Here is a 71,752-nt window from a genome sequence, read left to right on the forward strand (position 1 = left end):
GAGTCCTATGTTTTCTTCCCAAAAATATTCCAAGTTTCTGGTGTTGCCCCTCAGTATTTCAGCAATATATTAGGATAAATTTCCCAGTTTGCTGACCCAAAGTTACAAATGAAGGCTACAATTCACTTACTTCTATACAATCACTTCATATATAATTTCTGGTCTGATTCAACCTTCATATTCTCTAACTCTCTATTTTATTGGATTGTGGTGAACTGTCTGATGTGCCTTCCCACTTGCTTATCCTCTGTTGTTCACCTCACATTATCCCTTTTCATTCCAGACAAACTGGGAAAAAGAGAGAGAAGAAAAGAGACACTTTCCATTAATAGGACAGTCAGAAATCCATGGAGTAATGGGAAAAAAGTATTTATTTCACTTCTCAGTAATATTCTAAATGCTCTCTGTGAGTTGTTATAAGAGTGTCATAATACTGTCCTGTTATATACTTCTCAAAGACTATTCACAGTGGCTAAGCAGAACTTTATTATTATAAATGAGATGTCAGCATCCAATAAAGATCTTGATTCAGATTCTTTGAGATTAGGTGCATAGTAATCAATGTTGGATAACTGAAGTTTAGTTCCACTGATCTCAATTATAAGAAAGTTGGGATGCTTTAAGGAAAACAGAGCTGTAGAAAAAACAGGCAGACATTTTAAATTCATATTAATAATAATAAAATAACTTTTTGCACATGACTCCATCACAGTCCATGTCTCATACAAAGTTAAGCATTAAAACCTTACTCAAAAAAACCTGCACAATGTTTGTATCTTCATTCTTACATTCTGTTAGCTACAGCTGGAGAAAAAAAAAATTCATGGTTAAAAAAAAAAGAAACTACTTTATCATCAGACCATTAGGATAATTTGGAAAGTAGTTTTAGAACCATTAGAACAATCATGAAAATCTGCTGATAAAAATGTAAGATTTCAAAGTCAGATTAAATCATGAAAGAGTAACCTCTTCAGGCCTTTTTATTGTTTAGAATTGTCTTCTGCTGCAGGCCTGGCATGACATCCAGTTACAGGTACTATGACTCACATGAAAATAAAATAAATACATGCTTACAATGTAATTTTGCATGTTCCTAGTATATCTCATGCATCCTTGCAGCCTGTAAGAAAACATAGGGATGTCTCCTAGACTAATATCAAAATTCTATTTTGCAGAACTGTCATTTCTCAACATAATCTTATGGATCAGATACACAGGTAAAGTAAAAATTGTCCCATAGTAGACACATCTATGCATTAAAATTAATGTAATGCTTCTTATTTCCACTATGTCTTCAGCCACAGCCCTGCTGGCTTCTGCTACACATGATTTTTTTACTGAGGTTTACCATGGGACAGAAAGGAGAGAGGTTTCAGAAGAGGTTTCAAGAGAGGTTTCATCTTGATATAAGAAAGACATTTTTTACAATGAGAGTAGTTTACCACTGGAACAATATCCCGAGGAATATGGTAGAGTCCTCATCAGAGTTCACCTTCGTGACTTTTTGGGATGCTTTAGGCAGACACATTTCCTCTCACTCTAGCACCAGTGGAAAATGGAGTTAAACGTATTATTTATTGTTAAGAAGTAAGGTCTAGTGCATGTAATATTGTTCTCTAATAGTATATTTGTATAATTTAGCTCAGTGTTATTTTTTTTATACTGTTTCCAGTATCTTTCTCGTATTGTTCTAGTACCTTTTGACCCATGGAGCCAGAACCCCACTGTATGAAACTGCAGACTAAACTGTCTGTAAAACTTGCAATACATCTTCTCACTGTTGGATGTTGTAGTAACACTGACATTTCGCACTTTGTATTTTTAAATTGCAACATTGTCCTAAACATTAAGTATACATAGAATAAGAGATGAAAAACAAAAGATCTTACTAAAAGAAAAAAACTCTGAAAGAAGATTGAGTGTATTCTATTTTAATTTAATATTTCTTTGAAGTATTGGAACCCACAATATGCTGAGAATTGAACATTTAGCAAGCACTCTAATGACATCTGAATGGAAGGAAATAAATTACGTCTGATCTGAACACTTGACAGTATGGTTTTCCAACCTTGTAATGACACAGTAGATGCACAGCACATCCTTGGCCTTTCCATCCTTGGCATATTACTAGAAAGCTTTAATCTGCCCATTGCTGGGGATCTAACTTTATATCACCACTAGAATGTCCTGCTCATTTCAGCCTGCCATTTTTCTTACAAAGTGCGTGTATGCATATGCCAGAGTGCATCCTGCTAAACAATCACTCAGCTTGAAGGACCAACAACTTCCACTGTATTTCACAGTTCTTAGACTGTTTGCTCTTATGTGAATTATTCAGCACAGTTTTTCCCCATTATTTTCCACGGAAATTTAGTAAGAGTTTGGGATACTTGCAACATGCAGAATCCTGCAAAATGCACATAGTTACTCCCTACAAGCAAGAGAGACATCCACTGAAGTCTGACACAAGATTGAATGTTGTTGGTTTTTTGTTGGAGGACAAAAACCAGTCAGCGCAATGCCATAAACGTAATGCATTTATCGATGCCTTTTACTGTTGTATTGTGAAAATGGTGTAATCTGAAGTATGCAGTAATACATAAATATTTCAAAAATAAAATAATTTGGCTTTTGTTTTATTCTGTCTGTCTTCTTAAAAACCAAACAAAACCCAACTGTTCCTAATTTCAGCATGATGGGAGAGACAATGACCTTTCTCAGGCAACAACTAAGCTCCTACAACTTGATTGAGCCCTTCCAAGACAGAAAACAAAGTCTGAATTATGTCAGTCTCTTCAGACAAAAAAGTGAAAACAAATCTCTTAGAAGGCAAATTCTATGAGGAATCTCAGCAAATCAGTGATATATGTGGAACAATATGAAAATGCATCCTACTGAACTATAGGTAGAAAACTAATCAGCTATTTTACAATTAAATGACATAATTTCAATGGGATATTAATTTTCTAATCAGATTCACCTTTAAAGTGCTGATTTCCCAGCTGCATGTTACAGAATATTGTAAATGCCTCTTTTCTTTTTCCTGTCTAACATACCATGATATGAACATGCTACTGTGGAACTCCAAACGCTTATAAGTTTGTTTCTCTATTTATTGTTCTCTTAAACAGAGAATTAATATTGTTGTTTGCCAATACTTGTTAGGTAAAACTCTGCTTGGCTTTTCTTTACAGTAGAGTGCATTTCTGATGTGGAAAAAGAAGTAATAAATCTAAATGTAAATAATAAATCAAATTCAGCATCTAATCACCTGGTGAAATTTTCCGTTGTTCAGTAATTTGAACACCACATGCTGCTGTAAGATCTGCTTCTACATAAACATTGTTAATATTGTTATAGGCCTGTAAGTAAATTGAGTGCTCAGTTTTCATTATGCTTCATCAGACCTGCTTAAGCTGCTTTAAAAAACCTTATACATATTTGCAGAAAAGTTTGTTTTCTAATTATATTGTTAGTTTCACATGTTGAGAGAAATGTCTCAGCTATCTATTTCATGCATTTGTGTCTGGACTTGGGTTTGTTTTTTTCATGTAGAAGTTGATAACATTTCTGAGCTCAAATCTTTTAAGAGTAGGATGTCTCTGCATTTGAAATGACAGGAGTACAGGAATTCATTCTTCTGACAACCTCTGTTCTGCTTTTGTAAGAGGTAAATTCCAACTGAAGGAGATGTCAAATCACAATGAAGAGAGGCTTGCTTAGGAAAAAATAATGATAATTCATGCCTTACAGTAATTCAAATTCAAACCCACTGCTGTGCGCATACTAAAGCAAAACCTCGTTAGATGTATACAAATTAAAGTTGCCTTGGCTTTGATTTTTGATTTTTTATAAAAGCAAAGTTGAGAAATAAGTAGATTCGATGCTATGCTCTACAATGTTTTAAGGGGAAAAAATTATTTTCTAGCTATGAATGTTCTTTTTTTCTTTAACCAAACTGCATAATCATTTTCTTTTGGATTTGTTTTCTTCAATTACAGTATTATCTGTTTGCACAATGTCTCAAACAATATCCAATACTTCCTTTATCTGCATTTACTCTCTTGCTTTGTTATTTTTAGTATTACAGGCCTTGAGAAGCTATGTGTCCTTAGTATGTCCTGGAGGCATTCAGTAGTATCATATACTCGAATTACCTATGGTGTTTGACTGATAAATGCATGGACTGTCAGCCATGGCGAATGCAGCATTGCTAAAACAAGTATTCTGGATCCTTCCACAAGTGAAGGTAGTGTGGACTGTTAACAGACTGTGGAAGTTATGTTGACATGAGCAAAACACAGAGTAAATCTGCACTGCAGTGTGAACTATGTATCGGCACTCCAGCTTCCAGTGAATAGTAGGATACAGACCTGTGTGCTGGGAAAAAAAATAAAATCATTTTTACTTAAACTGCTAAGTATATGTGACAGTACAGGCTCTGTCAGTATTCCTTTGGATGTATTCCCATGCTTCTACCATAGGAGGTAGTAGTACTTGACATCCACAGGTGCTCAGATAAGCCAAATACTCATTCACGAAAGGCACCTAACTAGTTCACTGTGCCGCTGTGACACCAGGTACTCCCGATTGCTCAGGTGGGGAGCGTAACCTGCCGGTGCCCCGGGGCTCCTTGCTCCCCCTCTGGAGAAGTCCCAAGTGCCTTCCGTCAGCGGGGGCAGCCGTGACCCGAGGCATTACGCGGGGGAGATGGCGAACAACTGTGCAGCTGAGGAAGCCGGGTGCTGGCCCTTTGGAGCTGAGGGGCTGGCCCAGGACGAGGGGCTGGGCTGCGGCAGAGGGACGCCGGGACGAGGGTTGCCCTCGGGCTGCCGCGGGACGAGCGGGGACGCCGCAGGTGAGCGGCGGTGGCAGCGCCCGCGCGTGCCCGGGAGGTGGCGCCGCCCGGCCCCGGCTGTGGCGCGGGGGCGGGGGCTGGGGCGGCAGCGCGGCCCGGGCCCGGCTGTCAGCGCCGCCGGAGCCGGGGGTGCGCGGGGCGACAGCGCTCCTCGCCCTGCCATGGAGCCGCAGGCACGAGGTGAGTCTCGTCTGGACAGAGCCCCTCGGGGCGGCGCGGGGCTCACGGACCTTCCGCTACCGGCGGCTGCCGCTCCCCCCTCGGGAAGGGCCAAGCCCGCGCGGGGGCAGCGGGAGTTCGGGGCGGGGATGCCCGGCACGGCAGGGAGAGCCCGAGGGAAGGCACGGCCCGGGCGGCGAGAGGAGCGCGGTGCCCATGAGCGGTACCGTGGGAGGCTCCCGTCACCACACCGGTGGTGGCGGCCCCGGGCTCGGCCGGGGAGCGCGGCACGGCCCGGCCCGGCTCGGCCAGGATGCGTCCTCCGTCCCGTCCTCCATGCCGACCCGGGCTTCCCCTGGCTTTCCTTATGGTTGGGGTGGTGGTGGCCGCTTTCTCCTCCTGCTGGCTTTAGGCATTTCACGGTCAGTTAGCTGGCAGGCAACTCCGGGTTAAGTTAGTCCCTTAAGGGTTTGGGGCTTCCTGGGTTTGAAGTAATTTTGTGTGTCCTGCCGTGTCCTGCCTGGCTGTCCGTCCCTCCTCGGGAAGCTATCCCCCCGTCAGGCTCCAGCCGCTGCCTCTCGGGGCTGGTCGGGACGGTGCGAGCCCGAGCAGCATCGCCGTCCTCGTCCTGGGAGCTCTCGGCGTGCGAGAGGCGCCTCCAGCAGCAGGGACCCTGGGACCGAGAGCTGCTTAAAATTGGATCCGCTGAAGTATTTCTTCAGCTTTCCAAACACGGCATTCCGTTCGTTTAAGGTGAACGTTTTCTATTGCAACAGTTAGGGCTAACATACATACATACATGACTTTACACTCTCGGTAAAGTTAATTGACCTCCAAAGAACAAACTTTTCATGTGAGCTATAAATGATGTTTGGGTCAACCTAAGGTATTTAGCATACACAGGTCTTGCTCATCTTTATAATCTTGCTTCTGTTTTCTAAAGAACCTCATGGTTTCACCACACGTCTGGAAGTCATCGGTACTAAGCAGGTGGTACAAATGTTTCTTCAAAAGCAGAGTGTTTAGAAAACATTTTATGTCATCTATAAAACAGGGAAATGAAGTAAGAGGGAGACATATGCTCATTGAAACTAACTGAAAAAATAGGCTTCCAGAATAGTTAAAAACTGCCTTAAACAAATACACTTGAGAGACAACTCTTGCCTGCAAATACGGTTGTACACAAAGGAATATAGCGGGAAATTTGAGTTCATGATGCTTGTGAAAGAGAAGGTGTTTCCAGCAAGTGTGGTGTATGTGCTGTCCTAATGGATACATGGCTGAAGCTGCTTGGCAAAATAAATAGGTCTGTGGCTCAGTTCACAGGGTTTTTAAAAGTCACTATTAAGATTACAGAATAAGACTGTTATTTAAACTAAATTCTGAATACATCTGTACAGCTACTATGATGGGAGCTCCTGTTCTTTAAACATTAACTTCATAGGATAAGGAATTTGATCATTTCTTGTTTTGTGGAACTGATGGAAAACAGTATCAGATTCTAATTAGCTAGATAGTGGCATATGTAGATGTGATTTTTTTACCTTCTCTGATTAGCAAGATCAGTAAATAGGTTCTTAGTGCATGTTAAAAATTCAGGTCAGTAAATGTGCTTTGCTAGTGTATATTTGGGTCAGCAACTCTGTGACTTCCACAGGTCTTGAATAAGTTCTTCTAGATGAATATAAAAGCATTTCAAATTGCTTCATCTTACCTATACTCAATTTTAAGTCACTTTTTTCTTCTGTTTCTCACTTGTGTGTTTTATTTCTACAGTTTCTCAGAAGTCTCCCATTACTAAAACAAAAAATAAAATATTGCTTTGATAAACAAGTAGTACAAGCTAAGATTTTTGTGCTAGATACTTGCATGCCAGCAAACCTTTGTTCCAAAATACCCCCTTCCTTCTAGGCTTGAGTAAGTGCATGCTACTGCAGGTATGGAGCCTTGCTGGCAAAAAGAATTTAACCTGCATGTGTCTAGTGCTGTCGAATTCAATTAAGTACATCTAAGCACTGGCCAGAAATCTGAATTTTTCAAACCCACTGTGCAATTTCCAGAGCACAGTTATAGGAGTTTACTAACAAAACAATAGCAATTTGCTTGGAAAAAAGTTCCACTTCAAATATCTGCTTAAACAGCAGGAGAAACCTGTATATGTTTGAAAGAGTTTATGGATTGCCTCTAAAAAACTTTCAGATGCCTACAGAGAAATGAATCCTGAATGGTTTGTTCCAGTGTGCTCTGCTGGGAGATTGCATTCCAACTGAAAAGACAAAGTAAAAGCTATGCATTTAAAAGTGGTGTTGAATTCATGTTTAACAATTTAAAGATTTTATTCAGAAGGACTTTTCTACATAAATATGTTGTTTGTGCCATTTTGTATTGTCTTTAAGGGAGGCTGTGCCTGAGTAGAGCAATTTCATGTTCAAGAAACACACACGTGCAAGAATAAAATGTACATTTCTTCAGAACAGGAAAATCATTTCTGTCAGAATTTTTATATAGCAGCATGAATCAAACTTATAAATCTTAATGCAACTCTGGAGAAAAGTATTACGAGTGACTGTATCAAGGTACTGGGTAGAGGTCACAGCTAAACATCGGGAGTTTCTGTGTGGTTCAAGGCATAACGTAAAAGCTGTCCATGCCCCAAAGACTGTGAAAGTTAAGGCTTTGATATTTACTTAAAAGTAGTAGAGAGATTTCATGGACTGAAACGGAATTACTGTTATCCTTAAGCGTATTGAATATGTCTTGCAACATTCATGCAAATTAACTAGATGAGGCAGTCAACCAGACAGAGTAATAGTAGTTAAAGTTAAAATTATTTTCTAAAAAATAACCAGATGTTCCATGTAAGCAAATTCATATGTATAATAAAAATAATAAATTTCCCTTTACAGACAATGTGTCTTTAAGTCTCTGGGTGCTCTTCTCTTTGATTACTTTTTCTTCTTAATGGTCCTAGAGCTAGCTGGTCCAGGAACACACCAGCTATATTTATGCTAGGTGCTAAAAATTCCATAAAAGCATATTTGTTTTCCTTCAAATGGCTGTCAGTAATTTTTCATGTGAAAAGTTTGGAAGTCTGAAGAACAGTGTTTCTCTCAAAGAGAGGAAAATCAGTACAGTGTATTTGCCTCTCATCATACTTGTTCTACTCCAAGTCCAGATTAACTGACTATCCTGCGTAGTCCTGCCTTCTAGTTTAAAACTGTGAATGTCCTGTAATAATGGCAGTACAATGGATGTCTTAATCTATGTGACTTTTTAACACTGGAGCTTTGCTCATAAAACATCTCTCTCCTTTTGCAATTATTCTCCCTTTCTTTATGTATCCAGATATAATCATACTTTCTTTCTCTGTTGTATCCTTTCTTGATTCTTACTCTGACAAAGCTTTGGCGTGCAGCTTTCTGCTCCCTTTTTCCTACCCAGGTAGCTCAACCAACTTCTTGCACTTCAGGCCTCCAAAAGGGTTTTTGAGGCATCTCCCTGTCCTAGCAATTCTTACAGCTGTTCATGACAGGTGTTCTGCATCCTCAGCTAGTTGTGCATTGTAGCTTGCTGTGTATGCACTCATCTGTTGGGTATTGTGGTGAGAGCTGTGGTTAGTTCAGGTGATAGATGACTCCTCGTGGATGCCTTTAGCACCTCGCTTCTTCCCTCTGCTGTGTGCAGCTGACATGCTCCTTCTGCGATCCTCAAGCTAGCTGCATTTGGCATGAGAGGTTACAGAGAGGCAGCATCGTGGCATATGCAATTTGACTGGAATTTATGATCAGAGGAATATCATTAGAAGTCACAGCATTAGCCCAGTAGTCCTCTCCCTGCCACAGTGGCGCCTGCCACTTCACAGTCAGGTGGTCTGAGGTCTCCGTGGTGGGAGGTACTGCTGAGGAATGTGTGAGGAATGCTGTGAAATGGTGTACAAATGGCAAAATGGCATTGGCATCTTGGGCAGCTTTCTCTCTCCTTCTCTCTTTGCTAGCTACTCATGTGGTTACTAATACATATAGGAATCTGGATAGAGGGTCAGCCTCACAGTGGGAAGGTGGGGATAAGGAACACATGGTGATGTTGCTGCAGCAGCAGCAGTGCTGTGGCTATCACACCAAGGCAGTCCTGTGTTATGCTGGAGAGGGCAGCATCTTCCCTAACCTTGTGTTTGAGGTTGGTGGCTTTACCAAGGAGCACTGACTGTTTTGTTCTTTGTTCACGTTTCCCCTAAGGACAGAGTAAAACTGGTGGTTTGGAGCTGATTTAGTATAATTATTTTATGAGAAAAAAAGCGCCTGGCTGCACATGATTCTTGAGGCACCAGGATTCACTCTAGTTATCAAGGGATTTGTGTTGTCTCCATACTGCCTTCTTGAGCTCACCATGACCCTGCTATGGAAAGCAGGAGGTAAGACTTCACAGAAGGTCAGGAGGATATTGGTGTAATTGAACCACCTAGTGATAACCTACTTATTTCACTGCATGATGGAAGTTTCAGCTGCTGTGTTAATAAGACCACATGAAGAGGAGGTCAAGTGAAAAAGGTAGGGTTGTAATATTTGATAGGATTCTTAAATATTTAACAAGAGCGCACAAAGCTCAAAATAATTGCTCTTTCATGCTTTTTGTACTACAAGGAGAGAAAATACATGAGTGGAATGAGTTATTTGGTGTATATCAGATTTTAAGCAAGTAAGTGCTTCTCTTTTACTCTTTGAACCTGTGCTGCTTTCAGCTTTATGACACTTGTCACAGGATGAAATTCAGTTTGCTGAGGCTGAGAAAATTTCAGTGGTTTCATGTTACACCTGAGAACTGAGAATAGAATACTGGTGGGATTTGAAAAAGATATATAAAAGAAATACCTTCTCTAAAATCTAGGACCAATGTTTTGAGGCTTTGTAACTTTGCCAGTTTCCTAACCATGAAGATATAAAATGTAGAACATGTTAAAACAAACACATCAAACCCTAAAACATGTTTTTAAATTCTTGCTCTATTTTTTCTCCTGTATCTTTTTATTTTCACAGGACTGCTGCTATGAGTCCTACTGTGAGGCAGCACAAGTATAATCTGATTCTGTTGTCAGTGGTGTAAAGTGCAGTAGTGGAAAGATGAGTTTCTTGATGCTGTCCTGACATGCCTTGATGACTAGTACAGTACAGAAATGCATGGAACTTTTGAGATACTTTGCTTAGGCTGCGTGCTGCTTGAAGGAAGTGGCACAAGCTTGGCAGGAGATTGCAGAGGTGTTGAAGGATGTTCTGTGTGGCCATATTTAGAAATTTATGTATCATTTAGTATCTTATATTAGTGTAATCCTAGAATTTGAGTTTAGAAAGACTGTAGTCTGCCTTTGATTCAGAATGTGTTTTAAGGGTTAAATTAAATCTTTCTTTCTAATTAGAAAATACCTCTTGGGGTAGTAGATAAATATGAGATCTGAGCAGGGTAGTTTTATCTGATTGTATTTATATCTCGTAGAAATGCACAGTTGCAATGCCAAACTTTATATATATAGTATGCTCTAGTCCTATCACTGCTCTCTAAACTGTGCCTTTTGGCTGCTGCATTCTCTAAACTCATCATGTATGAGAAATCGTGAAAGGGGACTGACAAATGTGGATTCTACTATCAGATGTCACACTGACCTTCTCCAAAACCCTAGGCGTACTAGTTGATTCATTTGATTCTCTAGGACAGAGGTAATGTTGCTTAGCCATATTTGAGATCCATGGATCAAAATCATAATATCTAACTAGCCTATCATCATTACACTTCTGCATCTATGGTGTGGTTAAGAGCTGCAGGTGAATAATTGGAAAAGACACATTTAGGAAGTGTTTGTATTGTACTTTAGCAGTAATTCTCCATTTTCTTTCTCTTGTACTGCCTCTTATTCCCTCTTTCACTTTGTACGAAGAAATAGATGGGTAGCAGGGAGGATCTTGTTGCAAATGTTCTTTTCTGAAAGTGTATAACAAGTGCAAGAATGCTTAGGAACTATGTAGTCAGGGATCCATTTCTTGGGTAATTTTTACATCTTTTGCATTTCTAATCACGGAAGGAGAATCCAGGATGCTCAGAGAAGTAGGTAGGGGGTATAAAAACAGAACAAGGTCTAATGCCTTATGTCATTTCCAGAAATGGAAGGCAAAGCTGTGCCTTGAGCAGTGAGTTCCTTCTAAAGCAAGGAGGCCTGTTGGGAAAAATGCTTACTTTTGGGGGGTTTTTGTTGGTCTTCTGGGGTTTGTTTTTTGTAAAGTTGTCCTGTTACCATTTACTTTAGCCTGCACTTATCCTTGCTGCCCACCAAGAACCTATTCAGTAAAGTGTTTTAACTTAATGAAACTACTTAAAATGTGTAATGGAAAGCAGTCACTTTTCAGCTTTGCTGTTCTAAAGGCAAAATTAGATTTTTAATGTTTTTGTTGTTAAAAGTACTTTAAATTCTATTATCTTACAACTTATTTCTCAAATGCAAAAGTTTAGCATTTCGTATAACACGGGAACTAGGGCTCTAGTGGTACTTTAGGCAGAGAGAGATATAAAGTTACACTCTGAAAACACTTTTGATATTCATGCAAGCATGAAGTGCCTATAGATACAGTGTTGGTTTTCCCAGTAAAAAATGTTTATGTAGCAGGCAGCACAGTGCTTTCCTGCTGAAAGGGCTACTTTTGTTTGTTGATCAATGAAGTTGTTAGGACCAGATCCTGCTCAAGCTATTTCTCCCTCTGTTTTGAACCTTTCTTTGTGTTTTATTTTCTTTCCATTTATGCAGTTGATTTCTGTCTGAGTTTTACTTTAGTTTGTGAAACACCTTCCTCTTTAGCCATCTAAATGCATAAGTTGTCTCTCTTCAGCACCTGTGCCACACTTTAAAGTTGTATTTAATAATTGCCTAATAAATAAAGTTACTAATTTATAAATTGTAAGTAAAGTATGGAAAGCATAATTTAAAACTATGTATGGTATGAATTTAAAAGACTGTATTATTTATGTTCTGTAAATATTTATAAATGGGAGCTGAAGGGAGCTGATGCTTTCCATGTTTTCTTCTTCAGTAGAAAGTTAGATTTTTCTGTGTTCACCTATTTGTTCAAGTGTTCTGTTTTTACCAGTTTCCTCACTAGGAAATTGCCTTGTCACCTCGGTGGGACTAAGGTGGTGCAGGTTTGTGGTTACGACCAGGTTTCTCATAACCTTCTTAAAGTTTTAAAATACTTTTGCATAGCTTCCTTGGAATAACTGTTTTCATTGTGCTTCAGGTGGATTTAGTAGTAACTTGTCAAGCTGATGTTGGCTCAGGCATTTTAGGTGCTTAACTAATTCCTCTTTCTATGTTTCTCACTTTAATTAAAATGTTCTTAACTGCACTGAGTAGATCACAGATAGGTCACGCTAAGAAATGCTGGCAGATTTTTAGAGGAGGTTGTGATGTGAATGTGTCTAGTTAGAATATCTTCTGAAGGCCTCGGATACTTTTTCTGCTGGGCTGGTGCATGCTAAATTTTCATTAAAAAGTGATCTGAGATAGTTGTATTTAAACACATCCAGATTTTTCTTAGAGACAAGTAAAATGTATGTACATTACAGAGTCAGAGGGGCAATTATGCCAAGAACAGAAGATTATCTTCTGCTCAAAGTATTTTAGGTAGATGGCAGCTATTAACTTGTTGTTGTGGGAGGAAGGAATCAAAGTCATAATCAGAGAGAATGATGTTTGTCATGTAATTAAACTATCTAACCAGCTGTGCTCTATTATGTGCAGATGAAGAACCAGTGAAGCCCTGTGGTCTTGCAATAGTAAATCCTTCAGTCATGTTGTGTACCAGGTGGTGCCGCAGCTTTGATAGCAAAGAAAAGATGACAGTGAAGAAGGAACAATTACTGGAATAACCTTACTGATTAAAAAAAAAAAAAAAAGGGCTGCTGAATAATGTCATTCATATAAACTGAATCACAATACAGGCTTGAGGACTTACATGGGGTCTTTGCAGAGATAAATAACAGATATTGGCAGGAAACTGGAAGTCAGATATTACAGGCAGAGGAAAAATATGTGTTCTCTTGGTTTTAAATTGCTTCAAAAAACAGAGAAGCATAGATAGTGAGCAATATTGATGAAGCCTGCAGTAAGCATAAGGAATTAGAGTATGTAATGATAATAGCTTGTACTCATTTGGGAGAGGTTCAAAGATGGGAACCAGGTTTACAGCTAGATTCAGAATTAGAAGGCTTCTCAGTTGTGTCCAGTTCTGCACAGAAATATGGAGCGTGAACATGACCTGAAAAGGGAACAGCAGTATTCTGGTCATAGTTATGTGCTGTGTATGGGAATCAAGGACAGGGAAGGGTCAGAAGAGAGTAAGTTTTAACAATTAAGTTGAATGGGGATGAAGATGTGAATGGAAGTTATTAGCAGACATGCAAGCACTGGAATACTGGTTTATTTCAGAAAAGTACATTTTTTTATGTCCATCCTGCAACAAGTTCCTCATAAAAATCTTCTTACTTAAGGTAATAGAAGAGTGAAGAGAAGACAAAGACTGTCTTGTGCTCTCCATCTAGACCGTTCTAAGGTACTGAAGTTAAAATAGGCATGATTCCAGACTCGGTGATCTGTAAAGATAGGTTAGAGGTTTGAATGATGTTCTTGCCACTGAGTGTGGTCTAATGCAACCTCAGGGGTGTAGCAACTCATGCCTTGTGCTTAACTAAACCTCTTGCCTCTCTTACCCATTGGCCTGTGCCCAAAGCAGCTGTTGGAGAAGCTACCGTCTTTGGTTCAGGGCTCATCTTCCCAGTGATCTTCAAGGAAAAAACCATAAAATCTGCCTGTGGCAGCTGCCATTTTCTGCTGGTATTTGAGGATGATTCAGGAACCTCAAATATTGAGACTGTATGGTGTGTCTGGAAGTGCCAGTCTCTGTCTCCTGCTCTGATAAATAGCCTCCCTTCCTGCAGTATGGTCATCTGTGTCACTTGGGCTGGCTGCATGGGGCATGCCTCTGTCTTCAGACCCTGCCCGACAGAAGGAAAGCCTGTTTCTATAGGAAATTCACAGATACCCGAGGCCTAAACCCCAGATGCCCCCACTCACAACCTCACTAAGCAGACACATTTCCTTGTAATGGCATTCTGCTAAACACTGAGTTGGCAAAGCCAAAAAGTTAATGATGCCAAAAACTCTGAAGGCCTTAACATGAAGCTTAACATTAGGAGCAGAATAATAAGTGCTTCATTTCACAGCTCAGTATGCTGGCAAAAAAACTTGTGAGAAAAACAGATGAAACTTGGAATTGGGCAGGCCCAGATAGATGGTGCTATTCTGAATGAGAAGTGTTTTGTGTGGCCTCTGTGCAGAGAATTAGTGTCACACTAACTCCAAGTTCCAGGTTTGTCAGAGCGAGACTGCCTGGACGTGAGACAGTGCATTTCCAGGAATCGAGGTGGCACACAAGTGAGCTGGTTTTCAATGTATTTGTAGTATTTGCTTTAAAAAATAAAAATTTGTTTTATCTTGAATATAGGGCCTGTGCAACAGAGTACATGACCATTGTGTCTGTTAAAATGGATTGTTTTCAAATAATTTTCATATAAATAAGCTTTATTTTTATTGGTTTTAAATAGGAATACAATTGTGTTGGAGATAGATGCATCCAAGAGTAGGTCAAGTTTATTTAGGGAAGACTAGAGGAAGTCCACACTGTCAGATGACCCCCATTAGGCAGGCAAAAGTGCATTGGTGCAAAGTAGCTGGTCTTTAATTATGAAGGGATTAAGGGGTGAAGCAGGTGGTGCTTAAAAAATGGGACAGCGGGAGGGAGGAAGGGAGGTGGATGTGACACACAAGACGTGTCTGATCTGAGGAGCGTGTTGATTCACTGCCTTTTCTTGGTGGCCATGAGCTATTATGTAATCTAACATTAAAAATTAAGAAAAACTGAGAAAAGTAATTGTGTCTTTCTCCTAACTTAGTGAGTGATTTCAGCTCTGGGGCCCCCAACTTAAGAAGGACTTGGAGGCCTACGGAGATAATGAGAGAGCTGGACCACTTTTCCTATGAAGACAGATTGACAAAGTTGGGTTTGTTCAGCCTGGAGAAGAGAAGGCTCCAGGGAGACCTGAGAGCACCTTCCAGTACCTAAAGGGGACCTACAAGAGAGCTGGAGAATTTTTCACCAGGGCATGTAGTAGTAATGGCCTTAAGGTAAGGCCAAGGGGTAATGGCCTTAAAGAGGGTAAGTTTAAATAAGATATTTAGAAGAAATTCTTTACAGTGAGGGTGGTGAGACACTGGAACAAGGCCAGAGAAGCTGTGGATGCCCCATTCCTGGAAGTGTTCGAGGCCAGGTTGGATGGGGCTTCAGGCAACTTGGTCTAATGAAAGGTGTCTGGAAAGCAGTGCCACGGAAAGGGACCTGGTGGTCCTGATCAATGACAAGTTGAATATGAGTCAGCAGTGCCCTGGCAGCCAGAAGGGCCAACCGTGTCTGGGGGGGCATCAGGCAAAGCATCGCCAACTGGTTGAGGGAGGGGATTGTCCCACTCTGCTCTGCACTGGTGAGGCCTCACCTTCAATATTGTGACAGTTTTGGGCACCTCAATAAAAGAAAGATATTAAGCTCTTATAGAGCATCCAAAGGAGGGCAATGAAGATGGGGAAGTGCCTTGAGGGGAAGCCGTATGAGGAGCAGCTGAAACCACTTGATCTGTTCAGCCTGGAGAAGAGGAGACTGAGGGGAGATCTCATTGCAGTGTACAACTTCCTCGTGAGGGGAAGAAGAGGGACAGACATTGATCTCTTCTCTGTGGTGACCAGTGACAGGACCCAAGGGAATGGCCTGAAGTTGGGTCAGGAGAGGTTTAGGTTGGATATTAGTAAAAGGTTCTTCAGCCAGAGGCTGGTTGGGCACTGGAACCGGCTCCCCAGGGAAGTCATCACAGCACCAAACCTGACAGAGTTCAGGAAGCATTGGATGATATTCTTGGGCACATGGTGTGACTCTTCAAGATGGTCCGGTGCAGGGCTAAGAATTGGACTTGATGATCATTGTGTGTGGGTCCCTTCCAACTCAGCATATTCTGTGACTGTGTCCCTGCCTATGGCAGGGGGGGTGGAACTAGATGATCTTTAAGGTCGTTTCCAACCCAGATCATTCTATGATTTATTGTTGTTAATTTATAATTATGCTGCCTACAAAGCTTAGTCACAGATCATGGACGTTTTGTGCCAAACAGTATGCAAAAAAGCAGTCCCAGTCCTTTAAAACTGTGATCTTTACTCTCCCACTGTGAGAGATTGAGCAGATTTAGGGGAAAGATAATTTTTCCCTTCTCTCTCAGCATTCCTAGATGTGTACTTTAGTAAATGTAACTATGCCGAGATAATCTATATTAAAGCAGCAATGAATTTGAGCCTGAAGGGAATAAAGAATCTGTCATGTACCCAGTTATAATTGTTTCCTGTGTATTTTCCCTAGTATGTTTACAGGACCAAAAGTGACACATCTGCCTTAGATGTTGAGATTCCTGAATTGGGGTGTGGGGAAAGCAAGCAACCTGCTGACTGCATTAAGATTTTGCTCATTTTTAAATCAGACTTTTAAAGGTATTGTTAGTTATGTGTTTTGAGATCTAAAGGATACAAATTATAACTACTTGAAGAATTTATTTTTTAATTAAAAATATAAATTTATCACTTCTTGCAGTACAGATACATTGTTGGAAGTTAATTGAGGAGGCTTGTGAGCTTAACTATACTGCAGCTAGATTGCTATCTAATTATATTCTTTTGCACTGGGCTTTAGAAAAGTACAGTAAACTGATCCGTTCTTAGAAGAGAAAGGTTATTAAATCCTGCATTTAAGTTGCAGTGATTTTGATTCAGTGAAGCAGATGAGGGTGAATTGATGAGCATGACATGAAGCGTGAGCTTAATTATACAATTGATGGGATTACAGTCACTTCTACCAGCAGAGGATGGGACCCCAGGTGTCTGTCTATTCTGAGATTAAAAAAATGTACCTTCATGTATTTTTAGTATGAAAGGGTGGATTTAAGAAATGTGACTGATGACTTCCACCTCTGACTGCCAGCATTTCCATATCATAGCTATCTTCCCCTACTTTGCTTTTTCTCTAGTCTGATTATATATACTTTATTCCTTCATTTGATTTATACAGTCTGTTACAGTTTCTAGAGTACCTTGTTTGCGGAGAATATGTCCCTTTTGTGACTCAGTGTCCTGCACTTTCTCATTCCCTATTATTCCATCGTGACTTTATCTTGTTTCTTTTTTTTTCTCCTTCCCTCTTCTACCTAAAGAAAGGAAAGAGAGGATAATCCTTCCGCTTGTAGCATCTTTTTCTTCCCATTGATATCACGGAAAGTTGTGCAGAATGATCAGTAGGAAGCACAGAAGGTGGTACAGTGCTGTCATTACTTTCAGTTTAACATAATACAAAGAGTCTTCTGCTGTCTTTAAACTGTTACATTTCACAACAAGTGCTTTGTTTTTCCATAGCTGCAGCCTGAAAATGTCACCCTTGTCTTGCCCAGGCAGGCAGGATTATTATTTTAAACAAAGAGAGCTTGCTATTGGATAAAATGCACAAGATCATCCCTTGCATTTTGGGACATTTCAGATAATTATATTTTTAGGAAGAACAGATCTCAGGTTGAAGTCTTAGGTTGAAGTAAGTGATATGTATTTTTTTTAGCATTACTGCTATTCTCATTTTTTTCCACTGCACTTCTCCTTACTAGTGTGTGTGGCTTCCTGGTGCAGCGGTCAAGCTGTCAATTCTGTTTTCTGCCAGTTATTTGTGTGTAGATTGTGTCTCTTTACTGGCATAGACTGTCAGCTGTGTCAATGGTTTCTGGTGGAAAAATAATATAGAGACGTCCTCAAGGTATGATTAATTTCTTCTTATTATACTAAAATGGAGAAAAGAATCAGCACAATACAGCTGTTTATCCAGGAGCTTCAAATAAAAGCATTCCTTTGTTTGGAAACCTGCCAGTCTATCTCATAGGTATGGATGCATTTATTATTGCTTGGTTTTGCAGGCGTTAAGAGATGGAAGGGAAAACCTTAGTAAAGTCTGTAATAAGCTACTCCAGGATGACTGGGAACACATTCTGAGATTTTAGACTACATCCTAGAGCTCTTGAACACCCAAAAGCTGTACTCCTTTCCTCCCCTTAATACCGCCCCAAACCCAGGGCCTGTTGGAGAGAGGAAATGAAGACACTTGCCCATCCATCTCTCCCTTCCAAGGAGCATACTCAGAGAAAAAAGATTGAGCCCTCATGGTTTCAAAAAGTAGAATCTACAGTTTTCTTTACTGTTTACATTTTTAATCTACATGACCTGTGTGTCTTGAATTCTTGCCTCTCTGAACCAAGATGAATCCAGCCTCTTAAGTTTGTTTTCCAATCATAGCTTCAAAAACAACCTTCCTTACATTCTAAGTCCTTTAGGGAGAAGGCAGATTGTATGGTGATTGCTGGGCTCAAGCAGTTCAGACTTGTCCACAGATAGAACCAGACACAGAAGGGAAGATCTTCCTCCAGTAGTTTGTTTTCTAGGTGAATTAAATGAAAACATATTTTCCTATTTAGATCTTCCCATAGCTTTGTAGTGGAAAAAATGGTACTGGAAATCCTTGCAACTTCTGATAGTTTTTTCTGATCAATTTAGTTATTTAGTACTTGCTTCTGGTCCCCCTTTTCCCCCCTTAATCTCTATATCTGTCATTAAGACTACATTATAAAGAAGATCAAAGACACTAATGCAGTGTCTGGACAGTTCCTTTGTTCTACTTATCATTTCATCCCTTTGAAGACTTAATTGCAATTTAAATTTGTAAACAAGAGTTTTCCAATTTTAAAGAAGAAACTCTAATGACATGGCAAAAGAGGCTGTAACAAGTCGTTTTGCTTACTGGAAAGGTTATATAATTAGAACTTGTTTTCTCACTATTTGATATGAATGCCAGATAACAAGGTAGGCATTCTATTTTTAATTAGTTGGGAAACAAAAAAAATAGAGCAGTAAAAGGGCTTCAATTCTTAAGTATTTATTTAGAATAAAGGATCACCTATATATATATATTTCAAATGAATGTCAGAAAATGTACACAAATGGAAATTGATGTTCTTGACTTTATATTTGCTGCCATTATGGTTAATTTGATAGACATCACTGCATACAGTGTGAGCTTTTCTTTTTTTTGGTCGGGTTTTCTGGGTTTTTTGGTGTGTTTTTTTTTTAAACAGTCAACATACAAGAATTAGTCTGATACATAACAATCTAGAACAAGGGCCTGAGATTAATACAGAGAAAATACATAAAAAGCACTAATTAAAACATCTTTACCTTTAGATACCTGCCTTGGGTTTTATTATTGTATTATCTTGTTATTTAAAATTTTATTAAATATTTTATGTAAATAAAATATTGTAAATAAAATACTTTATCAAACATTTTATTAAATAAAATATGTAAATTTCTTAAATTTTATTAAATAACTTTTAAATTTTATGAAATAGTTACAGATCCTCTTATTGGAGGATCCACTTATCCTCTATCATCATGGCTAGGCTTCGCAAACGAAGATTTGGGAAGGGCTCTACCTATGTTTATTACAAGCATGTTGGTGGCTAAAAAGGCCAATACGAGATAGGCATGACCGGTTGCAAAAGGCACAGCAGAAAGACTCCTTAGGTGTCTAAGGCACGATTCTTTCTGCATTGTCTTTTCTCCTCGAGGGTGATCCTGCGTGCGTTCTCAAAAGCATCAGCAGCGTTATAGATGGCGTGTCTCCAGGCCTCCCGACTGGAGGCCAGAGTAGACCAGTTATGTTGATCAATATGGCCAAGGCTGAGATGTTGTTTCAGGGAGTCCTTTTATCTCCTTTTGGGGGCTCCTCTCTTGTGGCAACCGGTGGCAAGTTCACCATAAAGGAAGATCTTATGGAGGCTAGAAACAAGGCATGATTGTTAGTATTTCTGGGTAAGTGGGTAAGAGGAGCGGGGAGTGCAATTTCAGTGCAAATCCTTCATGAGGAAGCACACATATACTAGTCAGGAAAAGAGGGTGCATTGGGAGCCCTACACTGACCTTTCAGGTTTTTTATTCTCTTTTTTTTTCTTCTGCTATCAAAGATTTTATGTTAATCTTGGAAATGACTCTGCTACTTGTGCGACTCCCCTCTGAGAGTGACCAAATCTTCCTGGCTCCTAACTAGTACCTATGCATCTTTCGGCAAAAAAACTATCTTTCCCAGATTAAGTACCTGTGTGTGGTCAAGTTACATATCTGGGCAGGAGACGAAAATGTCTCAGTCTCCTTTGACTGAGAGGAGATCTCAGTGTAGTCTACAACCTCCTCATGAGGAAGTGGAGGGGCAGGCACTGAACTCTTCTCTGTGGTGACCAGTGACAGGACCCGAGGAAATGGCCTGAAGCTGTGTCAGGGGAGGTTTAGGTTGGATATTAGAAAAAGGTTCTTCACCCGGAGGGTGGTTGGGGACTGAAACAGGCTCCCCAGGGAAGTAGTTCCAGCACCAAGGCTGCCAGAGTTCACAAAGTGCTTGGACAATCCTCTCAGACACATGGTGACTCTTGGGGTTGTCCTGTGCAGGGCCAGGAGTTGGACTTCAATAACCTGTATGGGTCCCTTCCAGCTCAGGATATTCTGTGGTTCTCTTCTATGCCCACTCAGGATTTTGAGACTGTACAAGAGCAGTACTTGTAGGTGGACTTATATGACATCCCTTCAAGTGTGCTGTAGGATGCTAGGCTGCTTAGTGGTCACCTGCCCTTAAAGGCTGGCTCTGTCATCATTAGGGAGTCACAGAACTTCCCTCAGTCCGAGACTAAAGTGTGCAAGAAGACAGTAGAGAGAGAAACCAGTGACTACTAGGAATGTTCTACTGGCTGTGCAATGTAGCACAGTGCAGAGATACCCACAAATTCTGAGCAATAGGTATACCTGTGATCTAAAGCAGCAGTCCTGACTCAAGGCTCCAGAGCAGTTATCAGCATGCCTGAGCTGATGAGATGTGTAGCTTGCAGTGACTAACTGGCAGAGAGCGAGTTCATACTGTTGTAGTCCAAGTTTGAGCTTGTAGATGCTGATCTCTGTGATGCTCCATTTTAAATATAATGTCCTAATTGTAACAGCTCTGCTTATTGTTGCTGCTTTAGCGATGCCTTTAACTATGCAGAACTTTCATTTAGCAGGATTAAAGCTTCTTTACGTAGTGATCTGGGGAGTATCAGATATCTTGCAGTTCTAAAAATACTGTGAGTCTCAGTGCAATGAAGTCATTAAACTTAATATCAAGTGGGAATCCTAGCAGAGTAGGTTCTTTTGGTGTTTACAAATTTAGACTTAGAAAACCTAGATTATGTGCAGGTAAAACTGTTTTAGCTCCTTGCACATAAAAAGAGTTGGTAATTTGGCAGTAATGTTTCTGACCAGGCGTGTATGTGTCGCTTCTTGCAGAAAACTAATTTAGCCATTGGGAAACGTTTCACTCTGAAATTTTAGTCTCCCTGTATTTTATCATCAGGAGTGTTAACTGAAAGTTAATAAGTAATAAATATTTTCCCTGATCCTGTAAGTTAGCAGAAAGAATGATTTAAATTAATTTTATAGCTTCCCCATACTTTCAGTAAGCCATTGGGAAAACAGAGCCTTGAAATGTTACCTGACCAGATTTGCAACTTCCCAACAATATTATTTTAATAAGCAGCTAATGATCATTTGAATACTATGATTTAAGATAGCAAATTTAAAGGAAAACGTGGAGATCAGTGAATGGAAATTGAGATGTACTGTAAAATCTATCATATTCCAGTGCTGCAGGAAAGATTTACCTTGAGCATCTGATCAAAATGCCATTCTGTATTTTAGTTCCTGTGAGAAGTTACAGATTATTTATATATGTATATACATTATGATATTTACATTTATATATGTAAATACATTATGACTATAAGTAGATATATGTTTATCTATAGAGTTATATACTATGTAGATATATTTAATTCCAGGTTTACTGGAAATCAGTTAAGTTCCTTCTACCCCAAAGGAAGAAGCATGAAACTGAAAAGAAAAGCTCTGTTACCTTCTCAGCTCCAGGAACTGTTTGTATAAACGGAATGTCTGTTCATGCACATGAATTAATGTCTGCCTTGCTAAAGTGCAGATTTCTTTTTTCCTCTATAAAGTAAATAATTTTTGGAATTGAATGTACATGCAGTATTATCTTAAAATTCTGGCTTTTAGATACCTAAATCTGGCCTGCTTGTGTTGTGTAGAAAAATTTTTTGATTTTAGGACTTAACTCTAACCATTTAGCTGAATCAACTCATCCGTTTTTGTGTTTTCATAAATAGTTAGATTAAGTATGTTTAACAAAATGTGTAGATAGATTAAACACACTCAATAGGATCCTAACTTGTTACTTGATTCTTAAAGAACTGCTCATGTGGTTAATTCAAGACAGATCAGCAATCACACTAAGCTCTTTTATTCTGTTATGTTTCTGTGCTTGCTGCATTTATAACCAATATCTGTAAGGTGTATTTCCTAGTCTGCCTGGTTGAAGGAACACTACAGGGAAGGTTGAGAGGACACAGAGTAGAAGGTGAGAGAATATTTTAGGGTCAACAGTACTTAGCAATAGGAGCTGTTTGGCTACCACAATCAGTACCAATTCTTATATATATTGTTGTGAATTTTGCTGCAAGTTTCTGTTATCCTTAGAGACTGAAAAACTAACAAATTTTCTATGAGTAGGAAAATGTTGATAGCTTAATTTCCTATGGTTTTGTGTCATGTGGTTGGCTGACTCCTTGAATCAAGTTAATGCTATAGCTCTTCCTGAGGCTGTGCTGAACTCCTCCTGGGCAAGGTGCTATATGAACCTCACAGAAGGTGGGCTTTCATGGAATGGATGCTGTGGTACCCAAAGTAAATTGTTTCCTGTTATTGTAAAACAGATTTTGTGAACGATCCTTTTTCCCTGTTTGGCTTCTCTGATACCTCATATAAGGATGAGCTTATTTAGCATCCACTCTGTCTGTGACATTACTTTAAATCTTCTTTACTAGCTGACTGTTTTCATTAAACTTGTTTTAAAAGACCTCCAACTCTTTGAAATCTAATACAGAACTCAGTGGTTATTAAAGGGGAACTAGAGACAGGCACATAAATTAAAAAAAAAAAATAGACTAAGAAGAATAAGATCTCAGGAACCTTGCCTGCATACTTTGCTGTGCAGTTGGTAGCAATTGTGGATGCTAAATTCTTTAGGATAGAAATCACAGGGACAGGTTTTATGTTTACATTCTCAGTAGATGGAAAGGGTTGGAGTCTCCTCTGCCTCAGGAAGCCTGCTGTGTTCCTAATGTTTTTTATTTCCCCTCTTTCCTAAGATGAAGACTAAGACAGGTAAATTAGAGAAGTGGTCTGTGAGGGTAGCCCAAGGCAATGGTGAAGATACCTTTTCAGAAATGACTGTCAGTTGCTCAAGTGGGGAAAAGAGACTGAAGAGTTCATATGACCTAGCACTAGAACTGAAGCACCCTACTTACGCTGCTAGTCCTGGCCCAGGACAGAAGTGGTCAGTCATAAGTGGTGCAAGAATATCAGAGACTGAGAACAGCTGGGAAGAACCGAGAGAATTGGTTGCTTGTGATAGGGTTCATGTGAGGAAGTTTTGGAACTGAGACTGACTTAAAGAAGTTTGTGACCCATAGTACGGTGGAGAGATGTTCAAATGTTCAGATGTTCAACTGTGAGGTGACTGAAGTGAAACCTTTGCACAGGGACAATGACCATTAGGGAAGACTCTGGTAGTGGCTTGAGCAAGAAAGTAGAGACTAAAGGATCAGATTAGATTTTGGAAGACTTAAACAAGAAGCAAAAGGTAAGAATTGGGACTGGCATTGCACTGCAGAGGATCATACAGAAGATTGACGTGCATGTGCTATTTTGGAATGGATTGTAATTTCAGTCCAGTCTTGAAGTTTAAACTTGACAGTTGGATCTAGTTAAATGTTATTCACAAACTAATGGTGTCCCTTGAGCATAGGTCTGCCTTCTTTTTAGCTCAAGGATCCGTTGCTCCAAGGTCACCTCATCTCACATCTACCCCAAGGCTTCCCTTAAGGGTTTTCAACCTTAACACTGTTGCCCCTGAGATTTTTCCCAGAGCTGCCCTGTACTGATGCTCCTCCATCCATGGAAAAAGAGACTGCTTTCAAGATTATGGGGACTAAGTTTAGCTTGATTTCCATAGCAACACTATTAATCCTCAAATACCAAACAACAATTGTGTTTGGAGATGGAGGAGTGTTAATAAAGGTGATTTGGGAGTATTCATACTGAATAAATGTGCTTTTCTTTTGTTGGGACTTCAGCAATCTAGGTTTTCCTGGCAAGCAGCTTTTTGGGTAATAGCTAAGATATCAACTGCTTCTATATGCTTTCATGTTTTTAAAAAGGTTTTGTGCTTAAGGGTGGTGATCTTTTTCTGCATATGGTGCCAGGCAGGGGTTCAGCACCTGTTTTGCTGCTCTTTTTCTTCCCACTCAGGGAAGGTTGTAATTAACAAGGCTGAGTTCACCCCATTGTGCTCTGCAGTGAGGTTGATGGTATGAATCAAATCAGTTCTGTTCTGTTAAACAGGAGGAAATCCAGGTACACTGGGAAATGACAGAAAGCTGGAGGGAGCTTAGGTTTTTGCATGAAAATGTAAAGTACTCAATTTCAACAGACTTACTGCTTGTAACCTCTGTTCCCTAATGCGAAAACTTAACTAAGTTGTATTCTGATTTCTGTGTAATAGAGTGTACAGGCTCCCGTGGACCTGGGAAAGAAATTATTCTCTTCCACAGTAAGCAGTATACAGGTGTTAGGAGTCAGCAGAGATGGCTGATTACCCCACTAAAGAACTGAAATAAAGGGAAAAGTGCTGTCCCAGATGTAGCCTGAAGGAGGTTTTTCTTCCACAACAGAAAAAGATCTAGAACTCTAAAACAAGTTCCAAAGGAACAAGAATGTATTCTGCTGTCTCATGGTTCATGTTGTTTTCTTTGCAGACCATAAAGAATGAGAGGCTCTTAGTGGCTCCTAGTGATTGGAACCCCAGCGATCTTCTCTTTACTGAATGACTGGGAGATAGGATATATTTTGTTTCATCTGTACATATTATACTAGGCAGGCCCAGGTCTTGGAAACATCTTTGTATGCACTTATCTTGCTTATTATACTTAGTGGTCTTGGACATGCAAAAGAAGAAAGTGACTGGAGGTTGAGTATATTTATCCACCCTTCACAAGTTTAGATTGAGCAATCAAGGTATGCTTCTCACTAACATTTACAAAATTCAAACAGTAGGTATGACATTTGCTTCTGCAAACTGTGTACATCTGTAAGGTTTCAAATTGCTGCAATCAGAGGTACTTTTAAAGTAAACTTTGCTCAGTGATATACTTTATTGTTCAGTGCACTATTGCTACTATTTACATCTATGATCCACATTAACCAGCTTTCTTATTTTGATGAAAAAGCTTTCTTTTTTTCTTCCATATTGTTAGAAGCAAGGAAATGCCTTATCATGGATTAGTGGGGTCCAAGGTGTTTGCTTTCTTGGAATTAGAGGTGCTTATACATATTAAATCGCTTTTGTGCAGACATTGTCATCTGACAGTTCCAATACCTTTTCAGAAGCAAAGAGAAACAGAATCCAGATGATCTGTAGCAGGAAAAGGTTGGGTTTTGGTTTTATTTTTTTTTTTCCTAGTGGGTGAATATTATAATGTTCTTAGCTTTTAGGGGAGGCCAGTACCGTAACTGGTATAATCAATAACTGAAATAATTAATAATGGTTGTCTTGACCTTTTAACTCTTTAAGGCCTGTTGGAAACCCATTCGTTGCATGAAGCAGATGAAGATGTGGTCGCTGACGTTGATTTCACCAATATGATTTCTGAAGAAGAAAAAGAAGAGTTAAAGATTGAGCTAGCCAAGGTAATGAATTTTAATTTGTGTGAGTGCTACTGTTTCTAGTTCTTTAAACTGGAAGATATTAATTATAGGATAAAATCATAAATGTATGCCCTTTCTTTTGGTAAAATTATTCTAGGCTACAATACTGTGAAGGAATTAATTTCCTTTTAGATTTTTTTTAGGGTTAAATATGTTCTACTTGATGGTTGTACAGAGAAAGTTAAATATACCTTACCATCTTAATAAAGACTTGTCTTTATTTAGAAACCTTCCTTGATAAAGAATGGAAGGTGTTTTTATTAGATCTGTGGTATTGTTGTTACAGTGGTTGTGCCACCTGATGGAAAAGATTCTTTTTTTTGTTTTCTTTGGCACTGATGTGTTTGGAGAGGGTTATATTTTCTTTCAGGAGTCTGGAACTCAGGACACTATGAAGAGGCTTAAAAATAATAACAAGGAGATAGAAGGAAAAAGGTGGGAACCATGTGGGTTTTTTATTATAAAGATTAAAGAAATTGTCTACAAGGGGAGGATGTGTTCAGTTTTAATTACTGCTGCTGAATACCACAGAAACAGAAGTGAAATTCAAAAATGGAAAATGAGAGAATGGGAAAAAGTGTGAGTTTACTTATTTGAGATACGAGTCAAATAACAGAAATTACAACTGTATGAAGGGGAAGAGTTGTTTTTGTCTTAATTGGAATATTAAATTAATATTAAGTTGTAATACTTAGTACTCTAAGAAGTCACATTCTTAACAATTTTCAAGTCATTCACCTTTAGTGCTGATAGGATTTTCTAGTGAAACAAAAGGCTGTTTTTTCACTTTAATATTTTATCAAGCCTTATAGTTTCTGTCACTAGTTATTTTTAAGTTCTTTGCTGATCCGGTCACATCTGTAAATAATCAGAAGGAAGCTGAAACTTTACATATTCAGTTCATCACATAAGTTAGAAGTTGGCCTATTCATTATCAAGATCAGAGGCAATGGGCACACACTGAAACACAGGAGGTTCCCCTTGAACATCAGGATACACATTTTTAACATGAATGTGATTGAGCAGTGATACAGATTGCCCTGAAATGTTGTACAGTCTCCATCCTTGAAGATACTCAAAAGCTGTCTGGGTGCAGTCCTCAGAAACATGCTCTAGGTAGTCCTGCTTGTGCAGGGGGCTTGAACCAGATATCCTTCAGTGGTCCCTTCCAACTTCAGTTCTTCTGTGATTCTCTTCTCTTTTCTGGTGAAAGGGACTTAATAGGCAGATGAAAAACAAGGAAGGAAAAAATTCAGTACTTCTTGCAGTCGTCTGAGAATGATATGCCTCTCATCACAATTAATCTGAAGAGTTTTTGGGTGTCCTTTCTGCCTACTGATTCCCATGGAAGCAGAGAGTTCTCAGTGGCTAATGCTAGAAATGCTTTAATTCATGTACTAAGAGAATGCCTTTTAAATGTTATGATCTTGACTGACCTAGGAATTATTTTTTTAATTGCTTGCAGCAGTTTACTGGCATACAACTTATGCCTAAAAAGAAAATAAAACTAAAAAATTATGATAAGGAAGGTTTGGAAAACTTGAATTTAGAGTGAACAAAGTCTAAACTTAAATAAGGCTTATGACTCTTAGAAAAGACTGTAAAAATATATGTATGACCTTGCCTTCTTCAGAAAAACCTCTAAGGGAATCGGCTAATGTTTCCTTTTGAAAAGCTGTTAGTGTTTACTTTCAAGCCCTTTCTGCTCCACCAGTGATAGTTTTGTTTTCTTCCATGTCTTTATGTGTTATGTAATACCAGTTTGAACCTATAGGAACAAACACCTTTCTTCTTATTGTTGTAAAATGTAGAAATCATCCTTAATTCTATCAGTAGTTGATCTACTGGGGAGCTGTTGTGAGCAGCTGTTGTGCATGTAGTTAAACAGAAAAAATATATTCCATCTGCTGTATCTGCTGTATGTATTCTTTGTCTTCTTCCTCTTCCTCCTTCCCTCTCCAACATTAGGAGAGGAACAAGCACCACTGGGTTTTTTTGACAGATTTTTTTGTATCCTCTATTCCTATTCCCCTGCTAGTAGTTTCTTTGTGCTGGAAGTTTCTCAGAGCATGGACTCATTCTGTTCTTGTATTTGTAGTCTGGCTAACACAGCAGGGCTCTGACTCTAAACAAGCCTTGGAATTCTTACAGTTGATCTAAAATGAGTAACTCTTACAGAAAATTTGAGCAGTCATTTGAATTTACAGAGGTCAGTTTGACTTTTCAGAATAATAGCAGAAAATTGTAGCCCAAAAACTTTACATAAGGCCAGAAGATTGTTAGCAGAACAGGTTTCTTTTCTCCCTTCCTCCCTTGCTGTGAGTAGCATGGTACAATGACTCTTGAGTCATGATGGGGGCTGAGATTGTGAGCTGAGACTTGCTCACTGCTGTCAGTTGTCCTTCCATTACACTTGTCAAAGTAGTCATTTACTCTTTTCTGTCTTCCCCCTCCCATACCTTCAGAAAAGGAGCTATCTGCTTTGATCTAGCTGATGCACAGGTTCTAAGTTCAGCATTGTGTGTTACTGCATGTTTGCTCCCAGTTTGAGGAAAGATGCTAATACGTTTTTTCTGCAAACTTATGCCTAAATTTATTTATGAGTGCCCCTGATGTGTCTGGGTGTTTTTCACCCAAGGGAAAGCTTATGTATTAACAGATTCTAAACCCAGAGGTGTAAAATTTGAGCTATATGATTTGTACATGTGCTGCTTTATTTCATCACTACCTTCCTCTCAACTTGTTTCTGTCCCCTATGCTGTACCCATACAGGTACTTGTGCATCACTCTGTAGTGGATCTGGTTAAAAGATCTTCTGTGATGGCTTTTACCTGATTCAGTCCACCGAGGAGGGCTGTGCGAACAGTCAGACAGGGCCACTACATATTTAGGTGATGTAGTAGTAGTGAAAAAAGATACTTAATCTAACATATTTAACCATGCTGGCTTCTGTTTTCTGTTGGGGCCCCTTAGTATTTTAATTGCTTACTGCCTTGGAAGCTTGTATTTCTATTGACTTAAGCCCTAGTTTCATAACAGACTCTGCATTTATATGAGAGGACTTTTAAAAAATGCCTAAGCAGGTGATGCCTGACTATCATGGGAGCTAGGTATGTAGCGTACTTAAATGTTTTTCAGTATCCTATTGTAAGTCCCTAAACTTTTCTACCTACTTCAAAGTCTTCAGTCACCAATATCTGAGCACTTGAGGGCGGTTTTGTATCTGTCATTATTTCAAAATTATGGAACTTGAGGAGGATTTTGTCAATTCAAAACTGATCACTGTATTAAAAAAAATTAAATTATTTTTCTTTAGTCAAAAATGTTATTCATACTTATGCCATTGAGCACATGGCTAATGCTTGCTTAGGGCTTTACAGCTTTAGATGTCTATTCAGTGGAACAGATGGAAAGTAATTTTATAGAAGCCCTCAAATGTTTATGTATCCAGGTGCCTAATGATCAGGCTAGTGCTAGCCCACATGGAAAGCATTAATGTTTAAGTACAAGTAAGCATACTGGTATTGGTTTAAGTTAAATGCTTCAGCAAAGTTACTCAGGCAGATGTGCACTAAGGGGTTTGCTGGGGGAAACAACTAAAGGGAGCTCTGAACTGCTGCCTGAGGAATGCTGACATTTGTGATTTCTTTCTGTAACCATTTAACCAGTTATCCTGTCAGAAGAGAGACTCTTGACAGCTGCCTCTTGACAGTGTTTCATTTGCAGGTTAGGAATATAATGGAGCATAAAGGACATGGGCAGGAATAAAGCAATTTGGATTGTTGTGTATTTTACAGGTGAAGTGTTGGCATCACAGGCATTGGTGAATACTGATATCTGCTTCACTCAGATCATGGTTTTGCTTTGTGTTCGTAGTCTTGCTGCTTAATTCCTGAGCTGCTTGAATAATTCAGGTAGCAGGTAGTGACAAAAGAGAAACTGACAGCTGAGGGATTCAAGGATGAGGGATTCAAGAACAATGAGTTTATAGCCGGTTTTACAGGGAAGCAGAGTGTGTAAAATAAAAATAATGCTGGTATTGGTGTTCTAAATATAGCCCTGGAGGTCAGCACTGTTTCAGCTGGTGCTTGCATCATTCCCTGCAGCCTATGGAGTTATATCACAGGGAGACTGTGGTTCCAGGGAACTTAGCATATGGTAATCAGATACACTGCCATATGTTATCCTATTAACATATGGAAGAAGGAACACATTTGGTAAGGGAATTTCTAAACCTGAAGTGAAAGGCAGCTGCTCTGGTGTCACTTGCCCTTGTTAGCTTCAGTGCCTCTGAGTGCTGCTTGTATAGATTGGATTGGGAAGCTTCCAGATGAGAAATGCAAACCTGTGCTTGCTTGCAGGAGTGTTGCCAAAGGGGCAGGATCCTGAGGCAGTGGCAGGATGTTTCTGCTGTCCCTCTTCTGGCCCTGTGTTCTGGTCCTTGCCTTGTTGAAACACTGGCTTTGTTTAAATGTTTCAAAAAAATGTCCACTGCAGGAAGAATTATATCCCCCTATTCGGGCTGGATGGCATCTTTACATCTTGAAAACGCACAGTTTGGTTAATGACTAAGACCTCTGAAAAGGTTAATCTGTGTCTTCTGAGTGCTTCTATGCTTTGGGTAGGACCTACTCACTCATGTTAACAGTCCATCTATAAACTTTTATGTTGCTATTTTGAAATATGTAGGGCCTAAAATACATAAGTAAAATTTACGTGACAAGGATTATAACATTTTATGATACTCTCAAGTCATGTTATCAGGCGATTTTTCTGGGTTTTTTAACCTGCTCCTGTGAGTTTGCGTCTGTTTTTTTCAGGACTGGAAGACTAAAAATCTGCAAATATGCATTCGAAGACAGATTTTTGCCTGAATTGTCTGGTCCTGCCCATTCCCATTTTACCAGTGAATGAGAAGCTGATGTTTGAGACTCCTAATGCCCTAAGGCAGATCTTGGTCAAGTCACTTCCTTACTGGACAGTTCTCTGTCTTATCAGATGCATGTGTATGATGGTGCACATAGATGAATAACACAATTTGAGACATAAATTTAATGTAGTGTCAGCCCTGTTCTGGGCATGCCTTTGTGATCGCCACAAGCACTTGACTCTGTCTCTGTAGTTACCTACAAAAAACACAAGTTTATGTGAGATTCATTTAACCTCCTAACATCATGTGTGTTTATCATTCTGTGGGAGCAGGCTAACACCTTTCTCCTCCCCATTTTTTTCTCTCAGCTAGAGGATGAAATTTCAACTTTGCGGCAAGTGCTAGCAGCCAAAGAGAAGCACCTGGTTGAAATTAAACAAAAGCTTGGCATAAGTCTGATGAATGAACTGAAGCAGAACTTTAGCAAAAGCTGGCATGATGTGCAGACAACTTCCGCGTGAGTACTGATCTTGATACTTACACATATGAACATACCATGTTCCTCTCAAACTTTTTGGGCTGAATTAATAGCAAGATTGGTAGAAAGAACCACCCACCTTTCATCAAGTGCTGTCTGAAAAGTCATTTGATATTTTTTTTCCTTTTCATTTGACAACTGAATTTGACACTTAAGGAGAAGCAAGAGTGAGCTGCTCCACAACTGAGCTGATCTGAGAGTTGACAGCAAGGCAGGCAGGGCAGTGACATCACCCATGAAGGAGCAATCCCACAGTATCTGAACAAAGAGAGCAGAGCAGGTCCAGTGACAGTAAAGAGGGTCAAGCCAAGAGTTCAGATCTACCATCTGTATTGATGAGCCAGGTCCAAGGTCAAGCCAGGGAGTCAAATCTATGAGTTCAAGATCGATGAGGTACCCAGCCAGATAAAGGCGTACCAGTAATATGACTTGGGCTTAAATGCAATCTCAGCTTTAGTGTAGCTCCAAAGTGAAGGGAAGATGTGCTTAACAAAACTTCTCCCAACTCTTTCTTTCATGGCACTTTGATCACAGTCTCACCCAAGGTTGCACAGTTGTGCAGTGTCAGAGGTAGCCTGCAGCCAGGCTCAGGGGAGTGGTGAGGGGAAGCATTTGCAGTGTCTCTTGGTGCATTCAAGGCACTAGCAGAGACTTGAAAAAATAAATTAAAATGTATGGTTTTGCATTAAAATAATTTTTCTTTGTATTTTCATGGGAAGTCAAAAGAGGCATAAACTCCTTAATAGAAAATGTAGTTTGTATGTCTCCTATCTCTAACTTTTGGACAACTTTCTCATCTAAGTCCTGTTTCTCATGACATGTCATTAGCAGGAGCATCAATGCTGGCTTGGTGAGGATGTATGACCTGTGCTAGGAGAGGGTAGTTTAGAAACACTAGAAGAGAGGAGGGGAACAAAAACACCTATGCTAGAGTTACTGGGAGACACTAGCAACATTTTGAAACAAAAACTTTCATTTTTTACTTGAAATTTGGTAGCAAATTCCAAGATAGCTTTTCATTTTTCCTTCATGACATTGACATTTTCCACAAGGATAGACTTAGGAGACTTTGTCAGTATGGTAGCTGCTACTTTTTATTTGAGATGATTTTCAGAAACAGCAAGCCATGAGGTGATAAGTGTCCAGAAATAGTTATGTGGAACTGAGCAGCAGGAGCCCATCTGTGCCCCTGAAAATTCTTATGTTCATGGTCCCACTGCTATATAATTCTGGCTGACACTCATGCCAGTACACTGATGCCAGTACAAATCATGGTAATCCAACATTCATAAGAATGAATGTGTTAAGTAACAGAGGTGATTCATTGTTGCTGTACCAAAATAGCAATGGAATAGTATTACTCACCAAGATTCTCTGATTTAGGAAGGAAGAAAGGCTGTTTTAAAAAATAAAAGTTCAAAATATTTACATGCCTGCAAATTTTGTTTTCATTTAGCTGCTGTGTTTCTCTGTAAATTAAACCCACTTTAAGCTCTCCGTTTAGGGATGGATTCTTAGGTTTAGAGTGGACTTAGAGGCAGAGGGGTGGACTTCTCTTAGCAACAGTTCTGTAAAGTGTTTTTGATCTCTAGTTAGGACTCAGGACCTAACTCACAGGATGGATGCCACCTGTAATGACTAAATTTTAACTTGAGATTCTAACTATTGTAAAGCATTTACATTTTAAATGGACAGCCACAGGTAGCTTAGGAGTTAGGCTGAGCATGCTTGACATGTAGATGTCAGAAATTATCATTAAAGGATTGCTACGATTAAAAAGAGAGAAAAAAACCCCAAAGGTAGTAGTTTTCGAACTGAGGAAGGATAGACATCAGTGGGCTGATGTTCTCCATAGATTGGAGATTGTGTTAAGCTTGACATACAGTTTAGTACAGTCTGTTTCTTTTCTATTAATTTATGGCTTAGGGTATGCAAAAGCAATTCTAACTACCTCTGGTAAGACGTTACATTTGCAACAATAATGTGCAGCTTTTTCTGTACCAGAACAGCTTTTTTTTTTTTTTTTTTAAATCAGCTTTATTTTTCTGTAAGGAAAAGCTGTAATGTTATTTGCATTTTCCAACCTTTTATAAAAGGCACCTGGAAGCCATTCATTTTTTATGACCAGAATCATTATGCATTTTTCAAATTCCTTGTTGATTTCCTATATTATTCTTCACTGCATTGATTTTTAGTATAATCTATCTGTTTGGGGGAGGCAGGGGGTTCTACTATAGAGGAGATCAGTATCTGGAGAGCAAATGATTGCCTTGAGTTTAATTTGCTTTCACGGTGGTAAGGCATTCAACTGGAATGACTTCCCACACACACATTTTTAATGATTGGGTTTTCAGTGAATAGAGGTGGGTGGATATTCAGATAGCTTTTAGCAATGCAGGTTTTTTATATTTTAAAAATAGGTAATTAATTTTTATTTAGATGCTAGAAGCAGGGTAAGAAGAGGGACTAAGGAAAGAGGTCCGCAAGATACCTTGGCCTTTGCTGAGTATATATGGTGTAGCCATGCTCAGCTCTGTCCCTCAGCTTTTAATTTGGTGGTCTTCTGTACTTCTTTGGAAAAAGACATAAGATATTATAGTCCTGTCCTCTTGGGAGATACTTCAGTACTATTGAGTTTCTAAAGAGCAGTTGTATCTGTAAAATTACCCACAAATAACCTCACTCCAGCCTAATAGTTCCCAGAAGCTCCTTGGTCATTCTTTCTTGAAATGTTATCAGCTGTTAAAAGACATAAGCCTCCTCTATTTTAAATGGTTAATCTCTTTGGAGTTTTTTTAGGAAAGTTTCAGTGTTGCTCTGCTGTGACCTGTAGTACTTAATTGAGATTTGGGACAAGAGCATTCAACATGGACTTGGCCTTTTCCCCCAGAGGCAGAATAAAGTTCTGTTCGTTGACTACTGGTTGAACTATGTGAGCAAAGTTAGTTCTGCTAATAGGTAACTGGAGGACAATTGCATGGGTTTCCACTAACAGTTGGAACCTAATATTTTATAGTTCAAATTTCTGCCAGGTGATAAGAAAATAGAAAGTATTAGTTACGCTGCATGTGTTTTAGGCTTACAATCTACAGTGCATGCAGTCTTTATTATATAACTTTAAATATATAGTAATGTGTTCCATAGGTTCAGAATTCTCTTAGGAAGCCAGATATAACTTGTGGACAACCACAGTCCTACTGTGACTTCTAGGAATTAAGTATACTATGTTCCCACACACATACTTCTTATGAGTGGTAGTAAAAGAAATGTGGGTGTTTCCGTTCTCTGCAATGTGTAATCACCTTTTGATGTTTTCTTTACTAAATTTTCAAGTAAATGTATCAGTTGTGTAAGTGAAGAAATTGCGTGTTGACTTTAGCAAGTACGTTACCTGTGTGCGAGCCCGTGCTATATGGAAGTAAAGGGAGCTTTGGGTCCGATCAGGCAATGTTCGTGCCATCTTCAAAGATAATTGTTTTGCTGCTTTTCCACGTGTATCTCTGTCCTTGAATTTGGAAGGGTGGAGTCACAAGGTTGGAGAAAGGACTTGGAGAAGTCAACTTAGTCTGTTCTCATTGTTCCTTTTCCAGCCGATGTATGTCCATTTGTTTGCACCAGGACCTTCAGCTAATTGGAAGCTCTGTAGCAAGGTCAGGTGGTCTATCCCAAATGTTTGTTTCTCAGGGAAAAGCCCACTGTAATTATAATTGTGGAACAGAAAATATATACGTGTATTATAGTTGTCTGTATATGTGTATATGTAACAATAAGGATGGGAATGGAGGCCTGAATGTAAATTGGAACCTTTGAAATGACGAGGATTAATAATATCCAGGAAAGTGTCAGTGGAAAGGGGATGAAGGAAAGGGAAGTGAGAAATGGAGGGAAAAAGAAAAAACTGAAATGAAGGAAAAGGAAAGAGAAAGAAGGAAAATGAAATTAAAGGGAGGAAGGAAAGGAGGAGGAAAAGGAAGGGAAAAGAAAAGAAAGGGAGAGGGAGGAAAAGGAGAAAGAAAGGGGAAGAAAGGAAAAGGAAGGCTGACATAGGTTTAGTCTGCATAATTTTGTTAATCTAATGTACATCATAGAGCCCATAGACAGTGTTATTGGCATAGTTTAAGGTGTGAAGAGCTGTGAAGTTTTGGCCTTGAATGTCTTAAGATCATCTGTGCTTAAGCCAATAACCTGGAGAGTAACTGTACCACAACTGCTATTTTTTCCCCCACTCTATGCTGCATTGCACAAATAATGCATTTCACACAACTGTATCCCCATTTTTTCCCAAGTGTTTGAAGATTACAGTGCAGAACAGCCCAGAGTGTTTGTCACCTTTGTCTGGCACCTTTTCTGACCTGTGACTCTCTCCAGCCAGCTGAACAGTCATCTCTTGTGTGCTGCACACAGATTTCTGGCTGCAGCCTGCAGAGGTTCAGTTTCTGCAGTTCTGCCCTTCCGTCGGTGGGAGAGGGACTACCTGGGGCGTACCTCCTTTGATTTAGGCATATGTACCCATCCAAGTGCCATCACAGTTTCAGTTAATTCTTAACATACCTGTCAGTGGGAAGGATGTCAAAAAAAGTACATTTGGTTTTGAAGTTGGAATGAATTTCAAGAGAGTACTAAAAAAAAAAAGAAACCAACCAAAAAAACAAACAAAACAACTCACAGCAGTTTAGAGTTCATTTGTGGGTAAAATAGCAATATGAATAGAGAATCTTTTATGTACACGTTATCTGTCATTCATATATGCATTTATCTCATTTGAGCATTAGCACAGTTTAGTTAATGCTGAGCCCCACTTCTCCTAGAAAATCAACAGAAAAATAGTTTTCTAGCTGAGAGTTTCTCAGATATCCAGATGCTTTACATTGATTCCAGAAAAGCCATTCTTAAGCTGACTAATGGTTTGAAAACTGAAAAGAAACAAGCTCTATAGGGCATGGCTTGTGCTACCAGGCTCTGCTCTACTGTATGGTTTTGTTGTTAATTGTTTGCATTCTGTGACATCTTATGTAAGCTTTATCACAGACAAGCGTTTCTCAAGTGAATTAATTTTACCAGCAAGCATTGATGGAGAGGCACAATGACAAATGTGCAGATCTACTAATTTTACAGAAGCTGAATTTTAATTCTTTATAATTTACTGTAGTGGGTCAAATGTGCAGCTTGCCATGCAAAATATAAATATTATATGTATAGCCTACTTCTGTTAGCAGTCCATGTATTGCTCCTATGAAGGAAGGTTAGATTTAACTCTGCCACGTGAAGGGCAATTCTGTACTGAGTTGAGATGAGTGTGACTGTCCTGTCTTATCCTGCAGATGACGGTCATTTAACTGTCTAGTTCTCTGACCTCTCTATATGGCTGCCGCCTGGCTACACTCCTTATGAAGCATTATTTCCTTCACATGTTGTGTTTTATGACACAGTCTCTCCTTACATTTACTTTCACTGGCTGTAAAAATCAGCTAGTGAGACATGGTTGTCACGGGATAGCATAAACTAAATGTAGTATATGAAACTGTCAGGTGAAAATGCAGTCAAAATATGCTGCAAATCTACTTTGTCTAATTAGTATGTTATGGCACTGGAGATGTGAGTTTTGTCTAAAACTTCTTTTAAATGTGTTGGGTATATTATCAGAGTATAACTGCAATATCAGCATATTTTGTGATAACCTGTAATAATCCATTTTATAAACAATTGCTTCTTTTAAAGAAATACCCTATTTTAAAAACAAAATTATAATCAGAAGTTGATAGATGAAATTCATAGTTCAGTGTCATATATAAAGGAAATGTTCAAATGTTCACAGGTGAGTGTATTTACAAGTTTGTAATTGTGACAGCAATTGACATATTTGTTTAATCCTTTGTGTCTACCAAATACACTATAAATATTTACTGATAAGCGCTAAGTGAAAGCATGGAATATGATCCTTGTTAACCACTGCCAGCAATTCTTCTGTGCTATAGAGTATGTTCAGATGCCGCAAAATCAGAGAAAGCCTTCCTCCTCTAACTGAATAAATCAAGTAGCCTGTTTCTACTTTTACTAATGCTACTGGGTACCTGGCATAATGCTGATAAACTCAGAGAGTTTAAGGTGCCTTTGTATTAGTGTAAGGAAAGCGTAGACCCTAATGATGTTTTTGTGTAAAAATGCATCCCATGGGTTGGATTGAAGGTGCTATTTCTTGAATATCTGTATCCTAAATTATCTGAGTTTGTTTGTGCTGGAGCATTTCTGCCTATAAGGTTTAGGGGTCACTGGTCTAATTTCAGCTGCTGGTTGACTGACTGCTGAGTTGCAGTCAGTCAACTCAGCACCTGTTCTGATGCACTGGGTGGTCAGTACTCACCTGCTGATTGCCAGCAGTGGCTGCTCACAGGATGAGAGTGTGTAGACAACTTAGCATGCATAGCATTTGGTGGTGTAAGGAGGACTTAAGCCATACATACAGCACTTTTTACAATTAGTAAGTGTTTGTAGGTCTTACCTAGAATATCCAACTTTATTTCTGCTCATAAAGATTTCTGAAAATTATGTAAGCTGTTCAATGCATTAAAACAAAACTGTTGTGTCTTACATGACATAATGAAAACTGTTGGGTCAGATAATTTATGCTACATATAACTGCGAATATTCCCAGATGGCAAAGAGAATATGTTGAAGAGATCATTGTTACCAGAGTGTTTGGAGAGTCATCAAATGGATGCTGTAAATATGACGTAACTACAAGGATAAAAATATCTGAGCCAGAATACTGTGCATTATATATCAAAACGTCAATGCAAAGTATAACTAACTACAGTGAGGCAATGTGCTCTGTGGAAAGATAATTTATTTATAAAGAAGGCATAGTGATATGCATAATGGTGGAGAGGAGGGAATGGAGGGGGCTTGATTTTTAAGCTATCTATCATCGAGCTCTACTGAGATGCAAATTGCTGCTTCTTGTCTCTGCTGACAGGTACTGTATGTTGTACTCCATTTTCACCTTTGTTATTTTATTGTTTTTTAAAGCTCATCTTCAGCATTGCTGAAGGGAGGAGTGGTTCATATCAAAGGTCATTTTTGATGAAGTTGGTGCTGAAAAAAGACTAGTTGTGTAATAGTTTTAGCTGGATTTATGCTCTTATGTAATGTCAGAAGTATTAGGAACACAAATGCAGTCTCCATGTCTTCCTTGCTAGTGGAAATACTGGAGGATGTTGGGTTTACAGGATTTGCAGAGAACACAATATTGTTGGAATACCAAAATCTGTGTCATTTCACCCAATTCCCAGGAGGTGTATTCTGACCAACGTAATGTTCAGAAATACGTAGGGGACTCTAATGTTTCTCAGTGAAATTTGAGTCTGTCTGCTGTATGTGGCATTTGGAACTGTTTCTCTTAACGGTTTTACACAGTGTGAAGAACTTGTGGAAGAAAGGTAAGACATGGAGATATTTTATCGTAAAGTTAAATATGCCTATCAATAAATTTAACTCCAAGGTGTTATTTCAAAAAATCATTTCAGAAGGATATCTGCAAAGTATTTTACTATGTGCATTCAACCTATACATAAATAGGTTGTTTTACAAATGATCTTTTAGACCTGGAAGTCAAGTCTTTGCCTTCATTTTGTCATCGGCAAAATTCCACTTGTGCTGAATGGTTTAGGAAACTTCTCTGTCAGCAAACTGTCTAAGACTTGTATGCCACAGGCATTAGAGCATTTGATTTTTATTTTTTTTGTAGGCAACTCTTATCAAAAAGCTACGTGCTTATAGTTTGACTAAAGTATCATTAATATATTTTTTAGGGTCTCATCCCATTCTAGTTTATATGAGAGTATATCTGCTGTCAGCAAGAGAATGACAGAGCTGTTAAACTAGTTACACTAGAGAAAGAGGCCTCAGTGAAATAAGAGCATTGCAATTCTTGCCATGTCCACGGACAGACTGGCAAAGAAGAAATGAGATCTGGTGAAAACAACCTTTCCCATCTTCTCTGTATTTTATCAGGATAAACAAAACAGGCATAACCAGTGCTCCTTCCTTCCTAATTATAATATGTGCTCCTGTCAGTGTTGCCATGTTTTAGCCCTTGTTGGCATTCAGCGTTGTACCTGTGTTTGATTCTGCTTATCTAACTGGAGATTCCTAGGGAATTGGTACCCTAGTCTTCAGCTGCTCCCTGTAGATTGCCTTGTTAGTCAGTGAAGACAGAGACAAGTACATTCATAGAGGGAGCCCTTTCACTTGGCAGTTTTAGAACTTGTTAGGCCAGTAGGATGTAAGAAATATTGTGGCTTAGGAACATAAAATCAAAGTATATTGTCTGAAAGACCAGAGCATTACTTGACATCTGCCATCCAACCTGTGGTTTTTAAAACACAGTCCTGAACAGAGGACTTTCAGCAACAGGTACTGCTGGAGCTAAAAGGACCTGACATAAAATGTGATGTGCCATGCTGCAAACGTTAATCTTGTTTTCCCTTCTGCCTCCACAAATTCATATTGCTTTCATATACCTAAAAGTAAGAAGAAAATACTCTGTTGCAGGAATTATGAAGTGGCATTTTTTTTAAATCAATCTCCAGTGTATTTTGGTACATGTTTGCAGTTCTATAGTTTTTGTTCAAAGGAGAATTAGAACCAGTAGAGTTGTATTTCTGAATTTTTCACTATCATTTCTTCAGTTCTTGTCTGCCAACACACACCACAGGATACAAGACTGATTATAATGTGCTCTCCTTTTGTTACTAGGTCAGTACTTCTAATTCTGAGCTTGTCTGCGTCATTGGGAGTATCAGATAATTTACTCAGAAGAAAGGCTCTGACATGCTGAGAGTTGGTTTAGTCAGCAGAATAGCATCTGTGCAGAAAAGCTTATTGATTCCTCTAAGAGAGAACTTTACTGAAGGGTCTGTGTGGGTCAGAGCATGTATTCTGAAACAGTAATTAAGGTGATTCTGTGTTCGAATCTGTATGCTATAACTGAAATTAGTAACTTCTAAGAGAATTCAATCCCAACAATATACATTCATTGTCTAGGTCTTTTCATCTTTCTTTCTATGTCCTTCCCCAAACCTTCTTCCTTTAAAGAAATTTTAAAAAATAAAAAAAGGAAACTTGTAGCATATAAAAACAGATTTGATCATTTTTTTTCCAATGTGAAATATCACAGAATCATTTTGAAGTGCATTTGTTAAATCTACCTAATATGTATACGCTTGGAAGAGCAGAGCTGTATTTGTCCTGATTCTTTTCTGTGCTCCAGATAACAGATTTTGCCACGAGGTCAGTGTGTGCTGTAAGAATGCTTATTTGATGTAAATATGATTTTACGTAAACAGAAGTTGTATCAAACAGGTATTCAACAAATTGCCATATTCTGCTTTTAAACAGCATGTGCTGGCCCATCTGGGGGATGTTACTTGCCAGCGGGAAAGACACAGCAAAGGATTGCTCTGGGAGAGCATTTTGCTCATATGAGGATTAAACTGCACTTGGGAAGCAGTGCAGAAGTGGGCTTCCTCACCATTTGTTTTGTGCTACAGTTACCTTGTTTCTTAACCCTTCAGTGTTTGGGACTTTAAGATGTGGAAATAAGGGAAAAGGGAATTAATTGCATGGGATTCTAGTTGCTCTTTTTTAATACTTACCACTGTTTCTGTTCTGGTTTTTTGTTTTCAGTTACAAGAAAACACATGAGACCCTGAGCCATGCAGGACAAAAAGCAACAGCAGCTATCAGTAACGTAGGAACAGCTATCAGCAAGAAGTTTGGAGATATGAGGTATAGGCATCTGCTGCTTCTCTGGTCTTATTTTGAGAACTAAATGTATAAATGATTTGTCAGCTCTTCTTTTACTTCTACGTTAGTGTTTTATGGGTTCAAGTAGTTTGTAGTCTTGAGTATTTTGCAGCATTCATGTTTTTAACTGAAAAGAAGGTATAATGATGAATGAAGATGTAATTTTTATTAGAGACCTGGTTTGTTTGGTTGGTTGGTTGGTTTTTAAAGTACAGTTGGAAATCCCTTTGAAATAACTTTGCAAACTCAAGGAAATATACAAGTAAAATGGAACAAAAAATTGCTGTTAGATCTTTATTAACCCAATTTTATTCATACATGGACTCTGGAGAAAAATATCATCTGAAGAAAAGAAGCCTGCCTAGGAGCTGCTTGTGAAAAGATAAAAAAATATTTTAGGCTATTTTTTGTCATTTTTTTCGAAGTGTACTGCAAAATTTTGTTCTGAAGTTGTATAAAAATAGATATGATGGAAGTAACAGGAGTTGAGGTCAGTACAAGAACTGTCATTTAAATGCAACTTCAGTGTCAAGCTTTATATGTTGATGTGGCTTTTAAAACGTTGATCTTAAAAGTCCCTCAGCATGAGAGCAGAAATTGTATACTGTAAACCAGCACTCCAGTGTTCATTAGGTAGCAAGATTACAGAATTTCTTGAGTGTTTGAAGAAGTTGATTTTCTTTTTTGTGATGAAATAAATGGACATGGGTAACTCTGCAATGTATTGTTTGAGCTGCAGAATTAGAGTCTCATTTATTAGAGATATTAGTATATATTCACTTTTTTGCCATTTTGTATTCTATGAGGTAACCATATCCTAAGACCTGTGTGTCCTGCATATGACTGAAGCATGGTTCTTGGCAGCTAAAACTTCTTTTTCCACTTTTTAAAATTTTAAGCTGAATCTTAAGCTATCTTTAGAGTCTCCCCTTTGTACCTACCTTTTACATGCAGTTTAATAAACCCTTTACAGAAGTGCTGCTGTTTTTATAGGTGAAAATAAAAAAGGAAAATCTTCATCACAATATGATCAGCTTTACAGTGTCTTTTTCCACACTGCAGTTCAAAATGGAAATTTAGTGCATGACTTGCAAACAGGGTATCAACATAACTAAGAATTTTTGACTTGATGCAGTTAAACATTCATGGGTAGTATATGCCTATCAAAGGCTATAAGAATAGCCTCTTGTAAAAAGAGGCATGCAATTGTGTTTTCCTGTTACATTTTTTTTAGCATTCAGCAATCTGAGAGCTGAAAACTTTCTAAAACATAGATTTGAGCTTTCATTTAAAAGTTTTTAAGATTTTTCTTAATTAGTTTATCTTTATTTAGAATTTATTTTAATTTGTATGAGCTTTTGACATTCATAACATCTCATGTCTCCCCAGATGAATAGGCAGTTATGTGGTAAAGTGTGTGGTTTGTTTGTTCGCTCATTCATTCCCTATTTAGAGTCTCCCTGATGTCTTTCTTTTGGTGCCTTCTGGCTCTTCCATTATGAGAAACAGTGAGTGAGTCCTTCTTCTGTCCTTCATGTCAGTCATTATTTCCTGCGGTTTTATTTTATTTCTCTTCAGTTCCCTCTTTCCAGGTTCCAGTTGTATGAGTCACTTTCACAAGCCTTTTTGCTACCTTTGTATATTCTTTCTGCCTTCCATGCATTTATAGTTGTATTCTATGTTTTTGAGAAGTGCATGAGATGTGTGTGATGCATGTGTTCCCTGTTTCATTTTCTGTTCATTCCGAGCACTTTCTCCTGTAAAAAAGACAAGCCTACAGCTTAACAAACAGGTGCTGTTGCTGTTTCCATACTTTAGACCCTACAGCAGTGACCAAAGAGTTGGTGTGAGAATACCTTAAGCAAGCGCTGGCTCTTGATCACAAAGGGAAGGATGACTTTAACAGTTCAAGATTTCTTAGTTCCTGTTACTTATGCTTTGCACAGGGTGTGAGATTAACTACAAAGGCAGAAATGTCTTCACTGAAATAGAGCATGTTTATCCTTTATTATTTCCCCTAATTAATCACTGTTACCAAATGCCTTTGTTGTTATCAATGCTCATCCCCTTGGAAATCATCCTTCTGACTAGCACTTGGAGGGCAGATGGAAGGTATTTATCCCATTAGCCCTTTAGCCAAGGGCTCAAGGCAGAGGCTGAGTCCCTAGGCACTTTGATTAATCAAGAAGCTGGTTTATTTTAGCTTCCTTTGATTGAAATTTTTTTCTTGAAACTGGTTGAGAATTTTTCAAGAAAATATGAGCTACCAGCACTGCCTTTTTTGTGGACACTTACTGTTTTCAGTTGAGTTTTCAGTTAGGAGAGTTTTCTTGGCACTTGATGAAGAAGCAAGCGGTCTAGCCAGATTCCCATAGTTATATAAAGAGTGGCATGACTTGGGCCTTCTGCATCTGCTGAACATCCTAAATCTGGAGTGATGGTCAGTATGCTTCCCTCAGCAACAAAGCTGGCCTAAGATTTTGGCTCAGCTTGGGCAGATGCAGTTCTGTGTGGGGTCACACTGTAAACCTTATCACTTACATAACCCGGTTTTAAAAATCTTCCCCCTCCCTTTCCAATCCCAGTTGTGTTTGTGGAAGTTAACTGTAAAGAGGCAGGAATTTTCTGTGTCATTGTTTACTTGCTTTTTTTGCTAATCCAAATAATTTTATTTCAGTGATCTAGTATATGGATTATCACCACCCCCTCCCATAATGCCGATTTAAACAAACATCAGACTCTAGCTTAATTCTCTTGGTTAGGCATTAAGGCTGATAGTCACCAATGGCACCCAGATGCAAATCCCTGTTCTGCTTTCATTCAGAGCAGACACTTGAAACTGATTTCTAAAATCCAGATGTCATCATAATTCCCAGTATGTTCAGCAGTCTTACCCCCTGCCTGTGGCGATGGTGATTTTGAAAGGGTTTGTAGTCAGCCTGACTAAATACTGAAGCCTGCCTTCTTTATGAAACAAAATTCTGCTTTCTATGTTGCCTGCTATGTCAACTGTACAGAGCACTACATGAAACGTATATTTCTGTTCTGAAGATGCTGTATGTTAATTTTCACCTTGTATTATCTCTAAAAATATTACTAAGACATGATATAACAGCAACAGGCCAGATAGATTCCTCCAAATGTGCTATTCTGCTGTGTTAGCATTCAAGAGGAATGCTAACACATTTTCCTTCTACAAGAAGGAAAAATGAGAAAATTCTGTGTCTGAAAGAACAGAGATGCCGCCTTTGGGGACCTTTTCATGCAGCTGCTGGGCTTCTCTTTCATCCCCACCCTGGCTTTCAGGTGTCACAACTCTCTAATTCATTTTGTGCATGAATAATCAGTAGCATTTTACATTTTCTGAATTTTATATTAGTGCTTGTAAGGTCTATTTGCAGTCATAATGCATCCTATCCTAAATATTACCGTGTTACTAGAAATACCAGAAATGCATATAAAGACAGTGTACTGATACTTTTACTTTAGGATACAAACCAGACACTAGCAATGTAGCTGAGATAATAGATTCTTTATGAATAGCTGTTGTGATTAGTTATATGCCATCAAGATTTTTTGTTACTTCTGCACCCCCAGCTCATATTGTCTCCTTTAATATTTTTCTGACATGGAAGGCAAAGGGGAAGAGTGGGGTCTCGGGTCGCTTACAAGGCAGTAGTATGGGCTCAGATGTCTCAATATTAAAGTTATTATGCTGACATTTTAACATGGCTTTTGCTATGTAGAGCACAGATGTGATAAGAGTTGAGGGTCTTTATCCCTTTCCCCTTTACCTACTGCTAAAGTTTGGATCTTTTCATGCAGTACTGTTGGACTGCTCTGCAGCCATCTGTGTGGATCTAAGTTTCATCCCTGCTGATGACCTTTTTAGAAACAAGTTGTGATACCAAGTGGGAGACTTTCTGGTTTTTGGTTTGCTTTAAAAGAAATAAAAAAGGGGAAAAAAAAGGAAACTACTTACACTACTATGTGCGCACTACCACATACATTGCTACTACTCAAGTAAATGTATTTAAAGATTAAGGTAACAAAGGCATGCATGCAATTTAGGATGTCAGCAGTTGTACTACCTATAGAGGCTTCATTCAGCTGTCTCGTACATTTTCTTTAATTACATGATCACACAGACCCCTTTCAAATTCAGTGCCTGGGATGAGCCAGCTCTCAAGATCAATGAAGATAATATAATGCCTCATTCCTGCCAGGAGTTGGAAGGCACATGTGGAAAGAGACAAAAGACTGCAGGGAGGGAGAGCCTGGGGGCATGACTGTGCCCCTCAGAGATGACAGGAATCAGCATAGAAGGCACGAGGCCCCAGAGGGGTGGAGTAAGGCAAAGTTCATCCCTCTGGCAAGGGGCAAGGGAAGTTCTGGGAAATACAAAGCAGATACTGGGAGAATGCATTAACCTGTTATTTTCTAAGGATCTAGAAGACAAAAACATAAAAGGGTTTGTCAAGAGCAATTATCTTGAACTGACAGCACCTGTCATAGCTGATAGATGGGAGGCAGGAGATGTCATAGAGCTTGACTTTGATAAGGCTGTCTGTACTGTTTTTGCAGAACTGGAGAAATACAGCTTAGGTGATATTGCTTTAGCAGGAAGAGAGCATAGGGAGTTGAAAATTATATCCAAAGAATAGGTCTCAGTAGCTCACCATAATGCAGGATTTTGCAGGCATCTGTCCTGAGCCTATTAATTATCAGCATTTGCATTACTGGGTTAGATGAAGGCATCACAATGGCATCACTTTGAATTCCCATATGAGTGCAGTGGCAGAGTATGCAAGCACTTTAGACACCAGGATTAGAATTCCACATTTATTCAATGTAGAAAAGTATAAGGTGCTTTATTGACAGATAGAAAAAAAAAAAAAACAGAATCAGAGATGGGGAGCGCTGACCAGCCAGCTTTGCAGAGAAGGGCCTAGCAAATGCTAGGCTGGAGGCTCACATGTGCAGCTGAACAGGGGTTATTTCTGAAGGCTATGAAATCTCTCTCATTTAACGTTTTTAGAAGCAGGTTGGACCAATATCAATTGGTGATGGCTCAGGTATAATTTGTTTTAGCGCTTTGGGAATTGATTTTTGCTGTGCCTTTATTGTTGTGCCTTTTGGAGCTCTTTGTTGTGGTTTGTGGTGATGGTGGAGTTTTTGCACAGCCTTTTACGATTTCTGTGATCTAAGGATGTTCTGGGCACTTAAAACTGTTGCTGGAACTGAATTCCTTCAGATACTGTAGCTGTCATGCTCAAAACTACCGTTCTTAAACCTTTCTGTCTTTGATAACCTTATACAGGAAATAGTAATACTGTCTTGCTTCAGAACATAATTTCATAAGCATTTCTTTTGCTGATGGGTGAGGCATTGTTTTCTCTCATTTCTACTGACACCCGTTCATTTGTGCCGGTTTTTAGTGGTTTGCAGTAACAGATTTCCTTATCATATGGCTGTGTAAGTATCTGTATTAGCATGGAGAAGAGGGTGGCTGCTGCTGAGAGGCAGCAGGTAGTAAAAGGAGGCTGTATATGGCAACAGTATTACTTAAGCTGGTCTAAGCAGAACTGCGTTATAAAGATAAACCCATGACTGTTGAAGAAGCACCAATATACATGATGATATGTATAACCCTGTAAATAAGCCTGAATAAATCAATACTTTTCTTTGGAGGAAGGAATGAATGTTGTGCAGTAAATAATGCATCACACCACACATTCAGAAAGGATGTGAGAAATAAGTATTGAAGAGACGTTCATTAAGTGTGCACCATCTATCTGGCTCACTGTATGAGACAAGTGTTCCCTTGAAGTGGTCTGTAATTAAAGACTACATCAGTAACACGGATGAAGAGAGGCTGTCTGCCTCATCACGTCTCAACTTTGGAACATTAACGACATCCTTTGAATATTGTATATCAGTGTGCCTTTCCCAGTTCTGCTGCCTTAATTAAGTTTCTTGTGAGCTGGAACACAGTGTCAAAGTGTTTCAAGTATTGTTTTCAACACCAGTCTTTTAGAAAATGTCATTTTAGGAATTAAAAGCCCTTATTTTTTCCCAGCCTTCTTAATTGAGAGATGATTAAGAAATCCAGTGGGGAAAAAAAGACATTTGCTATTGATGTACATGTACAATTCCAGTACACCTATATTGTAATAATATTAAGGTAGGATGTGGGTAGGGAAACCAGTTAACATTGTTTAAATCTGATCTAATAAGAGAACACAAAACTTAGCAGACAATACTTCTGTTATCCAATCCGTACAGAATAGGTGACTGCATAGTGAAGGACTGTGTGAAAATTTTTGCTTTGAAGGGATCTTAACTGATTCACATTCTAGTGTGAATTCCAGCATCCAGATTTGAATGCAAATTATTTTATTTTTCTTCTTGGGCAGTTTGACATGTCACAGATATATATGTATATATTTGTTCCTTTTTCCTATTACTTTTAACTCTTGCTTTTCTTTCCTTGTGCATCCACCACAGATCACATTCAATTAGGTAAGAAACATTACTCTCCTTGAATACTGCCTCTGTATTTGCCAGGATTTGTTTTATGGACTGTAAGGCACTAACCTCTTTCCTTTTAGCATCATTATATAGGATAAAAGCATATGCTACTTAAAGTGTAATGCTTTATTCTTACAGCACGGTGAATATAACAAGAAATGGACTGGACAAAGTGTTTGCCTTGAGTATATTAGTCTGAAATTCAAATAATGAATGTGTTCAAAAGATGTTGGTCTTGGGAAAACCTATTTATCCAGAATTGCATTCTCAACCATCGTTTTCTGTCAGAGGTTGGAACAAAAGCAACAAACAGTAAAAATTCTATTCAGCTGAGTTTTAGAAAGATTTTATAAAGTATTTAATTACCTCCTCTTCAATGAAGCAAAAGTATCTTTGCCATGACTCTTGAGTCCTGGCAAAATTTTCAATAGTAGGCCAAGTTCTGAACATGATAACAGAGTTCTTTATATTTAGAGTTTGAACTTATTGATTCTGTAATGCACTTCAATATATGATGAATAAGAAAACAATTTTATGTGTACTCAAAGATTCTATAAGTAGTCTGGCTTTACGTCAGGTCACCCTGCAGAAAGGCTGAACAGCCCTGAATCCCCTCCCAGTCCCTCTGGCCTTCTAGTGACTTCAGTGTACAGGAGAGCCCAATAATATTTTTTCCATTCAGCTAAATTATCCTAACATGGACTCTTACTTCCCTGAGAAAACTTCAAAACGTGGCATAGATTGACCTTCCTATCTCACTCTGACATGAAACCAAAATGTAATATTAAGCGACCTTTGTCATGAAGGATCTCTGTTCTCTGCCCTAATCACCATCACAGACATGTATGTCTTTAAAAAAATCCTTATTGTTTAAGGCTTCTCCTAAAAGAAGATATTGCCACTGTTTCTATAACCTGCATCCTCTTTAGAGAAATTAAAAGATGAACTCAATAAATAAATATTGTGCAATTTGCACTTAATATTTGGATTGTCTGTCATGTCCATCTCTCATCTGTGTGAATTTAATTTGGCAGAATGTAGTCTTCTTACTTAAACCTTCATATTTGGAATGTTTGCTATTAGAAAAGGAGCAGCCTATGCTAAAATACTTCCAAACTCTATTTTTGCCTATTTGTCATATGTTGCAAGACTAAAAAGGCAAGCATGCTTGTTTAATTTAACTAGGATTGTTAAAGATTTGCTGCACTTGTGAAATGTTTGGGCTAATCTTTCATAACTCTTAAAAATTATATGCAAAATTGAACATGAAACATTTGCGTTGACTGCTGTCTGTTCTCGTCAATCTGAGCTTAGCAGAAGCCTTAAAATATACACAACAGCAAACATTTCGTATTAGATCTCTTTCACTTGCTTGCCAAATAGTTCTTCCTTCCCTTCCCCACCCCTGTTTCTGAATCTTTAATCTGGAAAAAAAATCTGTATATGGACTCATTGCTGCTCTGAATTTGTACAGTTTAGAAAAAACAGATATACTGTTTGTATGAGAGCTTTCATTTTTTAATGCTATAATCATGCTTTATGTCCAGCCAAATGTTAGTGGCTCTTTAAGTAAAGCTCTCACTGTTCTCAATCAGACCAGGCTGCAGCTGTCAGTCAACGCTGAAAGTGGCAATGCATGGATTTTTGAAAAAAGACATAGTCCTGCAGCGCACACTTTACCTAAAATGCTCAGATCTAAATGTGCTTATGGAAAGCTCTTAAATAAAGATTCTTATTTGGAACAGGCTTGATGCTTCCCAGCAGTGGGGAACAGGTGATGATGTGACAGCAGAGTTGGTTTTGATGGCTCAGGTGGGAGAATTTGGTTAATGTAAGTCAAGCAGTTAGTGTGGGTGGTCATCTGCAAGTTTAAAGGTGTGCAAGATGATTTGATGCAGAGGCTCCATCCTCTGCTTGCAACCTTCCAATACTTTTGCTGCTGGGAAGTCTGAGGAGGGAAGTGTCATAAGGAAAGCTGGACAAGAGCTGTGGAAAACAGCTTCCTACCTTTGGTAAAGTTGAGGGGTGAAGGAGGAGGTGAAACGTGAGAGAGATGTGGACAACTGAGAGTGCTGCCTCTCTGGTTGAAGGTAGCTGTTTAGGTATCCAGTTGTGCAGGAGCCTGTTCAAATTGGGAGTCAGCACTGGCTGTTTAGACTGTATATGTTGCACGTGCGGCAAAGGCAATTGCCTGCTCACCTACTGCCTTTAGCCAGCTCTGTGGATGTTCACAAACTGGAGGTGTGCTGCACTTGCCCAACACAGAGCTCATCCCTTGTTACTTTGAGTCACAGGGATGGCTCTCTGTTCCACTCTCACATGTTGTGTGTCTCTCTAAATAGCAGGGGCCTGTGCCATTTAAATGGATATTTCCAGAAACTGTTTTGCATAATTGTTTTGAGCCCCATTGCTTGTCAGTTGACATGAAAATGAGGTAGCAAGATCTTTAGTGCTGAGAGTGAGCTGGAGTTCACAAGTAAGTTTGACCAAGCTGTTGCCATCAGGAGAGGAAGAAAACCAGCACTCTTGAAAATATGTTTATGTACATTTAAAGTTGATTTAAAAAAATATATTATAATCATGTTGGAAATTGGATTTTACAGCTTTTTTTCTTTATTTTTTACCTTTGTCCTACAGCTACTCTATTCGCCATTCCATAAGCATGCCTGCAATGAGGTAATATGCTACCCATATTCCATTGCTATGATAATGTTCAGCAGTGTAATTAAGGGGGATTTGCATACTTTGATCCTGATCCTGCAGTTTTTAGTTAGATGAATAGTCTCACTTCAATCAATTAAGGTTATTCATGTAGATGAGGGCTGCAGGACAGGCCATCTGTTTTGGTTTTTTTTTTTAATTTTAATTGTATTAAATGTGTAATCTCTTGTACAAGCCTTTGAGTAAATGAAGTAGTTCTGAGATATATTTGAGTAGCTGATTGTTATCAGGTTTGTATTACTGAATCTGAAATTCAGTTGTTTTGCTGTCTCTAGAACATTGTCCAAAGCCCATTAATGTCAGAGATGCTTTCCACTCGAACAGGCTTTGGATCATACTCCTATGGAGGGATTTTACATGAGTGCTTTCATATTTTAATGGCTATAATCATGCTTTACTTGATTGCAGGCCAATATTGACGTCTGTTCAAGTAAAGCTCTGACTATTTTTTCAATAAAATTAGAATCCAGCTTTCTTTTTACTCCTTTGGCCTGTAGATATATGAATATCCCCCCTCCTTGCCAAGCATGTGGGAAAAACAAATCTCCTAACTATATGATGGATGCTAATTCATTCGGCTTCAGCAGGTGGATAGTTTAAGGCAAGCATTCACCCACTGGTGTGACCTATGGGTCAAATGCAAGTCATAAAACTCAGTTTCTCTCTCCTTTTGGCCCTTCTTGCCCTATGAAAAATTTGTCAACTAATTAACAGAAACAAAATCTGCATCATTTTTCCAACTCATTTTTGTTTTCCCTTTCCTTAAATTAGGGCCATTTTAACTTAGCCTGATGAGGGATATGATGCAAATGTATTTGCAGAAATAGGAACTGTGCTGGACATCAGCATCTGAGCTGCAGAGCCTTCACTAGTTATGAAGCACAATGTATGGAGCACTGTAATTGAGCTCTCAGGTGTCAAGCAAGGAGCAGAGAACCAGAAGGTCCCCTTTACCCACTGTAGATTTGCCCAAGTCCTTTGTGCTGGCTGAACACAGAGAAAAGCTTAGCTTTGTCAGAAAGGCACCTTAGGCGCAGAGTCTCCCTAAAGTCTTTGTCTTTGAAAGCAGCAGGATACATCTGCAGTTACAGAGTTACAAAGGGGGGTGGAGGTCAGGATTCCTCAAAGACATTTGGGATCCACTTCCTATGCAGTTCTAATCTCCTTTTTCTCATCCTCAGGACATTAAACTTGTCATCTTTTTAATAATGTAGGTTACAAACTTGCTCATCAGCTGAAAAAAAAATGTTCATTTGTTTACAGCAACAACACAAATGGATAAAGCTACAACAAAAATGATAAAACCATAGAAATGCAGCTCTACAGCCAGCATTCTAAGGCTGTTCTTCTGAGAGCATGATAAATGTATCACAGAGTAGGCAGGCCAGTCACCATTTGTTTTCCATTACTAGGCAGGTTCTGCTTTTGCAAATTTGTAGCTAAAAAATACTCATCCAATTATCGTGATTGGATTTAACTGACAGAGCACAAGTTGAGTGTTCATAGCTTATCAGCCTATAGCCCTGTGCTGCCAGGCAGCCTTCATTGTGTCCTGGCATTGTTGCCTGGTAAGAACTGATCATATTGTGCCATTATCCCATGATATTTGCAACTGACTCTTTTTCCTTCAACTTTTTGTTTTTCTCGTAGGAATTCTCCAACTTTCAAATCATTTGAGGAGAAGGTTGAAACCACTGTCACAAGCCTTAAGGTAAAGGTTAGGGGCAGAGTTACATGGCTGTGTGTGTTAAAGTGTGACACCTTAGTTGTCCCTATCATTTATACACAAGACCAGTTGAATTTGCTGTTCCATCAAGAATTTCATGGAACTGCAAGAGCACTAATGGAGAATGAAAGCAATATGGAGAATGAAAGCAATATGCAAAGAAACTGCCTTTCTCTGCTTTGTTAGTAAGAAATTATTTCTGTTGCCTGCCAAAGTGAGCAAATGGTCTCAGAAATGCCAAAAACAGTGGTGAGAGCTGTCGTGTAACTCAGGTGTGATTGATACTACCCTCTGAGCAGCTCTTAGCCACTAAGCCACTAAGTCTTTCTTTGTCTGCAGGTGTATTTCCTTGAAAATTTAAATATTTTATCTGGATTTAAAATTTCAAAACTATATTGACATATTTGCTGCAGGAGAGGAACATCTACTGGCAAAGTTACCAGGCAGCACTAGTTAAGGCTCTTACTCAGCAGGGCAGAGCATGGCAAATTTGCAGTTAGCTAATCTTTGCTGCATGGTGAGGCACAAAGGGGCAACATGAGGGTTTGTCTCCTAATGGTTCTTGTTGATCAGATAAAGTCAAGTGTGTTCATAACATGGCATTTTACTTGGCTGTAATAGAATGCTTTATCATTTTCAGATTTTGAGTGTTCATGTTTATTTAGTGATAGATTGTTCTGACAACTTTAGGTCATGATGGTGTAGGGCAATTTCATCTTCGTTGCACTGTGCCAGAGAAGGAACAGTCATCTCAGTTTCACAGGTGGGAGGCAGCATCCCAGGAAAGACTGAGTGTGTCTAGGAGGAGGAGCTAGAACAAAACTCAGACCCCCAGAGCCCCAGAACAGTGCCTGTATACGCTTTCCTATTCTTTTTACTTTAGCTGCAAATGCATTTTATAGTCACCCTTACTGTAGGAGGAATCATTCATGCAGTGGGGTGCATCAGCTCGGAAGATCTGAATTCCTGTCTCCTGCAGTCAAGCCTATTGCTTGCATATGTCACTTTATGTTCCTTCTACTTCTACCCATTGATATAAGGGATGCAGCTCACTGGAACACCTGAAGTCTGAAATATTTTGGGTTGGTTGGTTGGTTTGGGTTTTTTTGGGGGGGTGGGGGGTGGGGGGTTTTTTCCCCCATTTTTCACCAGCAGGAGAAGTGCAGCACTTTTTGTATCCATTTAGTCACTAAACCTACTCTTGGGGCTTTCAGTAGTACTTCTAGCTCCCAAGTTTGCATCTAGACTACTCTAGACTCCAGAAATCCATACTTCCTACACATAGGCCAACCTTTGAGAGAGACAGCTTAACACCTTGCTTTCAGGGATAAAGGACAAATGTGAGTGATGTTCTTTCTGCATCAGAGGAGGGGTTGTCTGTTTCCAGTCACCTCAGTGTGATTCAGAAAAAGTCAGTTCAAACTACAGAGCTCTGAAGACCATTTCCTCTCACAGTGTTTCACTTGAGGAGGCAGAACTCTGTTGATTAAGCAAAGGTGTTCTAGAGGAGACTATTTGTCAGGTCAGCTCAGCCTGCTGTGCTCAGAGTGCTCTTAGATCATCCTTTAAGGAATCTCTAAGAAGGACAATACAGTAAGTTTTGAGTCTGAAATAATTCACGGTCCATTGGCAAACCCTCTAGCATTTGCTGAAATATTTTCTGTCTGTTTTCTCATTCTTTCTTTCATTTCCTTGTGCAAATGGGGAAGCTGGAGTTATGGACCTAGAGTGCCACCAGTATAGACTGTGGACAAATGGGAATGTCTCAGCACTGTTCTTCCTTTTGCCTGCCTCTTTTCCAAGCCTTGTAAGATTAGGAGGACTGGGGGATGGGGGGAGAAATCATGTGGTTCCTCTTCAATTCTAGGATCCTGTTGTGGTCTGAAAAAGTGGAGAACTTCCCAGAGAGGCTTCTAAAGAAAAAGAAAAGGACAGCAGCAGTCTTATCATGTCCCTCGCACATCCTGTATTAGCCAAAATTGATGTTCAGATTTCATACATTTAGAAGTCAAATTTAAAAATAAATTTGATTTGCTCTTGGAGTTTGGTCTGTGGGTTGCAGCTTTCTTGGGAGAATATATTAGTTCAGTTTCCCCTGGTAATCAAACAGCACCTGGGTGCCTCATTCTTTTCAGCTTTTCTGAAAATCTGAACACAGGTGAATTAAATGTTTGCATAAACACTGGGGTACTGGCCAATGAAGTGACTTTCCTCATTCTTGGTTCTGGATGGAAGAGTAGGCAGAAAAGCAAATGAAAGAAAAAGAAAATGAAATTGCATTAATGTTTCTTATTTTGAGGTGTCCAAATCAAGATGCACGTTATCTGAGTCATTTGAAGCAGTGGAGGAATAGTTTACTTTCACAATCACCCTGATTAGTCTGAATCAATGTTCTTTTGAGAATTTTAATTGGCAAATAAAAGTCATGAGCCTTGCCATAAAAACTTAATACTAGCTTTACTAGGCAGTAGCTGCCTTTTTCCTGGAAATTCTGGGCCCACCAGCATTTTACAATACATGTATTTCATATTGCTGTTTGCAAAAATCAGTGATGGACCGACACCTTCTGAAACTAGACTGGATACAGATTTTTACCTCTTGAGATGGGAACTTTTAATCAGTGACTCAAACTGTCAGAGCAAATATCAAGCCCACTACTACCTTATTTTATTTCAAGCTAGGCAAACTGCTGAGCTAGCTAAAGAAACAAAGGATTACATAGGATTAACCCTTTGGAAACTTAGGACACAAAGTTCATTTAATTAAAATAACCTTCTTGAGCATTCAGTGGCTGACAGGCTCGAAAAATGACAGCTTGTCTTTAAGTCCTGCTACAATTCTAGGATGGAGTACAGAGTTTTGCCCTATTTTCAGACTCGAGTCAACTTTGAGTGGGCATATCAGCAAGCCAAGCCACAAAAGAACATTTTCTTACCAAGACAACCTAGTCAAAACAGCTTTGTCTCTTCGTCACATTGGCTTGGTCATTTCCAAATCTTTAGATAAAGCTCTGTCTTTGTTAGGAATACTCTTTTTCAGAGATTAGGTCTTACTGGTTTTTATTTTTACTACATTTACAAATTCAGTGACCTGAAGCATTCTGGAAGTAGATGTGCAAGCACGTTGTCATATATTTCATTAATGTAATTTGATACCTCTTCACCACCTTCCTCAATGAAAATGCTGCAGGCAGTTTGGTATATCAATATCTATGTAGCTGCAAGTGCCTGAAGGGAAACAAGCTGATGGGTTTGTTCTTTGGTTACTACATTCCTTCTGCTGTCCAAAATCCCAGTACGGTTTATGTATTTTGCGAGAAGGTGTGTTACCATTGCAGGCGGATGGGCCACTTAGCAAATGAACCAGTTCATTTTAATACCCATCTCTTATCCAGGCTTCATAGAACTGGAAAAAAACAGTGAAACCAGTGTGAGCTACTCACACTGGGTTTAGTGCTAGGGTCTAGGATTCTGCTTGGGATCTGCTTAGGGACTGGTTCCTTTAAGTGTTATGAGACATGCCACTGGCAGATTTTACAATGGTAACCTAGTTTAGAAATTCGGGGAGGAAAGAATTTGCTTTATTTGACTGTTTTTGTAGCTGTTGTTCTAAGAAAAAACATCCTACATGTTCTCTGCCTGAACAGTTCCCAGCCCTCCATGACCATGGGGTGGAATGCAAATGGGACTTGCTTCAATGTGAACAGAAGAACTTTCTGTTTTCTGTTTGCCTTGTTTCAGACCAAGGTTGGTGGGACAAGCCACACAGGAGGCAGTTTTGAAGAAGTTCTCAGCTCTACAGCCCATGCCAGCGCTCAGAGCTCTCTTGCTGGTACCCGACTTCCTGAGAGTGAAGAAGAGCTTCAGTGTTAAGCTTCAGGCCCTCCTGAGCCCCACATACTTCTCTTCAGAGACTTGCCCAGACAGTGATTTGCAACCACCACACAACTTGTACAACAAGGTTTTGTCAGCTTTGGAAAACTGCCTCCCTGGCCTTGTGTTGGAGAAATGTTTCCTCTCCCTGTTTCTATTTTAGATGGGCCATTTTAGCGCCAGGTACTTTGTACATCATCGAAACCACACACCAGTCACTGGCTATAATGCACTAAATTCTGTGTTAAGTGACTAACATAGTTTTCATTTTCACATGACTTCCCTCCAACAGTCTCCCAGTTCCTGTTTCTTATCTCTTTTAGTTTACTCTTTTGTATGTGTTGGTTTCTGGATCCCCTCTCAGTGCCACATCAGACAGATGGACCTAGAGCTGTGCTAAGCTTTCAGCTGCCAGCAGCAGCCCATACACCAGCTGTCTACCAGCCATACCAGGTGCCCTTTGTTCAGGAGTTTCAGTACATGATCTGTTTCCTAACAGAATTAAAATCACTTATTGTCACAAAAAATTTTTTCTCCTTCACTGGTACAGTCTGGCACTGCCTTCCACCTGTTAATCAGCAGATCTAAGGACAGGAAGAGACCCTCAGTTATTCATGCAGAAACTGAACTGATCACAGCTCTGGATTCAAGATGGTCACTGTGGCTGGAAAAGTTTCAGTTTAGAAAAACGTACCATTGCTCGCTCTCTGTGGTTTGGTAAGGCTTGACACTATAAGTTAATTACAAAATCAAGTGGAGCGGAGGAAACCTCTAATATTTTTGCCTCCATATCTTACCCTCAAAAATAAGGAAAGTATTTATGAGCTTCAGTCAAGCTACAGCCTTAAGTGAAAGAATACAAACTCAACAACTGGCTTCAGATGTGCCATAGGTTAGAGAGCCCATGCCTTCAGGCCACATTTGAGAGCTGCTAGGATAGACCCTGTGATCTCACAATATACGGGATGAGTGAAAACTTTACTTCACTCTTGGTGTCAAATTTTGTCATGCTTAGCTCCGGGACAAAATTCCACCAACTCCGTTATCTCTGCTCAGTCACCAAGAGCCAGGCATCTCTCAGCTTTGATTCAGCATGCTTTCTTGCATTCTTCTAACATTTTTTATAAGGAAAGAGCAGCATGTTTGTGACACTATCTGGCTGTCTAGTGAGCACGTGTCAGTATGCATGTTGCATTATTAAGTTCACCAGACTGAGGAGAGCACAATGTTATCAATAAACAAGATGGAAAAGAGCCTGGCTACTTTGAAAATGGATGCATTTTTTGACCATACGCCAAAGCTTCAAATCAGTGTTAGTGAGTTTGACATTACAGACTGCTTAAAATTTTGTGAGAAAACTTGGCTTTAAGTGATTTTTTTTCCTGTGTGGCTTTTGGTAGTTTTTACAAAGTTGAAAGTCTTTTTGTAATGTTCTACTGGACATAAGTTAACTTTGGACATTTATATCACATGCCTCTTTAGTGTGATTTTTAGCATGGAAGCAAATCTAATTATGCTTTTCTAGTATTCTTGTGACAATTTTCTAGCTTATTTTATGTGGTTTTTTGCATAAATGTGAATTTATTTAAAATCTAAGCTATTAATTGTCTAGTTTGTGTAAATGAAGTTCTTGATATTCTTATTAAAAATAAATTTCTCTCTTACTCTTTTACCCTTTGTGATGTTTTAATTCTGTGTTTACTAGTAGTACTGAGCAACCTGGTCTGGTGGGAGGTGTCCCTGCCCATGGCAGGGTGGAGTTGGAACTAGATGGTCTTAAAAGTCCCTTCCAACCCAAACCATTCTATGATTCTATGACTACTGTGCATCTATAAGCCTTGCTACTTCATGGAAGAATATCAAGGTAAGTTGCATGAACATAATCTGCTATTTTTACTTACAGTTTTTAAAATCTGTTCAGTTTCTTCTGGGCCTGAAATTCCCCATGAAAAATCTGGGGCCCAAGTTTTGAAAATTCTGTGCTTCAATGGAGAAACATACTTGAACTAAGTTCAATAAAAGTGAAATGCATGACAGAAAATATCTAGGTCTAAAACCACTGACCTTTTGAACAGGGCCAGCAGCCAAACCAAGCTCAAAACATGGAGTCCAAACACTGTTGGGACACTAATTTAGACCTCATTTTATTTATTTATGTATGTATGTATACACATTAAAAATACTTCTGGGGAGCAGTAAATTGCATTTAATTGGACTCATTAAGAGCATAATTTCAATAGTGCTAGTGGAGGTAGGCTGGCCAGGCAAGCTTCACTTCAATAAAAATTCTTAAATGTTACTGTCATGACAGCAGCTGCCACTAGGTGTAATGATGATATGAACAGATCAGAAGACATGAGGAGGCAAGTTCCTCTTGCAGGTCATGGGTCCAGCACCTTTTCCTACAGGTGAGTAGTGCACTTTAGAACTGCATTAGGAAGCCTGAAACCCCACAGGCTGTTTGCTAACCTGTCAACCTCTCATCACAGCTCGTGCTTTCTGATCACACCTTCTTCTCCCATCTCCTTCCAACTAACTCCTGTTTCTGTCACAATGCAGTGTCCAAAACTGACATAGGATTGCAGTGGCAGCAAGTAGAAGGGAATGTAATTTTACACATTTTTTTAAAACCAAATCCAACACAATGCATACCCAAACCATGTCTCCATTTCTCAGGCTAGCACCACTGCACTGGGGTTTCACACTGTCCCCTACATCCCCTGCAGAACAGGGAAGCTTCCTTACTCCATTGCAGGAATGGACTGTTCCCATTTAGGGTAGCGCTTGTGCTGTGTATGTTTCTACCAAGCATCTCTTCAAGGCCACTTTTCTGGTTTGTTAAGAATGTTCTCAGTTCTGTCTTTCAATGCATCTGTAGCTCTGTCACGCTCAGCATTCAGTGGAAACTAATAGAGACTATAATCTCTGTGCATCTTGGAGGAATAAATATGCTGAAGAGAGCTCAGTGGGCCCCACTCCATCCCACTTGCAGTATGACTGTCTGTTGCCAATAACCACTTTCCTATTGCTCAGCAAAGCACAGCCTGTTCTTCCAGGGTTTCCACAGGGCACAACTGCTCCCTTGTGGGGTTCCCAGCAGAGCAGGCATCTCACATCTCCTCTGGACCGAACCAATATGCTCTGCAGATTTTGTGCACTCTGCCAACCCCTAAAGCAAGAGCTCCCAGCAGCTGTGCCCAGCACTCTGTGCCTCTGCCAAAGGCACCAGCTGCAGAATGCTGCACAAGCTTCGGTCAGGCCCCTGAGGTTTGCATAAAGGAAACATTTCCTGAGTCATGGTGCCTGAAAATGTCTGCTCAGCTACATTACCTATCTTTAAACTGGATGACAATTGAATTTAGTTTTATGCTGCTTCATTTGACATGAGGTGGAAGACAGAGAAGCGAGCTCCAGGTCTCGACCATGTAAATTTTCCAAGTGCAAACTTTGCTTACTTGGTAATCATGACATTGCCCTAATCTCCAGCTGCACACAACTCAGCAGTTGGCTGTGCAGACACTGGCCTCATTATGGCATTTACCATCACTACAGCTTTGCTTCCCAATCATTCTGTACTTCTACATTGGCAATATTACTTCTGCCAGAAACTCATTTACAGCAGAATCAGTACCAGTGTGTAACAGCCAGAAGAAGGGAACCAGCTTTACACAGGTGTAGAGGCTTCTGCGTTAGACTGCACAAACACCAAAGGTCCCTCCCAAACCTCAGCTATTCTGTGATTATCAATTACCTGTCAAAGAGTCTGTAAAACTGCCAGTCTGGGGTGAGGGGGAGTAAGGAATATTGGAATTATGGAAATGTTGGCACCAGTCCTTGACACAGCACATGAACAGTGGGAAAGTCCTATGAAACAATGAAGATATTGAGAAAATATAATTAATGAGATTACCAATTTTATCCACTATCACTTCTTGAGGCTTAGGTACTCGAAAGAAATCTCATCTCTAGGCTCAGTCAAGAGCTCATAGAGGAATGTGCTCATCGGTCTCATTTCTGTGTAGCACTGTGAGTGGATATTAACCCACTGAAAGGTAATTAAATCCATACATACTTGGAAGTCACAGAACAAGACATACACAGTGCATTACATGAACTGATTAGACTGTAATCAGCTAATTTGTAAACGTACTTGAATTTCCCCAGCGGAGAATCTATTTGTAACTGAGACTGCATTAATCAAAAGCTGATTAAAAAAAAAAAAGGAAAAACCCAAACAAGATAATTCTAAATATTTGGTCCTTGATACAAACTCTGATCTGGGAGGTAACTATGCTCCCTGCTCATATCTGGGATTCTCAGCAATGAATGCACAGGAAAAAAAATTTGCTGGCAGAATCAGTGATCTTACAGAAGGAAACATAATGTACAGAATATAAAACAAAGTATTTATTATAGCTACAGCATTTAGGAACACCTCAGGAATGTGGACGAGATGTAGCAGCTATTTTTTTATTCCTTTCTGTGTTAATCAGAGATACAAGCTGAAGTATTTCTGGGTGAAAAAACTTTCCTGCAAAAGAAAAGAAAGGGAAATTTAATGAATAAGGCTGTCATTTTCCTACCTGTGAAAGGCTGGCATTAGAATGATAGCAGTGATGTCACTTCAGGCTCAGAATAAATGTCAAATTATTTAAGAAAGTGAACACTCACAGTCTGATCCAACTATGGAGTAAGAGTAGTTACAGCCCTTCTTACAAAAAGCTTATATTTTGTGCCATATTAAGACCTTAAGAGCTGAAAAAGGGATGCACCCTGACCAAGATAATCCAATACTATGTATCCTGCTACAGGAAACCAATTACAGGTGCACTTGGGGTGTGTGCTGTAGGCTCTACTCAGACACCAGCTCAGTTTAATTTACTGAATTGTGGTAGGAGGGCAAAGATGTCAGTTAGAAAATTAAGTATTCCAGCTTTGTTCATGTTGTCCTTTTTTTTTGTCTTCCCTAATCAAATTATTACATTTTTCAGAGAGCTTATTATCTCCCTGAGGAGTCACTAAAGTATAAATGGGACTTGTCAGGAAGTGTCTGGTGACAGCTAGTTCTCTTCCCGAGTTTGTCTACCCCTAGTTTTTTTCCAGGACTGGCTGACACTTAGTCACAAGTTCTCTTCTGGTGTTCAGCTCCCTTGCTAAAATTATAAAGATTATTATTTTACCTATTTCTCCTTTCAACTATCAGTTTATTTTGCAAAGGATGAAAAGTAATGGATAGAATAAAAGGTAATACAATTGCAGCGAAACCATTTCACTGAGGTGGTTCTCACATACATGAACCTTGGGCAGGTCACCCGCAACCACAGGTCACGTAGAGATAACAAATGCTACTTCACTGGCTCATGAAACACTAACAAAGTAGAAACAAGCTGCTGTCAGAGCATCTGTGAAGGCTGAAGACTCCTTTAGGCCCCCTCTGATGTTTCAGGGAGTTCCTTAAACACATGCAAGTGTAATGAAAGCTGGGCCTCTGTCTAGATAAAAAGTGATCTAAAAGGAATTTGGCATAAGTGAAATTCAGGCTCAATATCTATAAATAAATATAAGGTATTTTCACACTGCATTAAGTTTCCCTCAAAATATTTAGGGTACTTGAGCAATGAGTAAAATAACTAGTTCTCACTTGCTCTGAATGTCTGTCAGAAAAAAAGGCAATTTATCTATTTCATTTATGAAAGAGGAAAAATAAAAAGCCCAAATGCCATACCAGCAGTTGAATCATAAAAATCTTGCAATCTGCCAGGTGTGTTTTCCAACTCTTCATACTCAAATGCTTGTAGTATCATCTCACACTGATCCAACTGTTTTACAAACTTGGCTTCTGCAGTAGACTGGTTTTCATATTCCTGAAAAGATTTGAAGTTATAGGAAAATAATTTTGTTTCTCCGAAACAAAGTATTAAAAGCTCTTTATGTATCAAGAATTTTCTTCATTAGTACAAGCCACTCCATAAATATCCACCGCAGTTACATCTTTCACTTTGTTTTTAAGACGCTATTCAGCAAAACACTTGAAATAAGTATGTGCCAAATTTATATTAAATGTAATGGGACTCAGAACACAATTCTTTTGCATAATCTAAGTCTAAATATATCACTTGTTTTGGTTGAATCAGGGATGATAGGGAAGCAACCCTGCACCATATACAAGTTAAACAATAGGTTCCATTTAATTACATTTTACATATAAAGATCATTTGAGGCCTGGCCTAATATGAATTACCACAGAGTGTGCCTATGCATTGTCATCACCTATTTTTAAGACCTATTTTGCACTTTTCTCCACCACTTGCTGTTTCCATACGGAGCTGTTCTTTACATTTCTCCTGTCATTCCTTCCTAATCTTTTTGGTCTAATCTGTCTGAGCTGCTTATGTCCTTATGTCTCTCCCAAGAGATAGGAAGAGGAGTGGTTGAGGGGTTTCCCCCCCCAGTCAGACTTTAAGTCCTTTAATCTCTGTGCTATCTTTTCCCTCTCTACAGTAATCATCAGCATATATTTGTGAGTTATTCCCATTTCTGGTCAACTTGAACAATGTTGCTGTCATTTGCTTCCAGTGATGGCTGCAGACAGGTTTGCCATTTCATTTTCTCTGTCACATTGCATGTGATGTCTCATTAGCTGGTCTTCTCCTGACTTCCAAAATCAACCCCAGGAAAAAGGTTTTTTTCTGTACAGGTTACCAATCACCTTGATACCCTCCACAGGCCGACTCCATTCATCATCACCATTAATCAGTCTTAAGTACACACTATCCCATCTGTGCTCCCAGGTGACTCACAGCAGTTCTGCAGATAAGAGCAGCACAAGTACAGGAAGAGGTTTTCCTACTGACCAAAGAACATGGCATCCCTTTCTGCATCTTACGACAACAGCTGTGGTGTGAGTGTCATCACAGTGGTAAGATCCTGGCTTTGTAATTCCAGCACAGGTAAGTGTGACAGTCATTTCCTTGTCTGACATACTACTAGGAGCCTGTACTTCAGCTTATTACTTTACCTTTGAAGTCAAAAATCCAGATTTTGATAGCCATGACTGACTAATTTACTATTCTACTTGGATTTCAATGATACTTTGAATTTTCAGTTACATTTTGATTGTTAGTTTAGTAATCAATTTCACTTCAATGTTTTATCTTCTTTTTCTCCTTTCAACCTGAGTTTGTTTGTCTTAAATACTACTTATTTTCTTAAATCTATTTCTACTATTTTTCTTATTTTTTTTGGGGGGGGGGGAGTGGGGTGTTCCACCAAAGACAACAAACTCTTGGCAGCATTACAAAGGAGAACTTCAGGAGAAGGACAACTAGGGCTGTTTTCCTGTAAAGGTTGGTCCCACCACCAGCAATTAAACTGGGAGTAATCAATCTCTTACCAACCTCTTTGAGCCATACAACCCACCAGATCTTATTCATACCTCAGCTCACATTACCCTCAAGAAACATCAGTTATTATATGTGCAACTGTGAACAGTGCTGAAATAAACACTGTTTCTTCCCCAAAGGTGTTTAAGACTGTGAAACAACAGCACACTTTGGAAAAACAGTAACTAGTCTTTCCAACGCCATAGGCCATCTTTTAAAAATTACTCCCATGCTTTTGCAGTTGAGAATAAAAAAGCAGGACAGTGCCAAAATGTGCTGACTCGTTTACTTTATTATTTTTTCTAACATATTCTGGATTGTTTTCAAGTGAAAATATACCTGAGGCATCTTTCTGCTGCCTCTCCCCCCTACACTACACTTGCAGAGTGCCCACCAACATAGCCCAAAGCAATAGTCCTTGTAAAGCGGAAAGGCAAAGAGAGGCAGAGACAAGGGTAGAGCAGTGCAGGAATGACTTGCTAAGAGTATCAACAGATCTTGCCCCACCACCATTCAGCTCTGGTCCATAACTTTCTTCACTCACAAAAGAAATCATAGGGAAATGCCTCTGGCTAGGTGAGAGCTGAGTATCACACCAAATGATTGGAGGCTTCTTATTTTCTGCCTCTTTCTTTTCTTTTTAAGAAGCACCTAGTTGTTTCACTTAAGACTAGAGGGACTACATATGAATGTTAGATTTTTAGGTTATCCTCACTGTTATGTGGGTTGCACTCATGCTATGCATTGCAGACTCAATGCCAATAAATTATCCTGAAGGTAGAAACAAAGACCAAATGATCAAAAGTGCACATATATTAAATTATGGTTAATGAGAATGATGAAAAGCTAACACACTGAAGAACTGACTCCATAGTGAACCAGCTCTTATACAATCATAAGAGAAGACTGAGACCAGCAAAGAAAAATACCAGTTCTACAGGACTAACCTTATGTATCAAAACCTCATTTTCCTCAACTATAACAGCTTCCCAAGGGAGAAGGAACCAGCGCTCAGTAAAAAAATGCATACACTTTATTTCCCAGACCTGATGATGGTGATTTACCCTCTTTACCCTGAAATATAGCTCTGAGAACACATTCTCACTGTTCACCACACGACTATAACAGGGAAAAAAAAACAAAGCAAAACAAAAACCCCACAAACAAACAGGGTGTTGTAACAAAAGGCAGAAATTGGATGCAAATATCTGGAATTTAAATACATTCCAAGCAGAAAAGCAAGAATATCAATGTAAGATACAGAATCAGGTCCGAGAAACATAGAATGCTTTGTTTGCAGCAACATGTGAACGGGAGGTTGTGAATACACTTGTCCTCATGTGACCGTATGTTGGGAGAAGATGAAGCACAGTAATTATAAAATTGAATTTTTTGGAAATAATCTAATCATCCCTCATTTACAAGTAAAAAAGATCTTATCAATTAACTGCATGAATTCACAAAAAAAAGTTAAATCACCTTCAAATACAGAAGATACTTTCCAATCCAAACTTTTAAGGTACACAAGGCAAGAAATCCATAGTGTTTGTAGAAAAGCGCTGTTTTGTGTCATATTTAAGTTCAAACTTAAGTTTTAATTTACTTTAACATTTTAAGTTACTACTGAATATTTTAGCCTAATGGGCTTTATAATCAAGAAACAGAAACCACAGAAATTACTTGTATAAAAAGCAGAAAATAATCTGTGGCGTCATCAGCTCCCATTATTTTCTTCCTGTATTAAAAGCTGCAAACGGCCAGATGTGAACAAGAGAGAACGTAATAAAAAAAACAGATTTATACCCAAGTGAGCTAGATGTAGAGGACAAACCCTTCTTTCAGCTGTACAAATCAAGCCCTGGACAGGTTCATCTGGAACTTTGAGAGGCCAGAGGCCAAAACTGGTTATTTTGGCAAAGTCCAGGGTTTTTGTTAGACAAGGATTCTAAAATGACCCTGACTCATACCATTACACTTTATCTCCTAACCAAATGAATCTAGCTTTCTGAGGTCAAAATAAGAGATGGCACAGTTTCACAGGTATACAGGAAGAAGAGACTGGGTCACCCTGAATTTTACCATAGGATTAAGAGAATGCAAGCTTACTTCCCAGAGTTCATAGATTTCTTTTCTGAGGTCCTCTGATAGAAGCTGGGTCAGTTCTTGCATAGCTGCCTGAAAAAAAGAGGCCATTTCAATTTAACTATCTTTTGAGCGAGCACATTTCTATCACTGTCTTTTCTGAATAATTATCTACTTGTTACCAAGTTTGTAGAAACATGCACTAGACAGAATGTTATTGTATTGTGTTGGCATGGCAAGGTTTTGGCAGGGGGAAGGGAAGAGGGCTACAGCACTGGCCAAGGCCAAGGTGGTAGCACCTCTGGAATAACATACTTAAGAAGGGAGGAAAAAAATCCTGCACAACTGCACTCCATTGCCCCCCACCACTGAAGCATCAAGGTCTTGTTCCTTCTCACCTCCTTCCAGCTCTGGAGCTCATCAGATTTCAAGGTTAGCAGGCCAAAATGACTTACCTGGAAAAAAACCCAGCCCAACCTGAAAAACTTCCCCCTCAAAAAACCCAAAATTTTTTTTTTTAAATCAAGTTCATTTTCTGCTGCCTTAGCCTTGGGCAAGACTCACTGGTTAGACTTACTGCACAAGCAGCAAACTTCAAAACCAGGTCAACATCGGCTGTAGAGCAAAAGGGAAAAAAGAACTCTGCAGTGGAAGCAGAATATTGATAATTCCCCTCAAGCCACCTCCTGAAGTTGCCACCCTTCCTGTATTTTTTCAACAAAGTATTTCAGAATCATCCTAAATATTTAATGCTTTACCCTCCTTCCCACAAAGTCAAGAGCAAAGTTCTCACTGAGTGAAATGAGAGCAGGAGCTGAAAATACTCAAGAAAACTTTTTAAACATACTTAGGCATCAAAATACCTTTTTTCTTGCCTAAATTCAAATCAGAATTCTCTCTAGACAAAAGTTGAAGCCTGATTCTCAGTGACACAACAACCTTTAAAGGCTTCTAGGAAAGATTTTTTTTCTGTTCAGTGTTTTGAAGCTCTTCAAAGAGTGTAACATAATGCTTCAGTGATTATTCCCCTCCCTCTTTAATGCTTATCTGTTTAAAACTTGGGATTAGGGGGGCTGTGACTAACTCTAGGAGTAAGTTTTTTGCTAAGAAAGTGGAAACTACAGATCTATTCATATTCAGTGTTGTTGAAGTAATATCTTTACTGACTGTAATTGTGGTATTTCATTTTTTCAGTGTACTTCCTAGCATGTTCCTACACTGAACAAAAAGGCTATCATGAGTTTCTGAGGCGACACGTTGCCCTCTAGCTGTGGCTACAGAAGTGGTTTACATTTTCTTCAATTTTCTTCAAATAATGCCACAAACCAGAAATGACAAACCAACAGTTTGGATATGTACAAGACCAAAAATAACTCTAGGCGTGCTGCACTCACAACAACAACAATAACAACAAAACAAAAAAAAACCACCCAACAAACAAACAAAAACAAACCCAAAACAAAACAAAAAAGACACCTGTGTCTGGAGTCCTGTGCAAAAGGTTTCAATAAAGTCTTTGTCACAACTGCACGATCTGGCACCACACATATGATCTGACATGAACTGTCATCCATCCCAGTCAGTGCACCCACACCCTGCTCTCCACCTTTTGGTAAGGCTGCTGAAATGACTTATTCAGGCTATCAAAACTACAGTTAGTTTGGAAATAAATGGCCAAGATGAAGATTACTTCAAAGGTTCCCCTGTCATAACTTGGTACTTGTGATGCTAAAGATACAAAAATCACAATGAGTTGAAAATTGTAGTTGGTTGTGGCAGACTTGTGCAATGCCAATGACAGTATTATATTGCTTAGCGTTCCCTCACCAAACCATTAAAAACACACAGAATGCTTTGCAGATGTGTTTTCATGCCTTATGTCCATACCTCTTCTCTCCTGTGTTTCTCCTCTTTTGAGATATTATCTGCAGGAGCAATATCTCCAACAATGCATTCAGCCATATCATGAACCAAAGCTAATCGTATGCATCTGACAAGAAGCAAAGACAGAATAATTAGCTTTTCAGCATTTTAAGTTAAATCTTGTTATCCACAAAGCTAAGAGATGACAGAATTTATACCCTTCCTATATTCTACAGGTTGGCTGGAGTTTTTTTTAAACTTTACATTTTTCACTTCTTTGCCACAGGAAGTAGTTTCCACCCAGACATGTTTTTAGTTTCTGATTTCTAGCTCCTGCTGCTTGTAAATACAGATTTAAGTATAAATACACCATGTACCAGAGCATAGCATTCAAAAGTTATGTACTTAGCTTTTGTACTTACCACTTGTATGTACCACTTGTACTTACTTTGTACTTACCACTTGGCTTTCAGAGATGTTGTGATAATTAACTATATGATATACTTCACGTTATTCCTCCAACAGGTAGAAGGTAATCTGATTAGAGCCATCTCAAATTCATTATATAATCTGACACTCACAGCTATGCCAGTCTGCAGCAAAATGCTCAAAAAAGCCTTCACATCAGCTTCTGAAGGGACTAAGCAAGCATGATCCTGCAGAGGACTCAACAACTCATTCAATAATGAAGCTTTCTCTACTGTGGTAGAGGTTTACTGAGGCTTGTTAACTGCTGCTAAGTGCTAGTTCAGTCAAAATCCACATGGTGTATGGCTTTGCCCTTGCTGTCTGTTGCTTCAGACTATGTTCAACAAGTATCTTCAGCTTGCTTACTTATGGCTTGAGAGAAGGCCAGCTCAGAGCCTCTGCACTCACAGTCTAGCAATAGAAGTTTTTAGCCCCTTTCAGTTCTCCAGGTAAACAGCATCCTGTCCAAAGGATGGAGGGAAAAGAAGAGGGGAAAGGTTTTCAAACTCCTTCAGTGTGTTTTAAAAGTTCTTAGGACGACAGCTCTTTTTAGCATTTTGTCTGCAACTCTCCCACAACATTAACACATGGTCTTGATAACTAGAGGCAGTCTCACCTGTCCTTGTTAAGGCTTTTGTCTTCAGTCACCAAAGCCATCATTGCCATCCTGTACATATGATCGGATACGCTCTCTGGCTTCGCCACGTTCCTGTACACCCATCCTGTCCGTGGTACTCTCTGCACGAGTGTCACAGAATCACTGAATCAGTCAGGTTTGGAAAGACCTCTGAGATCACGGAATCCAACCTTCGGCAGGACACCACCACGTCTCCTAGACCATGGCACTGTAAACGTTAAAATTCTTGGAACAGAACTATCTCTCTTCAGAGAGACCAGAAGAAATTTTGCCCCACCGTGACCTCCACGCGCCGGTGAGCCTCGATGCTTTCCTGAAACACCTGCCCCAGCGACCTGACCGGGCTCCCCAAGACTGTGCCAGGAGCACGGCCCAGCCGCAGCCGAAGGGTCGGGGCACCCTGCCCTGCCCTGCCCAGAGCCCCCCTCTCCTCGCCGCAGCCCCAGCCCAGCCCAGCGCGGCCCGGCCGCCTCCGCTCCGCAGGCGCTGCGGCGGGGCCGCCACGCACGCCTCTGGCGGAGACCCCGGCTCTCCGCCGGCCCCTCCACCGACTGCGCCCCCGCCGCTGCCCGGGCACTGCTGGGGAAACCGGCCCCGCGGGAGGCCGGCGGGCACACGCACACCCCGGCGGGCACACGCACACCCCGGCGGGCACACGCCCCGACAGCCTGCGCTGCCGCCCCGCTGCTCCGGGCCCCTCCCGCGCAGCGCCCGCGCCCACCTTGAGCTGCCCCAGCAGGCGCAGGAAGGGCAGCAGCCCGGCGCCGCCGCTCGCCGCCATCCACCGCCCGGCAGCCACCGCCTCCGCCCGCTCCACCTCCTCCTGCCGAGAGCGGAAGGAAGCGGGAGGCCCGGGCGGTGCTGCACTGCCCGCCCCGTCTCCAGCTGAGCGCTGGGAGGAGGGCGCGGGTTGTAGGGAAGCGGTGTCTGCGGGGTGCCGGGTGTGTGGCGGAACAGCGCTCCCGAAGCTCTGCCTCCTCGGGGATGCGTAAAAAAAGAATGCTTCGGACTGCGATTGCAATGGGAAAACAGCGAGAGAAGCTGGGCTGCTCACGGGTCGTGAAAGGGGAAGGGAGGTGGGCGGCCTGTCCTTTCTCGTCCCAGGGTGCAGCGGGGAGGAGTGAAAGGCAGTCTCGAAGGCAGGAATAACTCATACTGCAGCCAAAACTGAGCATCTCGGTGACCTTTATTGTACTTTAAAAAAAGCGCGAAAGGTAGATATTGCAAACTCATGTATATTATTAACAGAAGATAGGTTAGTTATCAGGGTTGCTAATGAGTTTTAAATTATTCTGGGGACTCACAGAGTCTGGCTACAGGCACTTCCACCACTTTTACAAAGTTGAATAAATAACACACTGAATCACTTGACGGTGGATTTTCAAAATACCTTACATTTCTTTGTTATTTTTATATTGCCGACTGCAATAACAAGTAACAGTTTAAATGTGGTGATGAAATAGTCTTTTTTCAGAAAACAACCTCTGCAGTTTGCCAGATACCAACAGATGGCAGAGTATTTTTATTTTTGCTCATGCATATGCCTAAAATCATAAATTAATAATAAAGTCCAGACACTATTTTGGTGACCGTTTTAAGGCTGTCTTCCAACAATAAACAAGAATCCTAGACCAGGCAAGTCATTCCCTTTACACCTGTGCGCAATCAAAAAGGTTGTAAGGGACTTCTGGTATTGCAGTCCAGCTTCCCTGCTTGAAGTGAATCACATCTGTTGCAGTTTTGTCTTGACAGCTCTTGAAACCATGCAAAATAAAAATTACATAGCTTGTCCAGGTTAACTATCTTCCATGTAAATAATTTGTTTCATGATGTCTTCTTTGGACCTTCTGAGCCACTTGTGCCCATGGTTTCCTGTTGTAATGCATACCACTACCAAGGGGAGTTTAGCTCTGCCATGTTTGCAATCCCCCTTCAAGTAATTGAATGTTATTGTTATATGACCCCCAACACTCTTCAACAGGCAAGACAGTCCCAGGATACCTCAACATCTCCTTCAAGATGATGTGATTTAGGTCCTGATTGTCTTGATAGTGTTCACTGGAGCTGCCCTGTCTTGATCTGAGGAAGCACCAAACTGGGCCCTGTGTCCAGCCAGCACCTCACCAACACCAAGCAAAGGGGGACAGTAACTTTCCTCAGCCTATTGGCCACACTCCTAATGTAGGCTACTGTGTGATTTCCCATCTTTGGGATGAGAGCACACTATGTGCTTGTGTTGGACTCAGCTTTCACATAACCCCCGGTCATTTTCAATGAAGCTGATAGCCAGCCTGTTTCTTCCCAGCTCATACCAATGGAAGGGCTTATTCGGCCTTAGGTCCAGGATTGAGCATTTATCCTTGTGTTTCTCCATGTTGAATGTGTTAATGCTTCTCTCAGCCCAGTCCTGAAGATTCTCAAAGTCTCTCAGAACTTAAGCTTTACTGTTTAGTGTGTCAACCATCCCTTCTAACTTATTGTTACCTTGAAATAGCCAGAGAGTGCATCTTGTCCCATGGTCCACATTTTTGATGAAGACAATGCACTATATATACCCTAGTATCAACCCCTAAAGTACTGAACGTGCTATGGACCTTCAGGCACATTGCCAAGCCACCAGTTGCCACCCACTGAACCCGTCAGCCTAGGCAGTTTTCAATGCATCTAGCAAACAGCTTGTTCATGCCATATTTCCTCAGTTTGTGAGTGAAAATACTGCAGGAAATCATTTCAACCCCTGTACTGAAGTCAGGATCTATTGTGCCCACTCCTCCATCCTTGTCCATGTAACCAGCCGTTCCATTATAGGGTGCAGTCAAGTTGACCAAGTGTGGTTTTTTCTTCATAAATCAATGCCAGCTGTTCTTGCTTGCCTTCATGATCTGTACAGGTCTCTCTAATAGAGCTTCATCAACTTTCTTTTTGTGGCTGCAAACAGAATCTTTATTTTTTCTTTAACAGCTGAAAAAAATGCCTTCTGAACTCAGTCATGAAAATAATACAGAGTAAGTTAATAATTTGCATTTTAAATAAGATGCTGTAACCAGTTTAGGAGCGTATTAAGGCTGCTTTGTCTTTTAACCCTTCTTGAATGTATCTATTCAATGTACATATTTAGTATTTGTAGCCTTTTAAATCCATTTGCTTTTGCAAATCCATTAA

At 39.6% G+C, this 71,752-nt stretch overlaps 2 protein-coding genes across 7 annotated transcripts; one reads left to right on the plus strand and one right to left on the minus strand.

Annotated features, from left to right (window-relative positions):
• Window positions 1-4,761: 4,761 nt before the first annotated feature.
• On the plus strand, window positions 4,762-57,834 carry TPD52L1 (tumor protein D52-like 1). 5 transcript variants are annotated; one of them, XM_017830422.1, is made up of 8 exons: window positions 4,762-4,858; window positions 25,963-26,078; window positions 31,335-31,483; window positions 41,189-41,290; window positions 47,816-47,830; window positions 50,477-50,515; window positions 52,211-52,271; window positions 56,027-57,834. In XM_017830422.1, the coding sequence occupies exons 2-8, from the start codon at window positions 26,031-26,033 to the stop codon at window positions 56,156-56,158; spliced, it is 546 nt and encodes a 181-aa protein (XP_017685911.1). In that variant the 5' UTR covers window positions 4,762-4,858; window positions 25,963-26,030; the 3' UTR covers window positions 56,159-57,834. The 5 variants fall into 5 exon arrangements, with proteins under 5 accessions (XP_017685911.1, XP_017685893.1, XP_017685888.1 ...); XM_017830404.1 differs by lacking the exon at window positions 4,762-4,858 and adding an exon at window positions 4,955-5,038; XM_017830390.1 differs by lacking the exon at window positions 4,762-4,858 and adding an exon at window positions 9,409-9,428.
• Window positions 57,835-60,543: 2,709 nt separating this feature from the next.
• Window positions 60,544-69,440, minus strand: HDDC2 (HD domain containing 2). Of its 2 annotated transcripts, XM_017830199.1 has the most exons (6): window positions 69,312-69,439; window positions 68,570-68,691; window positions 67,510-67,612; window positions 65,647-65,715; window positions 61,884-62,022; window positions 60,544-60,689 (listed from the first exon to the last, which is right to left on the minus strand). In XM_017830199.1, exons 1-6 carry the CDS (start codon window positions 69,369-69,371, stop codon window positions 60,595-60,597), a joined length of 588 nt encoding a protein of 195 aa, XP_017685688.1. In that variant the 5' UTR covers window positions 69,372-69,439; the 3' UTR covers window positions 60,544-60,594. The 2 variants fall into 2 exon arrangements, with proteins under 2 accessions (XP_017685688.1, XP_017685698.1); XM_017830209.1 differs by lacking the exon at window positions 65,647-65,715 and having other exon boundaries at window positions 69,312-69,440.
• Between the last annotated feature and the right edge of the window lie 2,312 nt (window positions 69,441-71,752).

This window comes from Lepidothrix coronata, unplaced genomic scaffold (assembly GCF_001604755.1).
Source record: "Lepidothrix coronata isolate B3197 unplaced genomic scaffold, Lepidothrix_coronata-1.0 Scaffold5, whole genome shotgun sequence".
Classification (NCBI taxonomy): Eukaryota; Metazoa; Chordata; class Aves; order Passeriformes; family Pipridae; genus Lepidothrix; species Lepidothrix coronata.

Excerpts from the sequence above, each read along its gene's own strand:
- HDDC2 (XM_017830199.1), bottom strand. The coding sequence starts at position 69,371 with ATGGCGGCGAGCGGCGGCGCCGGGCTGCTGCCCTTCCTGCGCCTGCTG. Across the intron at positions 67,613-68,569 it reads AAAAGCCTTAACAAGGACAG|ATGCATACGATTAGCTTTGG; the intron begins GTGAGACTGCCT and ends GCTTCTTGTCAG. Across the intron at positions 65,716-67,509 it reads AGAAACACAGGAGAGAAGAG|GCAGCTATGCAAGAACTGAC; the intron begins GTATGGACATAA and ends TCTTTTTTTCAG.
- TPD52L1 (XM_017830404.1), top strand. Across the intron at positions 26,079-31,334 it reads TAAAGATTGAGCTAGCCAAG|CTAGAGGATGAAATTTCAAC; the intron begins GTAATGAATTTT and ends TTTTTCTCTCAG. Across the intron at positions 50,516-52,210 it reads ATAAGCATGCCTGCAATGAG|GAATTCTCCAACTTTCAAAT; the intron begins GTAATATGCTAC and ends TTTTTCTCGTAG.